The 54,315-nt window shown below is 47.6% G+C and overlaps 4 protein-coding genes across 4 annotated transcripts; 1 reads left to right on the forward strand and 3 right to left on the reverse strand.

Moving 5' to 3' along the window:
• Positions 1–13,407: 13,407 nt before the first annotated feature.
• LOC133908384 (protein INCREASED PETAL GROWTH ANISOTROPY 1-like) lies at positions 13,408–18,614 on the forward strand. Its single transcript, XM_062350380.1, has 6 exons — positions 13,408–14,991; positions 15,755–15,886; positions 15,981–16,162; positions 16,263–16,377; positions 17,948–18,082; positions 18,192–18,614. The coding sequence occupies exons 1-6, from the start codon at positions 13,813–13,815 to the stop codon at positions 18,321–18,323; spliced, it is 1,875 nt and encodes a 624-aa protein (XP_062206364.1). The 5' UTR covers positions 13,408–13,812; the 3' UTR covers positions 18,324–18,614.
• Positions 18,615–18,886: 272 nt separating this feature from the next.
• Positions 18,887–23,434, reverse strand: LOC133908386 (protein trichome birefringence-like 38). The gene is made up of 5 exons (XM_062350382.1): positions 23,010–23,434; positions 22,730–22,901; positions 19,748–19,920; positions 19,475–19,633; positions 18,887–19,361 (listed from the first exon to the last, which is right to left on the reverse strand). The coding sequence occupies exons 1-5, from the start codon at positions 23,399–23,401 to the stop codon at positions 19,070–19,072; spliced, it is 1,188 nt and encodes a 395-aa protein (XP_062206366.1). The 5' UTR covers positions 23,402–23,434; the 3' UTR covers positions 18,887–19,069.
• A 126-nt stretch (positions 23,435–23,560) lies between these two features.
• Positions 23,561–28,180, reverse strand: LOC133908385 (phospholipase A1-II 4-like). Its single transcript, XM_062350381.1, has 2 exons — positions 27,442–28,180; positions 23,561–25,196 (listed from the first exon to the last, which is right to left on the reverse strand). Exons 1-2 carry the CDS (start codon positions 28,147–28,149, stop codon positions 24,573–24,575), a joined length of 1,332 nt encoding a protein of 443 aa, XP_062206365.1. The 5' UTR covers positions 28,150–28,180; the 3' UTR covers positions 23,561–24,572.
• A 10,888-nt stretch (positions 28,181–39,068) lies between these two features.
• Positions 39,069–41,119, reverse strand: LOC133908387 (protein trichome birefringence-like 19). Its single transcript, XM_062350383.1, has 2 exons — positions 40,286–41,119; positions 39,069–40,112 (listed from the first exon to the last, which is right to left on the reverse strand). The coding sequence occupies exons 1-2, from the start codon at positions 40,733–40,735 to the stop codon at positions 39,345–39,347; spliced, it is 1,218 nt and encodes a 405-aa protein (XP_062206367.1). The 5' UTR covers positions 40,736–41,119; the 3' UTR covers positions 39,069–39,344.
• Positions 41,120–54,315: the final 13,196 nt, after the last annotated feature.

Below are 54,315 nucleotides of genomic sequence, written 5' to 3' on the forward strand. Positions count from 1 at the left end.
TATTTACCACCTGTCACTAATGACGGAGTCCAAGAGACAAGTTGGAAAGCTACCCATCACCGAGACTCGGTGATTAGTGACAGGTGAATTTACCACCCGTCACTAGTTATGAGTCATTAGTGACGGGTGTATTTACCACCTGTCACTAATGACGGAGTCCCAAAGACAGGTTGGAAAGCTACCCGTCACTGGGACTCGGTCATCAGTGACTTGTGAATTTACCACCCGTCACTAATGTTCTCATCCCTCAAAGGGATTTACCTGTTTCCTGGCTGCATCCTAAAGCAATGTCAGGATTTGACAGCTGTCTTCTCCTGCAAATAAGACATATTCAGATACGAATGTAACCACAAATTACATAATCACATTGTAGGGACATCCAAATACGACCCACATTGTAGGGACAAACTCACGAGATATGCAACCACAAATTACATAATCAAAAGTCCTTGAAACGTACAACGACGCAAGTCCACATCAAGATAGTTACAAATTACACAAGTCGAAAGTGCAACCACAAATTACATAAGTCGAGCCCTACCTCCCTACAATAGAACTCGCCTTTCAAAGAGATGGCTTCAGTCATTAAGAATGAGGCGATCCGTGCTCGAATGTTAGAGAGTGCAGACTCCTCGGTGTTGCCATCCGGTATGTTGAATTCCTGCTTAATGAAAGTAGTTATGGAAAAAGTATGCAATTAGCGTGAGAAAAATCATTTTATCATTGGATATTTGTAATGAATAAAAGCAGCAATGAAAAGACTATGCAATTATCTTACATCTGGGGATTTCATATTCTTTGCTGCCATGAATAGCTGCATGTGACGCGCAACGTAGAATCCGTAGGAGTTGCCCGGTGGTTGGTGGTGGTACTGAAGAGGGAAAAACTGTCAGTTCGAAAGGAAAAAATGTAGTAGTAGAGTATTTACAAATATGTCTGCTGCACTTACCGTGAATGCGGTCTTATGTGTCAGTGTGCGGGGCTCCTTCGGATCGTACTTTGGATCACAACGCATATACATGTCGAAAGCCCTACATGCGAAGAGGGATCCAATAGTCAACATTTGGTGTAAGTTTGAAAAGTTCAATAAGTAACATAAGTCATAAAGAGCTTACTCGTCGAGGATTTGTTTGACGACAATATAGTCATGTTGTCCCAGTTCCTCATTAGGTCCCACCACTGGCCTTTATGAATCGAGGTACCAGACCAAGTTTCACTGGGAGGCAATGACCAATAAGATCCAATGGTTACCCGTGTTGTGGGCGGACATCAGGTAGTCCCTCTTCGAAAAGTGGCTCATTGTCTTATCGACATATTCCACAATGAATTACCTTTATTGTTGCATCATAGAAATCGATATATTTTGGGGGTCAAGGAATCCGAAGGGCTCCTTCTTCCTCGTTTCTTGTATCAAGTGTCTATAGATAAGAAATTAGTTAGATTGGAGAATTTAGTGGTAATAATTAATGAACATCTAGTTTGAAAGGGCTTACAATGTAAAGCATCGCAATAACCCCATGTCGAGGCCATCGAGGTTGAAAAGGTCGTATAAGTCGTTGAAGCCCACGAGGAAGTAGCTGTCCCCAGTCAAGAAGTGATGATTTTGGTAATGTAAGACAACATAAATCTTCTTCTCTCTACAACCTTGCAGGTAGAAATTATGCAACTCAACACAAGGTTGTCCCTCCCACCGAAGTGGATCTGTCGGCAGCAAGGGCTTCCCAGGCTTGAATTTTGGGTTTGCCGTAGTCCAAGCTTCCCCTATCTCGCACTTCTCGGTGAATGAGTCCTGACTAGAGGACTTAGATTTCTTCGGTAGCTACTTCTTAGACCCTGGCCTGGACTTCTTCTTCTTCTTCTCTGGGCTGCCCTCAAGTTGCTGAACTGTAGATGGCAGAGTGGGCAAAGGCTTCTTCTTCTTCTCTGGGCTTCCCTCAGGTTGCTTAACTGTAGATGGCGGAGTGACCAAAGGAGACACAACTAGCGCATCTTGAGGCTGAGGTTGGGGTAGGGAACTTAAACTTCCAGGCGGCTAGCTCCTATATGGTTCCATGTGCACCACGATCTCCCGCATCTTCCATTGGATCCTTTGAAGATGAGCTTGACTCAGCTTTTGTATCTCATCATTGGGGGGACAGGAAAATCTATGTCCACGGTATTGGCATGTACAAAATCCACTAAGACCACGGTATAGCCAGGATGTATCGATACTGTATGTAACACCTGGATATTTGGATGCACCTGGACCTTTGCAACCTCAATATAGTAGCCTCCAGGTCTTATCACCAGCGAGCACGATGTGGCCCCATCGAGAAGGTCTATGGTATCGGACTCCATAGATGGAGAGAAGGCAGGTTGTTCAACCTCTCTGGAGGCTTGACTACTCTTGTGTCCAGCAATGGGGCTACCACCTGCTGGTGCGCTAGGAATTACGAGTCCCTGTGCCGCAAACCTCTACAGGACGTCTTGATAAACGATCTTCCTGATTGACTGGGTCAATGCTTCAACATCTATTGGGACTGACCTTTTCCTCTTCTTATAAATCCCGACGTGTTCGGGGAAGCCTAACTTCCAGCCCTGGGAACTGGACACGCCTTGAATGCGACCTGGGTGCTCAGGATTTCCCAGCACAGTGGAGAGCACATCATCTTCCCTGACCCCGGTGAATAAACCTTCGGAGGAGTGGGTATCTCTTTCTTTCACCTTTTGAGCAATTGACTCGGTTTCGCTAAATTTGAAGGTGATTTCTCCACTATCTGACAGCGTACCCCTCGCGCGCAAATATGATTGTGATCATCTTAGGAATTGCAACCAAGGATTCTCGCGGCCTTCGTTGGCTAACTTTGCATCCTCTGCCTGCCATTTATCCCTTTTCCCCACGTACCCGCTTATGCCCAGGTTGTGATTCTGCTTGTTCTTTACTCGAATCTGCTTCCTTGTTGAACTCTCATTTTGGAATGTCTTAGAGCTCTTCAACGCCACAAAAGCTTCCCAATCCTCTCTTTTAATATATGGGTACTTTTTGAGGGGCTCCAACTCTTTTGCCATATACTCATTCACAAGCTTGCTCTTGTGGTTTCTCCAAAGTTTTGTGATCATTTTCATAGCAGCCTTACAAGTCTTCGCCTTCATGTTCTTCGAGAACTCCAGAAATGTATTGACACCATCATTGAACAAGGCGTTCTTTTGATCCACAGTGAGGTCATCGAACTTCAAAAGGGTCAATTGCACCCTCTCCCGAGCATTAAGACCTGCGAGCTTCCACAACATCTGCAGGGCCTTCTTCTCCGTAGGCACGCTGTCATCATTGATTTCCGTGATGGTAATCTTTTTAGTCGGCCACTTTGCTTATGCCCTTAGCTTTCATATTGTTGCTCCACTGGGACCTGGTTGTGTAGATGTCTGACAGGGAGCTTGTGCTTCGTCAGAGGATCCCGATGACTCGTGGGCAGACATCTAGTAGATACGAATACGCAGATACAACTGTATAAGTTTTAGTAACTATATTTATTTTTATACGAATTTATGAAAATATGATGTATTTTTAATCTAAAGCGAATGATCCTAGCTAATTTCTAATAAGCAAAGATAGGTCCTAATCCCATTTGAGGATATGTGGCCCGAGTAGGTATCTATGCTCTTATACGGTTCTGGAGAAAATTTTGGCAACACCTCCCCGCTGTTCTCCAAATACATGTCTCAAAAATGAGCCGAGAGGTTGTGTATCTGGAGAAAAACAAGGAGACATCACCAAAATTTTCTCTAGAATCATACAATAGCACAAAAACCTACTACTCGGGCCACATGTCCTTGAACTGTCCAAAGTACGTGGACAATTCGGGAGCATCTTCTTATAAATATGACGAGTTGCCAAGTTATATTTATAATCAAACACTCCTGAACGGGAGACAACGTAAAAGGTTACGCAACCTAAATTCATTTTTGGGATTTTCTTACAAATTTAGTTTTCATTTCCTAAATGTCATCATTAAAGCAATACGCATACATATAAACTTGAATAAAATGACTACAACTTGCATATAGGTAAATAGGACTAGAAGAAGCATATATGATTACTACTGGAAGCATATGAATTGATCATATTGGTTTGGCTGCTTACAACTACATTTAAGCATATGCATCACTTCAGACCAAAAAACATTCAAGCAAACAGGTATGCTCAAAAACAGGTAGAGATGAAAGAAGAAGGAAAAGCAAAAATAGCTTACCTGAAATTTAAACTTAACTGAAATAGTAGCAAACAATAGCTTAACTAAAACTTAAGCTTAACTGAAACAGTATCAAATAGTAGTAGTAATCAATTTCAATTTCAATTCCTTTTGTGTTTAGACTGCATCAGTTTTCTGAAGTGGATTTATACAACAATAGAAACCCTTTTGGATAAACTATAGCCACCTGCATTTGCATTCTCCAGGACTTCCAAAGGGTCATGGAGCTCTAATATTTTTGCTAACCACACAAGTTGGTGGACTTGGACTTACACTCGGTGAGGACGATGGCGGCAGGCGGCGGTGAGGAGGGGACGGCGGGAGGCCTACCTCGATGGATGAGGACAATGGCGGCGCAGAGCACGGTGGCGCGGGCTCCTTGGCGTCAGGGTGCTCGTCGGGGAGGAGGTGACGACGGTGTGGGCTCCTCGGCGTCGGGGTAGTCAGGGACGAGGTCGCAGGAGAAGACGACATCGGGGAGAGGGATGGGGACGGCAAGGAGACGGTGGTGGCCTCAGGGACGATCGGGAGAAGGAGGCGAGGAGGAATGGGCGGCGGGCACGGCGGGACTTAGGCAAAATTGGAGGCCAGGGTTCCAGAACCCGCTATTTATAAACATATCGTTAGTGACGGGTAAATTTACCAATCGTCACTAATGTGCGGATCATAGTGACAGGTGAACTTACCACCCGTCACTAATGATTTGCCACCACGTCACTGGGACTTGTTAATTAGTGACGGGTGGTAAATTCACCCATCACTAATGACCTCTTTACGGACGCGTGACCTTATCACCTGTCACTAATGACATCATCCCTCTAAGGGAGTTACCTGTATATTGGCTGCATCCTGAAGCAGAGTCAGGATTTGGTAGCCTTCTCATCCTGCAAACATATCACAAATTTGAGGTTACATTGAAATTCAGACTTAACTAAATATCACAAATATTACAAATTTGAGGTTACATTGAAATTCAGACTTAACTGAATATTAAAAATTTGAGGTTACATTGAAATTCAGACTTAACTGAATATTACAAATTAATTTGAGGTTACATTGATTCATGTACTCGCCGTTTTCGTGCTTTCTTGACATGAATCCCTTCATTATGGTCGGATCGTAGGTATGGAGTCTTCTCATTCTGTGGAACCTGTGGCATGATTGCAGTAGCAAAAGGAGAGATTTCATCAAATTGATTGTATTCGTCCTCATCAACCACATTTCAACTCCGATGATTCGTCTTTTCCCGACGAGAACCACATGAAGTTTCTTATTTACCGTGTTAGTCACATAAAACACCTGGGCAACTTGTTTGGCGAGTACGAAAGGTTCGTCCTTATATCCAAAAAGTTTGAGATTTACACTAATGAATCCGTACTTGTCTTTCGTAACGCCCTTTGTCCCATGTACCCAACGGCACTGAAGCAGAGGTACCTTGAATCCCAAGTAATCCAGTTCCTAGATGGCCTCTATCTGACCGTAGTATGTGCTCTTGTGCATGTTGTTATCATAAGCATCTATACGGACACCGTTGTTCTAGTATGTGCTTTTCTGATCTTGGGCAACCATGTAAAATGTGTAACCGTTTATATCGTACCCTTGATATGTTGTAATTATGTATATAGGGCATGCTGCTACTTTCCTGATTAAATCACTTGTAGGAATACTTGATTGATTGATTTTATCTCGAAACCAAGTGTTGAACCTTTGCATATGTTACTTCGCAAGCCAAGCTTCGGTCCGTCCTGAATTCTCCTGAAGAAGCAACTACTTGTGCTCGTCGATATATGATGATACTTCGCTCATTTTTTGCAACACGAGAAAATGAGCTTGGTTGTATGCCTTCGGCTCAGGAGTAATTGCATGTTCCCCCAGAATTCCTTGCCCTGCGAGTCTACCCTCGTGGTGAAAATGAGGCACACTAATTGGGTTATCTAGGTCCGTGTAATTAACGCACCACTCCACTACCTCCTCTATAGAGTAACCTTGCGCAATGCACCCCTCTGGTAAAGCTCGATTCCTTACGTACGACTTGAGAACGCCGATGAATCGTTCATATGGATACATCTGATGCAAGAACACAGGGTCAAGAAAATAAATCTCCTTTACAAGTTGAGCTGTGAGATGGACCATAATATCGAAAAATAATGGTATGAAATACATCTCGAGAAGACATAGAGTCTCGAAGTGTCTTTTTCAGCTCACCTAGCGCTTCTGGATCGAGTACCTTCTGACTAATTACATTAAAAAAAGCATAGGCTCGTGATAGCCTCTCGAACACCAATTGACAACATGTTTCTAATTCCAACCGCAATCATCTGCGTCAACATCACATGGCAATTATGAGTTTTCATGCTGGCAACCATTTTCAGCTCTTTCACCGAAACAAGTCTTCTAATGTTGGACGAGTAACCGGAGGGAACTTTCACACAGTGCAAGAACTCGCAAAATTCTTTTTTCTCCTTCTTGGATAGTGTGATGCAAGATGAGGGTAGGAATTTCCCTTTATTCATATCCTTGACATGAAGCTTCGGCCTTAAGCCTATTTCTTCAAGGTCAGCTCGTGCGTGTTCATGATCTTTTGTTTTCCCTTTATGTTGAGCATTGTACCGAGGAGACTATCACAGATATTCTTCTCTACGTGCATGAGGTCAATACAGTGACGAATGTCTAAGTATTTCCAATAATCAAGCTCCCAGAGAATTGATTTCTTGTTCCACATTCCATTTTCATCACTCGTGGAGGATTGTTTTCGCTTGCTAAGGACAACATTGATATCCTTAACCTTATCATATACATCTTGTCCTCTGAAATGCCTTGGAGGTGACGTTTTCTCCCTTGTGCCATCAAACTAAGACTTCATTTTTCGGTACCGGTGGTTCCTTGAAAGGAAACGTCGATACCGCATGTACACTATTTTCTTTGACTCATTCAACCACATACTCTCAGTGTCATCTAAGCATTAGGGGCAAGCTTCACCTTGCCTTTTACTTTGCCCTGACAAGTTACGAAGTGTTGACGGATCATTGATGGTGACGAACAATATGGCATGTAGGGTGAAGTATTCTCACTTGTACTGATCCCAAACCTCAACACCTTCAGACTAGAGTGCTTTAAGATCATCTACCAAAGGCCTGAGGTACACATCGATGTCATTACCAGGTTGCCTCTAACCAGGAATTAAGGTCGATAACATAATGTATTTTCGATTTTTACAAAGCCAAGGTAGAAGGTTGTAGATAGACAGTACAATAGGCCAGGTGCTATGTGAGGTACTCATGTTACCGAATGAATTCATGCCATCTGTGCTCATAGCAAACCTAATATTTCTTAATTTTTCAGCGAACCACACAAATGTGGAATCAATGGTTCACCACTGAGCTGAATCTGTGGGGTGCTGTATTATTACGTCGTTCTTACGACCCTCCTTGTGCCACCGCAACAATTGAAACTCCTTTTTGTTCTGGAACAAACGCTTCAACCAGGGAATTGCAGGGAATACCACATCACCTTTCTATGAGGCCCTTTTTTTCTTACTGCCTTCCTCCACGTCACCACTGTCATTTCTACGCTTGTATCGATGCGTTTCACAAATAGGACATTGATCCAGGTCTACATACTCTCCATGAAATAGGACACAATCCTCCTTACATGCATGTATTTTTTCTACCTCCAATCCCAAAGGATAAATTATCTTCTTCGAGTCGTAGACGGTCTTGGTCACCTTGTTCCCCTCTGTTAGCATGTCATTTAGCAGATGCAACAATGCTTTGAAACTCCTATCAGACCAACGATGGGTTGCCTTCAATTACAGAAGCATAAGCACCGCAAATAACAGCGTGTATTTCTCGTTACAACCAGGATAAAATGGTGTCTTCGAGCCTCGCACGAGTTCCCTCAATTTGCCAGACTCACCATCACTATACTCGTCGTGCCCCTCAGCATCACGCACCATTTGGTCCACATTCTCCACAAAATCCATATAGTCATCATTGAATCCTAATATGTCTGCATCCCTAAGATAATCATCCATATCACCGCCTGGCGGGAGTCCTTGATCCGTACTGCCGTCCGGGAGGACCTGATCGATTTTCCCTTGGTTAAGGCCTTCCTCACTATGTTTGTTCCAAACATGATATCTCTCTTTGAATCCACGCCTTAAAAAGTGATTGTACACATTGTCAGGTTTTGGGGACTTCTTCTCATTCTTGCAATCACAGCATGGACACGACATTGCCGTTTTACCCGATCTTCCATATCCGCCACCGCGACAATCAAGAAAGACTTTACCCCACTTATTTATTCGTTACAAGTACGACAATCAAGGTAGATTCAACTTCGGTCCACCATCTATAAATTGAAAAAATATTAATTCTAAATAGAAACGACAGAGAAGGTAGAATAAGTATAAGAATTCTAACTCAATTTAACTAAATTAAGTGTGTACGTGTGTTCTAGTGATATTCAAGCCAACAATTAACATTCAAGTATGATACATGTTATCTATGGCGAAGGAACCTAGCTAATTTCTAATGGGCAAAGATAGATCCTAATCCCATTCGAGGATATGTGGCCTGAGTAGGTTTCCATGCTCTTGTACGGTTCTAGAGAAAATTTTGACAGCACCTCCCCGCTGTTCTCCAAATGCATGTCACGATAATGAGCCGAGAGGGTGTTTATCCGGAGAACAATAGGGAGACACCACCGAAATTATCTCTAGAACCATACAAGAGCACAGAAACCTACTACTCGGGTCACATCTCCTCGAACTGTCCAAAGTACGTGGACAATTCAAGAGCATCTTCTTATAAATATGACGAGTTATCAAGCCATATTTATAATCAAACACTCCCGAACGGGAGATGTAGGTTACGCATGCATGTACACTAAGAGGGACAATCCACATATATCAAGATCTGGGAGAAGTAAAAAAATTGTTGGTTCCAACTCAAACCCTAGAATCCACCATGCATATATGAGCAAGAGGATGAGAGGGAGGAGGCAAACCTTCAAAGGCCAGGGACAGACACCAACTTCAAATCACCGAGATTTGATTTGGCCTCAACAGAATCACCAAAAAAATCACCCCTTTGCCGAGCTGCAACGGCGGACAGACACTGTCTGGTCGTGCTGCTCGGTAAAGAAAATAACAGTAAACATCACTCATTAGTGACGGGTGATAAGGACACCCATCACTATTGAGTGTGCCATTAGTGACTGGTCTCATCACAACCTGTTAGTAATGAGTGGCCCCGGCAGTGAACCTCCAAGGCTACAGACACCCGTCACTAATGATTTAACATTAATGATGGGTGATAAGAACACCCGTCACTAATGACATATTAGTGATGGGTGAGAACTAAGACCCGTCACTAAAGACTTCTACAAGAAGAGATCGAATTTCGGATCAGAGGCATGCATGCAAACAGAGAGTACTTCAATAGATCTCATTCAACAGAACAGAACATGAAGTACTTCAAAAACACAGATACACATCCAGAAACTTGAATTTAACTCAAGTCAGTCATACAATATAGTTATGCATACATTACGTACTTATCCAAATATCTATATATCATTACACTTGAGCATTTGCTGGAGCATGTAACCTCTGATATTTAACATAGTTCAAATCTAGAATATTGTATCCTAGTACTTCATTGACATACATTAGCGCATTAATTAATGCACTCTCTTTCGCTTCACATGGACGACCCGATGCTTTACCATAGACAGTAAACAATGTCTTATTAGCTGATTCATTTTCACTTAAATGAAACCTTATATAAGCCTAGTAGTTGTCTTTAGCAGTGAAGTCCACTCCGGGTCCATAAAAGCTTAACCCAAGATGCTCCATGACTTGATCTAAGATAGTATGAAAGCTAATTGCCGTAAATGTGTCACCAAAAATATCCTACAAGCAAAGAAACTAAAATTATGAAAATAATACATGCTAACAGTCATGTATATCAAAACAACCGGATTACATATTATTGTACCATATCATATTCATTGAATAGATCAAGCCTCTCATTGATCGAAGCCAAATCCTCTTCGCATATAGCAGGGATTACCTCTTTGAGCCAAACGATCGGTTTCAGCACCTACATGGTAGGATGATATGAATTGAGCCTAACATACTATAAACTCAATTAAATTGTTGTGTCCTAAGTAGTGTTACTATGAGCCTAACAATGAGGGAGAAAAAGAAAAGATGTTACTATGATCGGTCTCGATCGTGGCCGGTGGGGGAACGTCGGTGGGAGAATGCCTGGAGGGTAGTGTATGTCTGGTGCATGAGCCGATGGAGGAGTTATCGGGATCCATCCAAGTCCGCCACGGTGACAGCAACAACCCCCGCCACTACCTTAATTCATCGTCCTAACCCTAGCGGGTAGAGGGGGGTAACGGTGTACATCAGGCTATGGTGGAGGGGGGAAGATGGTGGCAGCGTCGATGGCGAGTTACGAACGGCAGCGGCGGCGGGAGGAGGAGGTGAGTGGACGTGAGCGGAGATGAGAGTAGTCGAGACAGAGAAATGGGCGGATAAGACTAGTCAAGCAAATTGTAGTGGCCGGTGAATAAATTAGTAACGGGTGATAAGGACACCCGTCACTAATGAGTTAGTCATTAGTGACAGTAACAACTACAACCTGTCACTAATTATTTTAATATTAGTGATGGGTATCATAACGACTCGTCACTAATGAGTAGGCTATATTTAGTGGTGTGTGCCCCATATACCCATCACTAATGACTAAATTATTAGTGATGGATTTTAATGTGACCTGTGACAGGTCGTTCGCTCACCGTCACTAATGAACACTCATTAGTGACGGGTTGTGACTGCATCCCAGCCTGGGCCACACATTAGTGACGGGTCGTCACTGGACCCGTCACTAATAGTGCATTACTGACACGTACTAAGGAGCCGTCATTAATGACATGTCTCCTTTGATGGTTTCTTACGTAGTGTAAGGAATTATCTCTAAAAAAGTTCTCACAACACATTAGTGGTTCTTATAGCATATCACATCGAAAACACAAGATAAATAGGGTAAGAAAAAATGAATATGAGTTGCTACACTTGCACATAATATAAAGAGTTTACAAGTAATTGACATAAACAATATGTACCTTGTCTCTCTCCGTCACACCACTTTGCCTTCTTCGCTCAACCTCATCAACACAAGATGCAAATTTGTTAACAGCTTTTTGAATATCACCCCAACGGTTCTGAAGTGAGGTTGTATTACTTTTTGATTCAAAGTTCTTGTGCTCCTGAAACTATGAACGAATTATCTTCTAATAAGTAGAGCGAGATTATTAGGTCTCTTAGGCTGCATCCATACTTATATTTAGCCATGCTGACACCAACATCTTATCTTCCTCCTTGCAAAATTTTTTGGATCTTCTGTTGTTTGGTCCCATGGATGAAGGAGGTGTTTCAATTGATATTGCTTGCTCCTCAACTACAGGCCAATCTAGATTTCCATCTCAACCAGTGTCTCCCTGACTCAAAAGGTTAACATACTGCTCCATATTGCCTACCAAATTCAACATGCAAGAAAAAAATTCAGTTCTATGTTCATAGTGACATTTGATCGAACACTTGTAGCGCACGAAACGTAAAAGTTCTACTCTAGTATTGACAGCAGGCAATAGCTCAATCTAGCAATTAAATTATGCAACCAACACCCTATAGTCGCAATCTAGCACTCAAACCACTCAAATTGACATCACTTTCTCCTTAATCCACAAAAGAATGCATGCTTCTCACCTCTATGCAGGCGAGCTGCTGTTGCTACATGCTACATGCTGTCGTGAGCTGCTGCTGCTGCACCGTGCCCCCCCCCCCCACACGCGGACAACCACCACCCCCACCACACCGACGGTCGAGCGCAGCGCGTGACTCCCTAGGCAGGCGGAGGAGCAGCTGATGGCAGGCTCAAAGGTGCTGGTGGAGGGGTGTGTTAGGTCCCACCCGCAGGCATGCGGGGAGGCACGCTCTCAGTGACGGAGGGCGTGCATGCACTCGGGGGAGATCCAGTGAGGACGACAATCGTGGAGTCAAGCGCTCGGCGATGTAAGCGTGTTGGAACCCAAGAAAGGAAAAGTGCAAGGAAGGCTAGGTGCAGAGACGCGCGGGAACAGAGGCAAACAACGATGGTGAGCCGCACAGGGCAACTAAATTTGGTCACTCTTTCTCAGTGGATGGTGTGTCTACAGTGATAGTTACTCAATTGGCTACTCTGTTAAAGCTCGTTTTTTATAAAAGATTATCATATTTGACGATGGCTAACTGAAAAGCCACCTGCTAGAGATGCTCTTAGGGATGCAATGGGTGGAGAGTATGTAGCTCTTAGGTATATGCGTATTCACACACTACAGCTATTCCAAGTTGAGAAACTTCAAACAGAAATATATATTCTACTCGATGAAATGAGACAAGTGGCGGTCACGTGTGTAGGCTACAGACTACTAGGTGCATTCCATTGTTGTATCCTAATTCCTAAGAGCAGATCCAATGTGAAAAGATTAGGTGATATTATCAAGTTAACGTTGAGGAGTGGCCTACACACGTGTTATTAAATGCTATATGTTAGCGCTATGCAGTTATTACTCAAATAATAAACCCATTTATCAATGTGTCATGAACCGATAGCACTATAGAAACCACATAAGGGTACTCCATAAGTGAGCACGCGGGGAAAATGTTTAAACACTACCATTAACTTTCTAGACACTCTTCATCGTCGAGTTTATAATTATTGCAGTTGCGATGTACGAGTTTACTTAGAGGTGTAGGTGTTACGCTAGTTTAGGGACCTCTTGTACACGTGTCCCCATGAACTACAGTTGGAAGTGGCTACCAATCTCAACTTGTAATGGTCCGAAAAAAGGCTTTCAAGTCTCAACATGCATGAATACGAGCACAAATTTTTCCAGAGCGTATTAGCATCTGAAGTTTCACTAGCACTGACAAGGCAACTACATTATTCTTTTTGTAAGAAAACAGGGTGCACACATCCTTATCTTCCGGAAGCAGGGTGTGCTCAGCTTTCATTGGGAGCTAGATAAGGTGACAGCCGTGTTCAAGTTGTGGATATTGAACCCTTTTTTTTCGATTTCCAGAGCTTTTGAGCGGTGTACGCACGCACATCGACGATGGCACCCGTACATTTGACGTGTAGCGGTACGCACCCAGCGTTGTACTCACTGCTCTCGTTCCTACGCTGTTCCTGGTCCCTCCCCGGGCGATATAGAGACCATCAGCTGTGAGCCTGTGATGTTTTGCACCCGCTTCCCCGCCATTTCCTTTCCAACCGAAAGACCCGTTGCTAGGACGCCGCGCCCCGCGCCTTCCGCTTAAACCCCGCAGCGAGAAGCAGCAGTGCAGCACCGCGACAGTACGACACCGCCGCCGCCGCCGCTGCCGCTGCCGCTGCACGTACGGTACGCGCACTGACGCAGCCATGTACGCAGCGGCACAATCCTAGACATACGTACGTTCCGCGTTCCGCAGTTGAGTCTTGAGTAGTCACAAGCCTCGAAGGCCGTTCCCGTTCGATAGTGCGCCGGCATGGTGGCCGGGCGCGTCAAGGCGGCTATGGGCTTCCAGCGCAGCCCCAAGTCCCCAGCGCCGGAAGTGGCGTCTCCCGCACAGACGCCTACACGGGAGCTGTCGTCGGGTTCCGCCTCGCCGGCCGGCGCGGCGTCGTCCAAGGCGTCGTCGTTCGCGCGGTCCTTCGGCTCGTACTTCCCGCGCTCGTCGGCGCAGGTGCGGCCGGCGCGCGCGCCGCCGCAGGTCGCCGAGCTGCTGCGCGCCATCGAGCAGCTCCAGGAGAGGGAGTCGCGCCTCCGCGTCGAGCTGCTGGAGCAGAAGATACTCAGGGAGACCGTCGCCATCGTCCCCTTCCTGGAGGCCGAGCTCGCCGCGAAGAGAAGTGAGCTCGAGAGGTGCAAGGAGACCGCGGACCGGCTGGAGTCCGAGAACGCGCGGCTGTGCGCCGAGCTTGACGCCGCCGCGCTTGAGGTCACGAGCAGAAAGCAGAGGATTATTGAGATGGAGAAGGAAATGGCAGAGCTGAAGAAGCAACAGGAAGCGGCGGCGGCGGACGCGGATGATTGCTCGTCGTCGGCTTCGGCGTCGAACGACCATCTGGAGACCTCCAGTCCAGCGCCAAACCATGCTGGTTTAGCTCAACATGGAGCTGAGCGGCCGTACATTCCACCGCCGCCAATGCCGCCGGCGCCTTTCAAGTCCAAGTCCTACTTCTCCGCCTCATCGCGTGCTTCGCCTGCAAGTTCTTCGCCACCCTCGCCGTCCTCCTCCTCGTCGACTTCACCAGTGTACTCCTGCTCGTCGTCGGATACGGCGGCTGCACCAAGAAACCGCGTGCCAGAGCTCTCGAAGCTGCCGCCGATACCTCCGCCGCCGCCACCTTGTCCTCCTCCACCGCCGCCTGCTCCAATCCTGAGCAAGAGCTCCTCGCCGTCCATCTCAGCCAGCGTCTGCGGGAGTACAGCCGCTGCTCCACCTCCGCCGCCGCCTCCCCCTCCGGCGAGGAGGCCGTTCGGCTCGTCTCCGCCAGGGTCGTCGGGGCAATGCGTCTGGCGCGTGCCGGAGGTGGTGGAGTTCTACCACTCCTTAATGCGGAGAGAGTCGAGGCGGGACGGCGCCGCCGCGAACGGCAGCACCGTGTCGGCGGCGCGCGACATGATCGGCGAGATCGAGAACCGGTCGGCTCACCTCCTCGCGGTGCGTATAACTGAAACATCATCCCATTTTCTTTTTTCTGAACTATACCAGTAAGCAACTGCATTAAAGACTACGAATTACTTGCGTACAACCCGACATGTTTCATAGGAACGTTTGGTAACACAGTAATAGAACAGTGAAGGTGTTGGTCGTTCTCAGTCGTTATTGCAAGATTACAAGCGGTTTGGTAGGACAGATACGATAGCTATTGCTCAGCCCGTCGGCGAATGCTGCCAAATCTTGATCCCGTTTTTCTCTCGAGTTATCCCCAGTGTCCATGCCACAATCCCAAAGGCGAGGGCGCTTAGATTTCGTTCCAATGACCTTGACACTGGGGATAACTCGATCATGAAAGACGCGACCTTGGTGAATCATGCTGTAGTTCGATGAATATGATACTCCAATTATGGTACAGGCAGATAAACTTGAAGCAGAAACAGCGGTACGGAATCCGTAGCGGACATGTCAGACTGCCAGGTGGGGTCAACTAAAATGCGTGGTACGGTCTTGCTTAACTAGATGTGCGAGTTACAGCCTCAAATTAATCCGAGCGTTAGTGTGACTTGCCTGGATCTTTGTACGGCGATTCGCTAGTGGTCAGCCGGTGATTCCTAAATGTTACTCCTTCCATTGGAGGTGATGTGCTATCTTGGTCCGGTTTTACTTCAATTTTAGGGAAGATATCAGTACTTGTGATCTGGAACCAGATCAAAGAAAATGATCCGGTGCTAATGTTGGAAACCTATCTGACTCTGCACCGCAGATCAAGTCGGACGTGGAGAGGCAGGGCGACTTCATCCGGTTCCTGATCAAGGAGGTGGAGGGCGCCGCGTTCGCCGACATCGAGGACGTGGTCACCTTCGTCAAGTGGCTCGACGACGAGCTCTCGCGCCTGGTGCGTTGGGCGCAACTTATCCACCCGATGAATCGATGCACACTCGATCGACCATCGATGCTAAGTGGCTCGAGTGGCCGTGCCGTGCGTGCAGGTGGACGAGCGCGCGGTGCTGAAGCACTTCGAGTGGCCGGAGCAGAAGGCGGACGCGCTCCGAGAGGCCGCGTTCGGCTACTGCGACCTCAAGAAGCTCCAGGCGGAGGCGGCCTCCTTCCGCGACGACGCTCGGCAGCCCTGCGCCGCCGCGCTCAAGAAGATGCAGGCCCTCTTCGAGAAGTAAGCGCGAACACTCCGGCCGGCCCGTGAGATCGCAACGAACGTCACATTGTTTTCTCGCATGCAGTTGGTAACCAACGGTCGATGGCGTATGTTTCAGGTTGGAGCACGGCGTGTACAACCTCGCGCGCGTCCGGGACGCGGCCACGAGCCGGTACGCCCGGTTCCAGATCCCTTGGGAGTGGATGCAGCAGGACACCGGCATCGTCAGCCAGGTAACTTCGATTCACTTGCCGTGCCTGGTGTGCCCGTGACATTCTGGTCGTAGAATACGTACTTGAGAGATAATTTTTACTGTACGTCTCTAGAGGACAATACAAAACTTCTACTCCAGACGCGACGTGACAGGCACAGAACCATTTTTTGTCGTCACCGTCTGCACATGTCCGGGGGCTCGTACGTACATACAAGTAGCAAGACCGCCCAGCCCACGCCCGCGCGTGATCCGACGCCGACGCGCATCTGTTTGTTCACGTGCAGATCGATCGCGCGGGCGGTGGTGTGCCGCCGTACCGGTACGCGGCAAGAGGGAATTCGAGGTGGAATACGTCGGCGTTTCTTCCGCTCACGTACGGCCGGGGCCGGACGGGACCGACGGAGCCAAAGCGTGGTCTCTTTCAGCTTCTGTTGGGATATGGCGCGGGCGTGCACGTGAGCCGGCGCGGCGCATCTCGTGAGGGTTCCGCCGTGCGCCCGTGCTTCGTTCTCGCCTGTCCCTACCCTACTGTAACAGCTAGAGAACAAGCCAGCGAGGGCCGAGGCGACACCTCGCGAGCCGTGTCTCCTGCTCGGCACCGGTGGGTCGGGCGAGCCGGGCACGGGCACGGGCACGGGCACCACGGCCGATCCGCGTCGACGTGGCTTCGGCAAATCCATTCCCTGGAATTTATTGACGCTCGCCATTTCGGAAGTCCGGTACAATTGCGCGACAAATTTGGCGGTGTTGATGCCTTGATCCCTGCACATCTACTGCCGTTGCCGTGTTCAGCAGGGCGTGGTGGCCGGGCGCGTGAATTGCTCACGTGCCAGCGCTTGATCGTATCGGTTGGGTCGGGTTGCCTGACTTTTCGTCATGTGTGACAGCCTGCTCCCTACACTTGGGAAAATATACAAAAATGATACTTCCTCTGTTTCAGAATAAAGACGTGTTTTATTTTAGTTCAGTCTTTAAAGTTAGATTTTGGTTATTATTTTCTTACAAACTATATAATTTATACCTACAAAATCAATATAATGTGAAAATATTTTTGAAATATAAATCTGATTATATAATTTTTATACACTAAACATATTTATAATTTAACTAATTGTTGATCAAAATATATAAAGTTTGATTTTATTTTATTTTTTGCAAAACAAGATGCGTCTGGTATTCTTGAACGGAGGGAGTACAAATCAGTGTGATTCGTGTTTCCCCCTGAATATTTCTGTTTCTTAATAAATTAAAATAGTCAAAAATCGTAACATAACCCCATATATGGATCTGCATCCAGAGTGATGTAGGTCCACCGTATTGGTTGGTTGCGCAGTACTTACACCTAGCTGTTGTGTTTCCGTTTTCACCTGGGACCATTTCCCAAAACCTAAACCTGCAACTGGTAGATGAACGTAACATCCTTTCTTGCATTGGACTGCAAGTTATGCACTATCCATTAGGCACACGTATATGTATAGACCTGCGCAGATGATTTTTCTCAAAGAAATTGGGTTGCTGCGGCTGCAGGTCGACAATTTTCTGGATTGAATATTTTTTTTATGTTTACTGATGGGAGCTGTGATGTGCAGATCAAGCTCCAGTCGGTGAAGCTAGCAATGAAATACCTGAAACGGGTTTCCTCTGAGCTTGAGGCGATCAAAGGAGGCCCTGAAGAGGAGGAAGTGATGCTTCAAGGAGTACGGTTCGCCTTCAGGGTACACCAGGTACATGCATGGTTGTTACTATGCACAACTATATATCAAAAAAGAATTTATACTTCTGTGTTCTTGTCAGGGCCGCACTAAAATATTTCATGCTCCTTGCTTCATGCAGTTTGCCGGCGGTTTTGATGTGGACACCATGCGAGCCTTCCAGGAGCTCAAGGAGAAGGCGTCCATGTGCCAGGTACAGCGGCAGAAGCACAACCGACATCTGCGGCAGCGAAGGCTCGTTGCCAGGACCTGACCATGGCGCTCTCATATGAACACATGATCGATCGATGCATTATACACCATTTCATGGTCACCATAGTGTCGTAGTTTGATTAGTTGATGGTTTCTGTTGTGAAACGCTCGAGTAGTGTCACTAATGAACAGCCTTTGTTCTTCTTTTTTGGGAGAAATCTTTTTTCACTGTTGCTTAATCCTTTTGTCCCTCCGATATTCTCTCTAGAGAGCAGGGTTCAGTGTTGCTTGTTCTCAGTTTTTGTCATGAACATTGTGATTAGTATTATAATATTTGCAGCTATTTGTTTGCTACAATAGTGCTAGATCATATGCTACAGTCAGGGAACGAACTTTGGTAAGTACTTTCCGAACATTACCTTGGAGTTACCATTGTGCTTCATGCATAACTGCATAAGTGCAATTCAAATTCAATGTGGCACACGTACACCACAATTCCAAGAAGGCCTGTTTCTATTTACTTCCTGACATCTCAAGTAGTTCGCGCCGTTCGTAGCTATCTGACATGTCTTAAACTCAGTTCACTTTACAGTGTGTTCTCAAATTTACGACTGCTCGCGTTGGTTCGGGTTGTCTCGAGAACAAAGAAATTTCATTCTCTGATAGATCACCTCGATACTGAAGTAACTGAACAAGAATTGAATCGCCAATTTAAATATGAGAGATGACGGCGAGAAGAACGGCAACCAAAAAAAAAATGCAATGGCCATCTTGCAACCATAGCATCGACTATTCCTTTCCATTTTCCTATGCGAGGAGGGACGCGTACAGGATCTGGTTCCACGAGTCGGGCACGCCGGCGAGGCACCAGTGGCTGCAGTCGTTGCCCGGATGGCCGCCGCTGTAGGCCGACGGGTGGCCGTCCCGCCTGAGCTGCGACATCAGCGTGATGTCGAGCAGGTACACCGGCTTGGACATGCCGCTGAGCGCGCCCTTCACCGCGCTCTGCGCCGGCACCGGCCCGGTGGGGTACGAGGACCCCGCGATCGGCTGCGTCTGGTGCGCGCAGTTCCTCGAGCCCTCGCCCCACTCGACTCCGCTGCACACGAAAAAATGCCGGTATCAGTGCCACGTCACAACTCAGGCTACATTGCTGCATTTTCTGGAGGTGGGCTTCGATTATGAGGTTTTGGGCTTTGGTGGGCTTCTTACTTGTAGTGTGTCGGAGAGATGCCCTGGAAGTAGGTCTTGGTCCTGGAGGTGTCCACGTTCGAGTCGACCCACTTGGCCCATGTGGACATCCCCTTGGAGAAGGCCGTGAGCCGGTCCATGTCCTTCACCACCTGCCCTCCGTCTTGCACAAAGTCCCAGCTGGATCAACATCACCAGAAAAAGATGAACAAAATCGACACCGTTATGGGTTAAAAAAGCTTGACGATCGCTGTGGAAATGCGTATGACAAGAAGAGGGTGTTCATCGACGTACGGTTGGTCCCTGCCGGTGTGCGTCCACCAGTGCCAGGTGTTGAAGATGAGCAGGTCGGCGCCGAGCCAGGCGCTGCCGGTGATGGAGTCGAGCTTGAGCACCCGGCCGACGGACTCCTCGACGATGTCCACGAGGTAGGTGCTCCGGTAGTACGCCACCGACACCCCGTAGTCCTGCAGCCACGAGCGAGACGCAATCGGCAACAAACAAACTTTTGGCGGATCGATCGTACGCGCCTCGTCCCCAATCCCACCAAAACAGAGCAACGCAATTAACACCGATCTCAATCATGCATGCATGTTGGTGCTTAGATCGTTCGATGGCCACGCCGTCTCAACATGCACAAATGCGCCAAATCTGTCGGCGGGAATACAGTGGACGTCGGACGTAAAACGGCAGATACTGGTAGCGGAAAATATATCTGCTTGTCTGTACCTGTGGCTGCCTGTGCGTCTCACTGGTGCGAATGCGACGTCACGGCTGCCGAAGCACGAAACTGCGAGCCCCACACTTTGTTTGTTTTTTTTTCTTTTTCTATTAGCTTTTATACCCTCGGCGACACTGCATACTTGCATCATTCACGTAGTAGAGTGGTAGCAAACTGGGCCCGTGAAAACATGCATGCACTGCGCAGATAGCTGCAATATGGTAGTGTAGCATTCATCGCGGTTATCATTGGTTGGAAATTGTCTCCTCTTACATGATCATTCAGTGCTCCTTGCATAATCTTTTTTTTAAATGGATTATCCAGCGGCGGATCCAGGAGCTCAAGCTTTGCCTGGGCGCATTTAGGAGCCCCAAGCGCCTCTTCAATTTTTGGAAATGGAAAATGGAGAAGAAGAAAAAAAAAGAAAAAAATCTCATTAAATTTTAACTCTGTATCCACCACTAAATGTAGTACTATACTTTATAGGGTCTATAGTCTAGTTGCGCACAGCCATGGGCTATATTCTGCTCTACAGGAAGGAGTAGTTGAGCTGTCTGAATGATCTGAAATGCTAAATTGACGTCTGATGCAAATGTACATGCCTCAAACAAACGCCGCTGGCTAGATTCTTTTTTGGCCAGTTTTAATTCATTGCAACTTCTGCTCAATCCAACTGCATCGCTAACATTTTGTACCAGCAGTAGCAGTAATAAACAGGGAAATGAACTAGTATTATTAAGTTTGGTTCATCACACACACCTTTTTTTTTAAAACAACGATAACAAGATTCTGCGTGCTCTGCTAGCATCTAGTATCATATTCAATACTCGCCAAATATCAAGATCAGAACAGATCAACGATAACAAGAATATGCTGTTTATTTGCACTTCGCTTTGACTTTTGTGTTCAGTTTTGTTCCTTTTGAAACAAAAGTTAAATTTTGCTGCAGGTTTAGGCCTACCAACAGGGCAGATCGAGATCGGATATAGTAAGAACACACCTAATTTGAAACCCGAATCAAGAAACCTAAATCACCTCCGAAACACTTAATGAGTGAAAAATCACTTCCGACCTTAAACCTAGCGAGGATCCGAAACTCGACGAGCGAGAGCGGTGTGGACGCACGATCGACGGGAGCAACATGGATGGCGGCGAGCACGGTCAACGGGCGCAGAGGGTAGCGTGAGCGACACGAGTTGTGGCGGGAGCTACAATGAGGCGACGGCAGGAGAGACGTGGCTAGCAGCGACCAGCATGTGCAGCAAGCGGACGGCGCTAGATGCGGCGGGAGGTCAACGAGAACTACGACACTAACACACTATGCGTTTGCGGGCCTAGCTGGGCCATCGAGGTAATTTTTCAGGTGTCCACGTACAAATATCTACCCATGCCCCTGCCCTAACCCGAACCAAGCTCGAGCGCCCAACACGCAACCATCATAGGGCAAACTTTGCCCCCGCCCCGTCAAGTATAAAACCCAGAAGTCAACCCGATCCGTCCTATTACCAGCCTTACGCAGGTTCTATGTTTATCCGGGACAAACATGGCATAAGTTAACTATGGTACCACGCCCTAAAGATGGTTAGCTGTGGTTAGCTGCCTGCTTCTGTACAGAAGCAAGAGGTTGCAGATTCCCCCGAAAGACACCGTTCCACATCCCATCCTTGGACGTACAATTCAGGCAAGTACATCGATAAATCCTGCACTGTCCGTATTTCACTTCCAATGCGTGCACTTTCAGCATTTGGTAGTCCATTTCGTTTCTCTCTTCAGTCCAGACTCCACTGAACAGACTACTTAAATGACCCGGATATTCTTGACCCAGTAATCATCGGTTGTTCTGCTTTGATAGACGGCCTGATTAGAATCGAGGAGAACAAATCTAGATTAACATTCGCAAAGAACCAAATCTGGTCGGCCTAAGAATTCACATGTGCCGATTCTCAGCAGTCTACCCAAAAAAAGGATTGCATCTGGAGGGCAGAGGACCGAACAATTTGATTCTTGTCGGTGGATCACGGGGCAAGTCTAACTAGCAAAACGTCAAGCGAAAAGTGGACGGGCACGATGCTTTGTGCTGTCGCGCCATTGCCATGGCGTCCGGCGTCCCCACCGTCACGAGCCGACCCACGAGAGCCCATGATCTCCCAATCTCGCTGCCACCGCCAACTCGCGCGCACATGAGCAAACAAGCGCGTTCATCTGATCCGCGAGCACTGCTGCGCTACGCTACAGCCTCCATCTGCGCGAGACAAACGCGCCGTTCCACCGGTAGTGCCCGAAAGCCTGCGGCCGGAATTCCAAAAGGCCAGCACAAGCACAAAACACAGGCTTTTCAATTTTGCATCCCGCGATAAAATAATTCAAGCATCAGTTACTAGAACGTTAGAACGCTGAGCTATCCAGCCGTGCTAGTCAGATAATTTGCATCACTAAAATCGAAAAAAATGTGCTAGGATTACTAGTTGTAGCTTCATTTTGTGCTGAACTGCTGATGCAATGGAATGGTATGTACGACGCGGCAGGGAGGTATGTACGTCAGTACGTGTACGCACCTGGAACGTGACGGTGGAGACGGGGTTGCCCCTGGTGTAGGTGATCTTGGAGGCCGGGGCGGCCGCGCGCAGCATGCACGACAGCGACTCCCACTGGTTCAGGCTGATGGAGTCCCCCACGAACAGTATCTTCTTCCCCCTCCATCTGCTCAGGAAGTCTTGCCCGTTGAATCTGGCATTGACGACAATGGGCGCGCCATTTTGGCACATCAATTTACGAGCTGAAGCTCCTTGCCAGATCAAGATTTGATCGAGCCATTGATCGAGGAAACGTACGTACCTCGGGAGCTCGCATGAGGTGGGCCGCCACCGGTACTTGAGGTAGAGCTTGTCGGGGCGGCCGTACTTCTGGCAGTCGAACTCCGGCTCCACGAAGGGGCACCCCGCCGTGTCGTACATCGGCAGCGTGTCGTCGTACACCCAGCTGCCCTGGAACAGGTTGCACGACGCCAGCCCGCTGCCGGGGCCGCCTCCCGCACCGCCGCCGCGGCCTCGCGGGCGTCCTCCTCCTCCCCCGTGCCGCGTGCTGTTGTGCTGCTTCGCGGGCTTGTGCCGGATGCCAAGCGTGCCCGTGCCCGTGCCCGCCGCGGCGCCGCAGGCGTGCAGCAGCGAGCACGCGACGGCCGCGGCGAGGAGCACGAGGCACGGCGGCCGCTTGGGCGCCAGCGCCATTGTTCGGGGCCGTGGAGTGGGGGCGAGGATGAGGCCGGCGCGGCGAGCTTTATAATAAGTAGCCGGACGAGTTTTACGCCTTTTATCCCGTCAGCTTTTTCTGTGGGCTGGCCGGATATCTCCGGTTAGATTCTCGGACTGTCGCTGGCAGGTGGGGCCTGCGCCGTGGAGGGGAAACCTTTTCTGCTCAGGCTGCGTCGGACAGTGGTAGCTGTGGACTGTGAATCTGCGGTGATGATGCGATGGTGACCACGCTTGGGTAGTGTTAGAGACGATGGTCACCGACCATGGAGGCCACGGCTCACAGTGTCAGTGCCGGCCGGGCGCGTACATCTGCACCGCGGTTCCTGAAGAACCTACTACACGTGGACCGCGTTCCATCCATCTGTCTGAGATGTCTTGCGTATGAGCATGTCTCCTCTGGCTGATCAATATGCATCGTTTTTTTTCAGTCACTGCATATGAGACATGCGTTTGCAAACCTTGTTCCATTTTGATTCCCATGCATGGTCTGCTGCATCAGCACGAAGGCGTGCGTGCATTAACATTTAACAACCCGGGATCTCAGTCGAAGAGTCAGATATTCGTTGCCGAGGTTGCCTGTCGTGTCACAGTCGAAATCAGATCGAAACGCTGCATAATATGTAATCGACGTTTTGTGTAGATCAGGTCAATCAGGTGGTTGATGCTCCTCCTCCACAATCTTTGCGAGCTCCCTTCCAGAGAACCAAAAGCTGATCAGACTTCTCAGTCTTGTCTGCATCAGCATTCAGCAAACATATATGCAGAGCACGTTAGCTGACTTGCCACCGCACACGGCATAGCATTACTTCGACTGCGGTCTGAAGGATGGCGACTGCAGAGTGTAGATACTCCACATGTTGGATAATGGAAACTTGGATTTATGGCGTCGAGATCGGCACATCTTCTTTTGTTTGCGAGAAGGATAGGGCATTCGCCCCGTTCTGCACTAGCTATGGTCCTCCTGCATGTTCTGCGTGATTCCGAAAAATAAACTTGGAGGTTGCAACACTGAATATGATCACCCACAAACAACGGTCTCGCATGTACGCAGGAGGCAAACGAGAATGACTTTGGCACACGCTGGCCGTCCTGCGTCGCGGACTCAAGCCACACGGGCCGTGGCGTTACGATCCCAGCGCCGCGCGCGTCAATCGTCGTCCTCTTCTTCCTCGTGATCCATCAGCTTCCAGTGCCCGTCGGCGCCCCTCGCCATGCCCTTGTTCCGCTGCACACTCCACGCCGGCGGCACGTGGTACTCCTCCCTCAGCGCGTCCACGTTCTTGTTCGCCAGCGCCACGTCCCGGTCCACCTCCAGCCTGAACCCGCCGCGGCTCCCCTGCGTCCCCGCCACGCCGTGCAGGTAGCACTCCAGGCTGTGCCACGCCGCCTGGGTCCCCGGGAACTTGAGGTACGGCGACCGGCGCGTGTCCACGGCCAGTTCGACGCCGACATCCGCGTACCCCATCGGCGGGTAGACGGGGACGACGTCCGGCGCGTTGCAGACGCGGAGCAGCCGCAGGTCGGGAAGCGCGTCGAAGAGGGCCTTGAAGCTGGCGTCCCCGACACGGGGGCAGCCGAAGGCGACCACTGTGACGGGGCAGGCACGGCGCGACGCAGGGCCGTTGTTGCCGGGTCGGTTATTCAGGACGTTGGAGACGATGTCGGTGGCGTTGAGCGTCGCGACAGCAGCTCCCAGGCTGTGCCCGACGATGGTGATGCCGGTGTCTTCGTCCTTGTACTTGTCCATTAATCTCCTGATCTCCTGCAAAATCTAGTGAAGAAGATCGATAAAGCTCCAATGCCAAGACCCGATTGTCACATGAGTGGTGCAAAAATTTGAAGAATTACATCAATACATGAAAGAAAAACTCTGGAGAATTTCACTGTCAGAATTTGATTGGCATATTCAGGTTATCTTTAGAACTCGAGTGGCCCAGGCCACCTAGGCTGCCGATAACCCCATTTCAACCTGTTCCTTTTCTACTAGAACATGTCGATGAGCCATCCTTTCTGGCCAACGTATCTGGGCCCTTGAAACTCGGCCTATTTAGTAGGATGGGCTTTCAGGCTGATGCACGAGGTGTTCGCAACTTCGGATCCGGAACCAACTGGAAACGTGCAGGACAGAAAGGTTGTGCTGCGTTCCCGTGGCAAGCTAAGCCCGGCGCCTCCGTATGACAGTGACCTTTTTCTTTTTATATTTTGAAAATTCAAAAATTATAAATTTATATTTTCATTTTGAAAATTTACAGCTCTATACTTTGGTCGCACATTAGAAGGATGATATATTAAAAAAATAAAATACAACTTTCTAATGCTCTCAAAATTAAAAAGCGGTGAAAATAGTCATAATTTTTTTTAAAAAAAATTATAATGCAGAAGATGCTATCATTTAGCTCTTAAAAAAATTTAGATAAAAATATGACCTGTAAAATGAGAAAAAAGACAACTTTTCTCTAAAATTTGTTTTTTCTCATTATATATGTAATTATTTGTGTTAAAAAAATTTAAAATGCTAGATTATAATATCATCTACACTAATTTTTTAATTTTTTTAACTTATCGTGGGTTGGAAGTGTGACAAGTAGCATGCTTACTTCCAACAGCCTTGTCACTGGTTAAACAGGTGACATGTAAATGTCACCCTTTCAACAGATATCAGAGTATAGAATTACAAAACTTTAAAATGGACACATATATTTACAATTTATTAATTTAAAAAATATAAAAATAAAAATTATGATAGTTTGCTCTTCAGAACAAATTAGGGATAGTAACAGGTGCGAGCCAAGCAAATTCGTACCCGACCGAGACTCGAAACGGGTTACTAGACCTGTGCCCGTGAAGTGTGACAAGCATAATTATGTGCCCGTGCACGTCGGATACCCAAAATCCACGAGTCACCCACGGGACAGTGGCCGACTCGAGGAGTAGTCATGTGGCGGCAGCAGCCGACTTAGGCGAGCTGCGACTGTGTGATGGCCACAGCCAACCAGAGGCAAGGTGTGGTTGTGCGATGGCGATGGCGGTCGGCTAAGCGTGGGGCGCTACCGGCTTGAGGTGGGGGCGCTACCGGCTTGAGGTGGGGCGTGGTTGGCCGGGGCGGGGCGTAGCCATGCGGTGGCTGCTGACTGGCTCAACATCGCACATATTTGAGAAAGAAAAGAGAGTGCATTGCATGCAAATAGGGACAAATGATGGTACTTTAGGAGAAGATAAGGCTTGATGGTGGAGTGAAGCATTTTAGATCTACTCATGGGTATCCACGGGCAAAGTATAGACCACACCTAACTCATTCTCTTGCAGGTACCCAACCTGATATGTCTATAGGCAAAAAAGCATACCCATATCCGTACTCATTGGACCCAGTACCTATAGCTACCTAGAACCACATGCAGAATTGCTATCCCTAGAACAAATGCATTCCCATAGGCTCATGGCAGACCCATGGACTTGAGGCCACTCCCAACGGCTTCTCTTCAGGGACAAATTCTATCGTGAAGGAATTTTCGTTCACTTCAGCGTTCCAACGGTTTTCTTTCACGGTTCCTGTCACGAAAAGATTCCTAAGATCATTCCTTTTAGAACAAGATTCTCTCTTATTTTCCTTCGCAATTTCTCTCAAAAAAATGCTGTTGAAGATGAGAAAAAATAAAAGAAATAGGAATAAGAAAAAAAATGGAATGAAGAGAATATAGTGGAAGATGTTCTAACTATCCGATCAATGCGTGATCCCATCGCAGATCGTACTGTCGCTTATGTGGCAGCCACATTTAATTCTTGCCGCGCTCGTGTGACAAAAACAGCCGGCCATCGATGCAGTGACGGAAAGAAAACCAGTAACAAATCAAGTGTCGTGTACACGCCGAGGAAATGGAGCTAGCAGCATAGCATTGTGCCACTGTACTCCATGCATGCACAGTATATATACCACGTACAGGTGTACATATTACAGAAATGACTAAACGAGAGTAACAACAGACAGCGTAACAGCGCGTACACACGTACATACGTACCTGCTCCCTGGCGCTGAGCTTGCTGTACCTGGACGTCGGCTCTCTCGCCGTGTAGATGGACAGCCAACCCCTGTGCACCCTCGGCACCGCCCCGTCGCCGGGAGCCAAGACGCCGTCCGCCGGGACCAGCGTGAAGTCGAGGTCGTTCAGCCACTCCATGGGCCGCATCGTGCCGCGCCAGGCCACCACCACGTCCCGCCTGCCCAGCGCGGTCACGCCATCGTCCGTCGCCGCGGCCACGTACCCCATCCAGTTGGACTCCCCGTTCCACGCCGCCCGAGGCGCGCTCGTGGGTTTCGGCTTCGCCATGAACCGCTCGGGAACGCCCGCGGCGCCCGCGGTGGCGTAGAGGAACCGGGTCACCTCGTACAGGCCGGCCGGGTCAGGCGACGCCTGCGTCTTGTCCAGGAAGCAGGCGCGGCTGTACCGTGACGCGCCGGCGTGCGGCGACCAGGGCTCGCGGATGAACGCGTCGTTGGTGGCCTGCGCCAGCTCGCCGTAGCGGATGACGCTGCGCCGGAGGTCGGCGTCGAGTGGGTCCAGGAGGCCCCGCCAGTGGTCCGAACCCTGGAGCTCCCTCCACCGCTCAGCGGCGCTCTTCGGCTCGGCGTTCGACATGTTTTCAGACGCTCTGCTTGGGTTTGTCCTCTGAAATCTGAATCCTTGTGGCTTGCTCGTTCCAAGTGTTTGTGCTCTGCAAGACTGCATTAGTTGCTACGTGGCCGGGCTACGCACGGTGGCTTGTGTTTGTGAGCTTGGACATGGTCACGGTGTTTGTATGGAGCCCAAGTTGGCAGTTGCTAAAATGTACAAGCTTCGTCGTACCACGTCAACCTGACAGTAACATGCAAAGCCATGATCGTTTTTTCCTTGTCTGGTCCATTCCTGTATCTGTATGAACGTGCAAAAGAAGCAAGACTTCTGTGACGAGTGAGGGCCGAAGTCACCAAATTAAACCAGAAGGCAGCACAAGCAGCTATCCTGCCGCGGCCTCGTCGCTGTCAATCCGAAAGAATGAAGCGGCTCTACTCGTCAAGGTGCTGAACACCGGACCCCTGAATGCCGCGGGCTCTACATGTCAACCTGCCATGGCTATAGCTTCGTAGAAAACCTGGCACGGCCGCACGAGCCTCCCCGGATGCTCGGAATGTACGCAGCGGCCGGCGGAGCAGGCGTGGGAAGAGGCAAAGACGCCAACTCACGTCCGCGAGGGACCGGCGCTGGACCAGAATGGCAGGAGGTGCGCGTACAGTGGTCCTCAAGGCAAATTTGGCTCAAACTCGAATCGCAAAGCCAACGGGGGTGAGGGTGGCCTGCAGCAACAGGGCTGCACGTAGCAAATTGTTGCGAAGGCAAATGCAAGTTCCTCGTTTCATGTCTTGTATAGAAAAAAAAAGGAAATAGATATGCGCACCAAACGTCGACTATGAACTGTTTGCAACTTTGCATCCCCTGATTAGATGATTACAGAAATGAGCACAAGCACACATAGCTACACAATACACCACGCTGGTAAGGATTTAAATTTTCACGTGCCGCTTTTATGTTCTTAACCTCGCGATGGCACGAAAGATCTTATGCTTTCATGTCCCAAACACCTATTTTGGCTATTGAGTATCTTTATACGACGTTTTGATCAATATAGTTACACAAAAAAATATATATCAACTAAACATCATTGCATTGATTAAATCGGATGTTTGTATTTTGACCCGGATAATTAGTCCACATGTTTAAAAGGTTTATAATTCTTCAAGACGAAAATATCTTAACAACCTAATGGCTGGAATCTCTACTATCCGCAAATGTTGAGAGGCAAAATGTGAGTTAGCTAAAAATCCATCCTAACAAAACCTTTTTCAAACATACCTCGACTAATTTTAGATCGGGTCATACACGTACTAATCTCGAGTCGAATCCTCACTTGGAAAGTTGTCACTTTAAACAGCGGAGAAAAGTAGCATGTCATTTTGCAAGTGTTGGTAGCCATGGAGAAAAGTAGCATGTCATTTTGCAAGTGTTGGTAGCCATAGCAATGTGCCTATCCTACTGTCGCCACCTTTCCACACACAAAAGCCTCCGGACGCATCTGCAATAACCCCCTTCTTTCCAGCCACCCTCACGCTTCACCCTAATCCTCCCAAATGGTGGTGGCCACCTCCACTGCTTCCTTAGTCGTCATCTCCCATAAAACCCTAAACCCCACCCCTCCCAGAACCCTAGTCGCCGCCGCCGCTATCTCCTTCCCCGCCACCCAGCCCCCATGCCTCCTCGCGGCCTCCGCTGGCTGCCACTACGTTGTCGTGGTAGCGAAGGTCTCATTGCCGCCGGCGATCGGCACCGTCATGCCATCACTCGACTTTGAGACCTCCGTTTTCAAGAAGGAGAAGGCGTTCCTCACTGGCCACGACGAGGTCTGATTTGTAGCCCGTGTTGTTGCTTTTGCTGGTCCTGATTTGGTGATTGATTTGTGCGAACTTACGTTTTTTGGTGGGTTTGGGGGGGGGGGGGGTTATGGGGCAGTATATTGTGAGAGGTGGGAGGAATCTGTTCCCGCTGCTGCCGAAGGTGTTCAAGGGGATCAAGCAGATCAGCGTCATTGGATGGGGCTCTCAGGTTAAACCGATGCGAACTTCCTTTCATAACTGAATGTTTTTTTGTTGCCACCTGAGTTGGTTCTGGTGAATGTATTGTATTATCGTATATAGTCATATATGTTATTCGTTATAAGTCCATATGTTAAACAAATGATTGTAAACTATCTATCTTGTTTTTAACATCTTGTGATCGAAGGTAGCCCTTTCTTTTACAAAGACGTAGAGAATGAGATGGAGGTTGTAGGGCCAATATCTAGAGGTGCTACTTTTGATTTTGTTTGTGGATAGATGGGATTTTTAACATCCCAGGCCGAAAAATTGCTCAAAGCCCAGGGCCCTCGTGGGACAAATGATGAGGCCTACTCATACATAGCACTCCGTTTAAGCTTTCATTCTTGCTTAGTGTAATAGGGTTAATCTATAAGTGCTGTCAAACAAGCATTATGTGCTAAAATTACTCACTCCAAACCCCTAATTCGGGGCTAACGTACCTCTAATCCACAACACACTCGGGCCGCTTGGGTCCCCTACTAATGGACCGGGGTGTCATGGATAATGCTAAAGTGTGCATCGTTAGATATGCCAAGGTCCAGTTATTTAGTTGGAGTAGATATTGATGTTGGTTTTTGTGGGATGCGATGTAGCATCTGTAATTGAAAGGTGACAGCATGAATGGAATTATCTGTTTGAGTAGATGTCAACTGGTTTGGTGGACATTTCCTTCTTCTTTTTTGAGTTCTAATAATTCCTCATCAGGTTTTTTTTTTTTCCATTTACTTTTGCGCATGGTCTTACAGTTTCAATAACATTTGTTCAGGACAAGATATCCCTTCTGTTGATAAATCCATGTTCAAGCAATAATATAGTCAATGCCAATTTTGTAAGGTCATGCACAAGCTCAGAACTTGAGAGACTCACTGAGGCAAAGTCAGACAATGTTGTTAAGGTTAGCTTTTCTTATATTCTACTTGTCCAGCATATCTTAGCTCTGATCGATAAGGTCAAAATTTCTCACATATCTTAGCTCTGAATCATTGCTTGAATGGGCCATCAAGTATTCCTTAGTTTCTTCTTAACTCGACTTTACATAAGTTAGTATTTTTCATAAGTTAGCTAAAACAAACTTATAACTGCTTATGGTCTTTTCCCTTTGAGAATGTGGGTTTATCAACAAGTGTCTAAGCAGTAAGCAGTACGCACCTCTTTGATTCTGTGTTTTGATTTCATATTGGTCTTCGAAAAGATTCTAAATCTTTTCAAGAAGCCCGTGCAGCTGAATTCACTGAAGAGAGTGGGACATTGGGTGATATATGGGTGATTGTATCAACCAGCGATCTTCTACTGTTGTTGATATCAAATGCTGCTCAGGTTTACTTATTTGGAGATTCCTATGCTCATATATTACATCCTATCTATGATCGTTCCCTGATGTAGTGTCATACCTTATACTATTTAAATTTTAAGCTATCAAGATTTTTTAGAATTATATTACTTTGAAACAATACTGATCCTAGTTGGCCATATTCATATCTGCTTAAGATTCTTATGATATTGTTATACTACTGCAAAACACCACATATGTGTCGGTCTACCAGTGCCGGTTCAACAGTACCCGGTGCTGTTGACATATCAGTGTCGGTTCTTAAACTAACGTGTGTGAACAACTACTGAGGAGTTAAGAACCGACACTGATAGACAATATTAGTGACGATTCCAACCACGAACCGGCACTAATAGTGTCTATCAGTGCCGGTTCCATATACCAACCGACACTAATGTGATCCTACAGTATAAAGCCCGCCTTCTCCCCCAAGCGCGACCAAAGCCACTGCAAACCCACCAGAACAGCGCCGTTCGCCATTTTTGCCATCTCTACGGTTGAAGGAATCAAGATTTGGAGTAGTCAGGTGCTCTAAGGTTAATATGATGTTCTATATTTCTTTTTTAAATAGATTTACTTGGTAGATTGCTCTAGAGTTGATGCTTGTGCTTGTTCTACGGTTTTGGATTTAGATATGAAATTGAGATATAATTTAGGAAAAGTTTGCAATTTTGTCATTGTTAAATATATAGAGGTGATCTATATTTAATTTTTAGTTAAATTTAGTTCTATATTGCTCTAGATTTGAATTTAGATGGTTGTTGGTGTTGAATTTTGAAATTAGCAAGAGCTCTATTATGATATAAATTAGAGAAAGATCAATATTTTGTCATTGTAGATGATTTAAGGCGTAGATTAATAATCACATGTAAATAGATGTGGGTGTGTACATTAAAATCTATAGACAATTGCAAATTTGTCACTACTAGAACCGTTATTGCCATTAAAAAAATTACAAAAAAATCAATAGAACTGTCATTCAAGTGGCCTCCTTGCACAGAACAAAAAATCAGGTAGGTATTTGCAAATGCCCTTAAAATCTAGCTCCAATTTTTTTAGTATGTGGTTTGCGTATATTTTTAAAATCTTAAATTTAAATAATAATCCAGTGTATTTTCTCTATTCATTAATAATCCAGATCCATCTGGGCTGCGTCGTCCTGATGTGTCAACTAGGCCTGTTGGATTGGGTCTGAATTTATACAGGCCGACTGAATGGGCATGGGCCTGATGGGGAGACGGGTTAAGGGGCATGGAATGGGTTCAGCTCCTAGCTGAGCTGGGCTGCAGCGCAGGGAAATGGAAAAAGATGTTAGGCCTGTGATGTGTACAATAATTGAATTCGAAAACATTCAGATCACACTAAAGCTGCTCAATCTCAAGCTTCGTCCCGGGGTCATCTCAAGCTTAGGGTCACGTTCCCGCGTTACGAATTATCTTTCCAAAGAAGTATACCTTCTTCGTTCCCAACTTTTTTTAAGTATCAACCCGCGTCCCTCGACCTATTTCTCAACCCAATCAGCCCGAGATTCTAGTGACTATGGGTGAGAACACCAACAAAGAGTGGAAAGGGACCGATGGTGAACCCTTAGATGAGACTACTTGTCGGTGTATCAGTAACCAGGGGTCCCTGAGTCCTGAGACCAGGTCGGTCGTCCACCACGTGTCACTATCTCGCGAAGTCCCTCCTGCAGAATGAGAAAAATCTAAGTTCCGGGAGAAGGTGCCCGGGGCCACAGCCTCTGGTTCCCGAGCACCCCAGTTCCTCGATGACCCGCAGAGTCCAAGTACCGGGAAGAAAGTGCTCGGGAAGGTGACCGCTCACCCCCGAGTACCATAGTCCCCCGATGGGCCAAACAACCAAGTGCTCGGGAGAGAGTACTCGGGGCTGCACGTGGCAGCCCCCGAGCACTCGGTTCCAAGAAGGATCTACAGAAGGGCAGGGAGAGAGTGCTCGGGGCTGCACGTGGCAGCCCCCGAGGACTCGGTTCCCCGAAGGTTCTACAGGAGTGCTCGGGAGAGAGTGCTCGGGGCTACACGTGGCAGCCCCCGAGGACTCGGTTCCCCGAAGGTTCTACAGGAGTGCCCGGGAGAGAGTGCTCGGGGCTGCACGTGGCAGCCCCCGGGCACTCGGTTCCCCGAAGGTTCGCGCAAGATCACCCGACGCCCCGACGACCCAGAAGGACCCGTCGGCGGGGTGTCAACCAGTCAAAGGTCCGAAGCCGCATTTAATGGGCATGCGCGGCCTGACATCCTGACATTCCCAACTGCCCACGCCGTAGTGTCAGTCCCTGCCATGCTTTGGCAGAGGGGCGTGGGTCCATTAATTGCACGGGTCCCGTCCCGTATCATCCGGGGTATCTCGGGATAACGTTGCTAGGATCAAAGCGTTCCGCCTGCCACCCTGCCCTGGCAGAAGAACAAGACAGGGTGGGCGCGCCGGGTGCCTCTGTGGCCGCCCGGTGGGCCCTCTCAACGGTGCCGGGACGTCCACAGTGGCGGGTGGTCGGATGCGCGCCGCGTTTCTCCACCGCCCCTATCACTTCACCCAGAGGGAATGATGACGCCTTTCTCCATGGCGTCTTGGAACTCACGCCCCCTCTTTCCCATTTGGGGTAAGTCGAGGTCGGCGTGTGTATAAAAGGAAGGGATGGATAACACAGGAAGAGTACCCGAGATAGAGCAAACCTAGAGGAACATAAACGCCCGAAAGACTCAGAACCGCGGAAGAAACCGAGATAGAACCACTGAAGAACACCACAAGCAAGCTCGAGTAGAGCTAGAACAGGGGAGCCTCAAGCTCTCTGTTAGACGATACACCCTTGTAACCAGATACATCCTTAAAGGATTCTCTTCAAGGAAGGATATTGCATCCACACAGGAGTAGGGTATTACGCCCCCGTGCGACCCGAACCTGTCTAAACCCCGGTGCATTTATTTCTTTTTGCACTAGGTCGATCATCCCCCACCACCGGCCGTTGCATTTATTTCCGCTTCCATTTATTTCCCCGACGAACTCGTTCAGGATCATCCCCCCGGACGAATCTTTAAAAAGGGGTCTCTCGAGATCCCTGCGACAGGAGTTCATCCTTCGACACTACTCCTTCGTCGTTTTCACGTCTCCCTCTCGGTGACGAGGTAGGGTTCCTTTTTTTCCTCTTCCCTCAGTATCTGAGCAGCACACTCCTGACTCGTGGGTCGTGACATGCGCCCAGCTTAGGGCGCTAGATCATAAGCCGCTCCAGGCCTGGGACACTTTGTTTCAGGCTTCAATCCTAGGCTCAAGCAAGCAGAGGCCGAAAATGTTGGACCAAGAGCCGAGAGAGTTGGGCCTGGGCGGGTCGTGTAGGGTGGCAGCACTACAACAAGTAGCAACACTACTTAAACGGCTTTGAGAAAAAAAAACAAATCTACTTGAAACAGATGTCCATAAGTTTGCGACCTCGCGGATTTGTGCTCCTCCACCATCTAATCTCACCGTGAATGCCACCGCTCACACCTTGCCGGAATAGGTGCTAACCGCGCGCATGGCGGCCCGTATGCCTCGTCAAAATGGCATGCATGCCATTTCTTCTGTCATCGTGCTGCAGGGCGCAGCTGCAGCCGTAGCATACTCATATCATTAGTCGTTGAGGGATTGGACCCTACGCGCCGACGGAGCGGGGTAGCAAAGTCTCGGCCGAAAGCATCGGTGCCCACCGCACCACACATCGAGTGTACGTGAGTGCTTGTTGGGGGTCCCCTACCCAAAAGTTATGGAACCGTGTGAGTAGTTTGCCCGAGCACCACCGCTACGAGTTGTTAACACAAGCTGGTTCCACGACTCTTGCTCTTGATGTCATCATGCACCGAGTCACCAAGCAGGACGACCCGTATCTCGATTGCATCAAGTTACAACAAGGTATACAGATCGGTGTACTTGTCGAATTTGCCTTTTTTTATCTGTCTAATTCTAAATCCCATAAGATTTTGTATTCATCTCGGTTATTCTTTAAATGTTGGATCTAATTCGACCGCTCATATCTACTCATCCTTTTATAATCTTACCCCTTCCCTCCACCTCTCTCCCGTCATCACACCATCCTGACGCCGCCACCCTCATGACTCAACCGTCGCTCTGACTCCAGCACGGCTCGACGTCCCTGCTCCTCTGCCCTCCCCCCTTGCCTTCACCAGCTCCTCCTCCCCATCTTCCATGGTGCTAGCATTCGTCTTCAACTACGACGGACTCATCTATCCAACCTTCCTCCTCTGTCTTCGACGACTCCTGTCACCAACCGCTATGACACTAACAATTGCAATGTCTGACACGCCCACCCATCGTCACCACCTACCGCTGGTCTTCGCCACCACGACGTGCAGTGCTCCCACCGCCTTACCATTCCACCAGCTGCCCACCACCTCAGCCGGTTCGATCTGCCTCCCCAACCATCTCTCTAAATTCGTGGCAGTCAGGTAATCCCCAAACCCTAACCTCAATCCTAATTCCTCTTGAATTTTTTGTGACAGAGATTTTCAAGATTTCAGTCACGGATCTAGCAAAGCTGTTCTTGTTTTCTCATGCAAGATTCGCTTGGCTTTCTTTTCCCATCCGGAGTTGCGTGCCAATTATTTGATCATGAAGCCATACAGGATGATATGTGACTTTTTTTAAAGAGAAAACCGTGTCTCGATCCTTCGTTCTAAATCACCATCCCCGTTTTTGTCATACTCCTACCTTTTTTTAATAAAACTAACCAATGCGGGACCCGCTCACCATCATTATTGGTATTGATCTTAGAGATAATTCTTTGTATGTCATCAATTTTTTTAAATCCCCCATTTGCCTGTAAAAAAGTTCTTCTCCCTCATGTTTCACTATTTGAAAATTTTCTTCCTCTGTTTACCATTTCCGTCATAACGGAGCTGACGACAATGACGCACTAGAGAAAGGAAATTTAGTGTTTTCATTTCCTATGTGATATTAAAATTAACACCGTTATGATAACAATGACATATAGAGTAAGAACAATTTTAACTAGTGGTATATGAGAATGGAAATTTATTTGATAGCAGATCAAGGATTTTAATAACGTTTGATGGTATACAGGGAACTGTGTCTTATCCTACTTAGCACGTAGGACCCACGCGTGTGCATGCCAACAAAAGACCTGTTCGAAGTGGAGAAGTTCTGTAGACGAACGGCAGGAATCTTAATTAGCCAAAAAACAAAAGTCTCCTTTGCTCTTAAGGTCTAGAAGTACCATGTTAATCGAAGAAAAAAAATCCCTATATATATTTATAAATTATCCATCATCATCATTAGAAAAAATAAACCCAAAATACCAATTATATTTGTTTTTATCCACATATGTCATTATTAAAAAACAAAGGAAAATACTGAAAAAAAAAGACAATAAACAGCACGCTTGAAAACGGAAAAATGCATGGCAAAAAAAAAACACACACACACAAGGCTTAAAGGGAAAAAAGCACATTGCAAAAAGAAAATAAAAAAACAACCGGCACAAACAAAAGAGCCCATCAATGCTTTTACGGCATCCCATTGATCCCAAGTCCTGACGTGAGGAGGCATATAAAAAAGTCAATCTCGGCGGGAATGGCTCAACTCCAAGCACCAACGATTCTAGTTGCGTCAGGATAAAATAAGCTCTCCAACTAGTATGGATGGTGACGAAATAGCCTCCCTTTACTAGCCGTATATGAGGTCTAGAGCGAGGAGGAGGATGGAAGCCAAGCTTAAGGAGAGGCCTTCCTGTATTGGAGCGTAGATAGAGATGCGGATGTCAAAGATAAGGAATACGCTAATCTTGGTGGCATCAATTGAGAATATAAAAGCTCTCCAACTACTATGGATGGCGACGAGAGAGGTGTCCTTCACCATCTGTTGATGAGGTCTCGAGTGAGGAGGAGGGATGTTGTGCATGAGGTGAGACCATCATGGATGGGAGTGTGGATAGCGATATAGGCACCGAAGATGAGAATGAGCTCTTTGACGAACCTATACAGATAGGAAGGTTGGGTTTATTATTAACTGTAGGAATTCTTTTTAATTATAATGAGAGAAGATCCACGAGGACGAAATGAGAAATACAAGAGCAACAATGAGATGAGTGAAATATATTACCGGCGGTTAAATTTGACGATCTTAAGCCTTATACGGGCTAACAGTCGTGGCCACGGTGGCAGCAACCAACCTAACATCAAAGGAAGAGTAGGTAAACCAGGACATGGCTAGGCTCAAGGAGGCCGTTAAAAGTTAGAAGTGGCTTGAGTCGGAGCCTCGGAGGTTACCACCTTGGCTAATTGACGTGCGAGACAAGAAGCAGCGGCGAAACCACCCTACCTAGTTGCACGGTATGCCATCATGGATCTACCTTTCCCCTGGCCTGGAGAACCGAGCCAACCATTCGTCCTCGCCTTGCGTGCGCTGGACTCCTGGCCCTCGTCATTACCAGCGGCCAGGTTCTAGAACGCATAAGTAAAGAGGCCAAAACCGACACTGACCTGTGGGCGTCACTCATCGCAGGCACACCGCAGCGCACTGCACACCGACCAATCCGCACAGTCACTAGCTCTGTGAGGGCCGTACCGGCAGGTTCAGCGCGGGCGACCGCACAGGGCCCCCAAAATTAGGGGCCTAAGTATTGCTTAGCGTCTATACTTAGCGCTAGTTAATTGTATGTGGTAAGTATTCAGTAGCAGCTAGCAGCGTTTATCTCCCCTTTTAATTCTCCTCCTACCATGTACTACTAAGCCGCGATCAATTTTGTAGTCCTGTTGGTGGCAATTGATCCAATCTATTTATTCTCTGTTTGACTGTTTCTTCCTGAGGTAACGTGCATAGTTTTCGTTCTCCTGTGTTCGAATCTCGTTCCGCTGATCTCTTCGGATTTTGCGTCGATTGGGGCTGTGCTGCGCCAGTTGGTTGCCGAGGGCGAGGTGTGTCATCGGTGCAGGGCTGCAAGCTACAGCGCCAGGGGCTTGGGGTCTCTGGGTTGCAGCTCGGCCATCAACATCAAGGGCTCAAGCAAAAGCAGGTTGTTTCTCGCCAAGCATGTCGATGTATTTATATTTACATCTTCAGTTTTGCAGAATATTGGGTATCAAGATATAATTGAAGATTTCATTCAAAAACACTAGATGGACCATGCTTTTACTCATTCAGCATTGCAAATAAAAACAAAAATAAAAATATTTTGTCTACTGGCATTTATTAAACGCAGGCCTAAATTTTGCATTTTGCATCGGTCCCAAATTCTCCCGCACGGCCCTGGCTCTGTCGCTCACGGCTGACGCACTGACGCACCCACTCAATCTCATCAGCGACGCGGTGGTCGCCAATCGCCAGCCTCGCGCTAGGTCCCGCCTCCTGACAAGAGCGCACCGGCTCCTCTTCCCGTCCCATCGTCGTGCGCGCGCGCATCACCTTTGTCCGGGCGCCATCAGTGCGGTCGATCGGTGGGCCGGCGGCGGACGCGGCAGTCCCCGCCCCCAGATGCAGACGCCGCACGCAGTCTCACCCGCGCCGCGCGACGCGACGCGGCACGAGAGAAGTTACGCGCTTTTACCCCTCGCTCCCGTACGCGCCCCGCCAGATTTGGTTGGGGTTGAAACAGGAGCGGGAATCCGACACGAGACCACGGGATGTGATGTGAAGGGTGGAGTAACTTCCGTTTCAATTCGAAAATGACCGCAACCTTTTGGGTACGCGCCACTGCGTGACAGCGTGAGCCCAGCCATACAGAAAGGCGCCTCCTTTTCGTTCCTTTTCACGGTGCCGACCGACCAAAAAAAATTCCCGTCGATCGACACAAAATCACGAGGAAAGAGGACGAACGGATCTAGGCTTTCGGGGACGAATTCTCGTCAAAATTGTATCTTAAAACAAATCTGTGCACGGTTACCGGCGATTATCTTCTTGCGCTAGGCGAGGAGCATCTGGAAAAGCATGTCGTTCCAGATGTCGATGGGGCCTGGCAGGCACCAGTGGATGCAGTCGTTGTACAGCTGCACCTTCTCGTTGGGCCAGTGCCCGTACCGGCTCGGGTGCCCGTCGGGCCGCATCAGCATCGCCGCCGTCGCGTCCATCAGCATCAGCCGCCGGCCCTTCTCCCGGGCCGCCTTCTCCGCCGCGCGGAACTCCTCCATCTGCGCGTTGTAGAAGTGCAGGTCGCGGCCCTCCATCGTCGTCTCGTTCGCCCGGAGCGGCTGCGTGCGCTTGCAGTCGCCGCCATGGTCCCACGTCCCGTTCTCGAAGTGCGACATGGGCGACAGCATCCGCACGACGACCCTGCCCCGGAGGTCGTCCAGCGCGTTGATCGCTCGCAGCGCCACGCGCCACGCGCGCCGCTGCGAGTAGTAGAGCGTCAGGTCCGGGACGCCGTACTGCCGGCTGCAGAAGCTGCACCCGATCAGGCGGCGCTTCTCGTAGAAGAGCGAGGGCCGCGAGAACCAGTTCGCCGCGGACACCATCACGTAGTCGAACCGGGAGATCTGGGACACCCACTTCTCGTCGGGCTCGTCGAGGTAGAGGCTATAGTGGCCCGTGTGCGCGGGGCCGTCGTGGTCGGGCTCTCGCGCGCGCACCAGGAACGGCGACCAGAACATGTTGATCGTGAAGTTGTACGCCCGGTAGTAGTACACCTTGTTCTGGTCCGTCGGGTTCGCCGACACGTCCTTGGGATACGCCACCTGCATGCAGTTTCGCCATTTCAGAGAGGAGGTCATCACTTTGGTCAGGTCTCAGGTATTCTTCTCAGGCTCAGTATTCGAACTTGGCAAAGTTTCACGCTGTCAGAGCAGAAAACGTAGATCTCTTTTGCTCTGCGCACAAGCAGGAAGAGGAGACAGACTCGCGCGCATACCTGCGAGAGGAGGCAGAGCAGGGACTGCATGTGATTGCGCGCCAAGGAGTCCCCCACGAAGGCGAGCGATTTGTGGCGGACGAACTGCAGGAACTGCAGGGGTTCGAAGCGCGGCAGCTCGCACCCCGAGGGGCGCCACCGCCACTTGAGGAACCCGAGGTCCGGGCGGCCGTACTTGAGGCAGTTCTGGTGCTCCTGGATCATTTGGCACGTCTTGTGGTTGTAGTAGGGCGCCTCAGCGTCGGGCACCCACTCCCCGCGGAAGATGTCGCAGTACTTCATCACGCTCACCACCGGCGTCGATGACGCCAACTTCGCCGTGCGCGGCGCGACGCCGACGCCCACCAGCCCGAAGTACTGCGCGTTGGTGAGCACGATGAGGATGGCCAGCGCCGAGAAGTAAACCGGCACGGGCCCGAACAGGAACCTCACCAACAAGTGGAGCTTCATCTCTCGCTGTCTATCGATTCTTCCCACCAATCCACCCCACCAATCCAGCTACCTAATCCCTCATCCGCTCTCTGCTTGTTACAGGTAGCAATAATTCACGGCCAAAAAGAGCAAATTCATCGGCACTCCTGCTGGTTCTCGCTCTCACGCGAGCGAGCAAGAGGACGACGGCTTCCGCCTGTGATGGCTGAGCCGCGCCTGCGTGTTCGCTTGCGCTCTGTTCTAGCTACCTATCATCTCCTCCCTTCTTGAAGCCGGTGGTCACGAGAGAGTAGTTGCGCGGCCGATTTCAGTATTGCCAAGTGGGACTCGCAAAGGAACATGTCTGTCGCTGTCAATATTTATCGTGTAAAATCAATGCTTGCCTCACAGCTGATGATTATGTAATGTCCCTGCATGACCTCTGTTGAGTCATTGCTCGCCATTTGCCGAGCTGTAAATCGAGCTGTCTTTGACGAGTGATGATCCGGTCGTGCATCTGCACCAACACTGCACCAGGGCTGCAGATCTGAGATCGATTATCCTGCTCTATTCTATTCCACTCGTACTGTGTGCCGCAGAGGAATCGACGAATGGGAACCAAACAGTTGAGAGATAAACAAATCAGAGAACCGGATTAGGTATCGACATTCGATGGTCGATGCACGTCGACCAATAAAATATCCGTTAGTTTGTGTTACCGGGGTGCTCGCCACGGGCATTTTCAGAGGTAGTAGCATGCATGTTTGTCCGGGGTGGCGTTCTAGGAAATTGACGGTGAGCGAGAGATGCTTCCGGTCGGGCTGGGCTGGGCTAGGCTACCAACCACGAGTGGCAAGGAAACGGCTCCTGGCCGGGCACCATGACATCCAATTAGCTCGAAGTAGCTATCACGGGGATAAACGTCGCTGTCTGATTGGCTCGATCCAAACCGGCCGGGAAGCGGCCGTTCAGTCCGGCACGAGGTGGACGTTATCCCCGAGGTTGGCAAGGTCTGGGTAGCCATGCAGAGCAAGAAATCAGCTGAGCGGTTGAAACGAACTGAACCATCCATAATTTTGTGACGGCAAAGCGTGTGCAATGATTGCAACCACTAAAGAGTACTAGAGGGGAGGACGAAGAAAGCTTAGTCGGAGAAGAGATGGTTCTTCCCGTGCGGCACTCACGGCTTCTCCAACAATCAATGTCAGCTAGATCTAAGTGAGGCTATATTAGATTTTTTTTTGCCTATATAGAGAGAGAAAATCTTGTTATTGATCAATAGATAGTCTACTCATTAAATATGATAATATTGTAGTATATTATATTTATGCTTACCTTAATTTTGTATACAATTTAATTTTGTATACAATGCTATAATATATTGTTAAAGAAATTGACTAAGTATTATACTATATATTGGTGACATATATAAATCTTATATAGATAACAGATATCTATCTATACTTGGGAGATGCTCTCGTTGCTCCCCTCCTGTGGTAGATCTGTGCAAGAAGACACGGCTACCTGGCGTGAATAGTACATTGGCCGGGGCCGGTCCGAGGGACCACCTGAGTGACTGCGCCCGGAACGTGAAGCCGCGGATCCAGTGCTCACTCACGCTGAGGAGGCGATTTCCCGGTAAAGGGGCTGGATGGGGTAATACTAGTAAGTGACTGTGATTCCTTTCGGCTTTCGTAGGGCCGGCTGGAGGCGCCACCACTCCCTCGCTGATGCCGGGCACATGGCCGCGTGCGCGCATGATGATCACGCGAATCGCGGCCTTAGATCCAGCATTAGCATTACGTTGTTGACACGAAAGGTTCCATGGTGATAGCGACAACAGCCTTAGCAGGTAAATATAATAGAAATAATAGAAACATCGCTAAGGTGTAAAAAGAAAGAAAATAAGATAAGACCCGATATAAAGTGGATGACCAATTTATTCAGATAGTGGGAAAAATCAAATGTTCTCTCATAGAAAAAGAAACAATATAACCTTCTTTCCTGATTACATAGACAGGATGGTGGTTCGACTGGTCAATATCGTTGCCCGCTCTTCAGCAATAGAAGGGTATGGGTGCGTCGTTTGACGGGAGGACGTTGACGCTAAGTATGATAAGGCTTAGTGGTGTTGAAGTGAGAGACAAGCTTAGATTGCATATATGGCAGATAACAGAGGCGAATGCAACGAAAAAGTGAAGCCAATGACCCATATGATGTCAAGGATCGGTAGGGGAGTATATAGGGTTGCTATACCAGGCATGGACCCCGTAGCTTGAGGTCCAGGTGCAAGACGTAGCCTGTAGATTACTGATGGTGAAACCGTAACCTCTAACAACGATAAGGAATGCTAACGAAGCTATTGATTTGCAGAGTAGGACACACAAGTGAAGGTATAGAAGGATATGTGCTTCGCTGCACTAGGCTTTAATCATGCAGTCTAAGGTCATGTTGTTAGGAAGACGAGGGGAAATGCGTTATCCACAGACCGTGCAGATGATGAAGTGTGATCTTCCAACCTAAACAAAAGTTACTCAATTAGAGTTGGAAAGAAAAACAAGAATAAGTGACTATGGAGCAAAATCTACGTGAAATAGGGCAAAAAGATGATGAAAATGTCTGAAAGGATGAAAATATTGTTATGGTATACCAATATTCGAAAATACTTATTAATGGGCCCGCATAGTTGTGACAGAAAAAAAGATATAATAAGGTAAAACCAAAATTTTAAAGCCTGGATAATTCAAGCATACATACACGGTTAAATTCCGCGTAACCACACGGGCCACCGGGCTAGTTCGGCCATATTTCCAGCTCTCCATGGTAATGGCCACCGTGGTAGTCCCAGATTCGAGTAGTACTCAGTAAAGTTTATCGTAGGGCCAGCCATCGGCTGTTTGAATTTTGATGGTTGGGGCGGTTAATTCTAGCTGCCCACCAGGCCCCGGCACCACCGGCAGCGGCGTAAATTTCCGAGCTGGTACCGTCACATGGGGCGTTAACTGTTCCTGCACGTGAGAGGAGGGTGACAAGATCTGGCCAGTGCTAACAGCTGCTCCAAAAGCACAGCAAGGGGCAAATTAATTAAGTATTAGCAATTTATTAGCAAGATTAACTTTGTTGATGTGAGTGTTGTCCGCATGGGCGAGCTTCATCCTTCATTGGAAGATGGTTCAAACTAGCGATGAAAACGGGTAGAAAATGATCGAAAAAGGTTTAAATTATTTTCAGTTTCACATTTTCACTCAGAAACGAAGTCGATAGCGATAATGTCAGAAACGAATACGACATCGGTAATACAATAAAATCAAAAACGGTGTTATCGAGACGGAAATATGCCTCTATCGATCGAAAATCGATAATTCAAATCTGAAAGAACCGAACCGTAACACTGATCACTAGCTTGAGCCATTAGGCTAATTCTCCTTGTGTACGACATTGTTTTGGAAGCAATAAGATTCGTTAGCATACACACATATATATATATAATTATGAGAATATATATAGATAAAAAGAAAAAAGAGAAAGAAAAGAAAACATATAAAAGAAGAAAGTGGTCCGACCCTTCTCGCTTTCTACCTGAGCCAGTCAAGGCTTCTCCCTTTGCCATCTCTGCCCAAGCCCAGGCACCCCTTCTCCTTTCCCTTGACTGGGCCGGCCAAAGGTCCAAACCCACCCGTTTCTTCTCCCTCTCCCTTCTTCTAGCCTCGATCGGTCCGGCTCAAAGCGGAGTCCTTTCCCCCCTTCGTTCCCGAGCCACCATGGCTGCTCAAGTCAACGCCGCCCTAATTTCTAACAAGTTGGAGATGAAATCCATCCATCCCCTTCCTATTCCTCCCTTCTATTCCTATCTATCTCGGTTTGAATGGTTCCCGAGTTCATTTTGGTGAAGATTTGCCCGAATTTTGCGGAGTAGGCAAGGGATTGGAATCTATCTCTAACAAGATGAAACCCTATCTACCGCCTATATCTACATGGGAAAAGGTCAGGGAGGGGGTGGATCTATTATGGATGATCTTGCCCCTTTTTCTACTTCTTCCAGATGATTTGCTGAAGGTCGAGCCGAGGGCTTACCGCCCTACCGCACCTCATTGTGCTGGCGCGGCAGTGGCCTAGTGCTGCGATTCGTTGCCGGTGTGAGCTCACGTGTTTTCAAGTTGAGCTCCGACCGGTGCTTGCGCCGTGGCAGTGCGAGTGTGCATATACCGACGTGTGTACATATCTATCGCTATTGGAGTGTTTGTGCTCCAGCTGACCATCAGGTCGTTGCTGTCGAGATGTTATCACCGGCCATCGTGCCATGTAGGCCGTGGGTGCATGACCGGAGTTGCCGCGTCAGCGTTGAAGATCATTTTTTCAGGTGTGTCTGCAGTGGGTGCATGGTCGGGCACCGTGCTGCTGAGTTTTTCCCCTTTCGTCCTTTGTTGGGTCGTGGGTCTTAGGTGGACTGGGAAGATATCTGAGAATTTCTGAATGTAGTTTTAGGTATGGTTTTCGAAAATGATCGGAAGTAGTTTAAATTGTTTTCGCTATGGTTTTCGCATAGTTTTATCTTTTTCATTTTTGTTTTTTTGAACTATCGTTTTTGCTTCTCTGATCAGAAAACTTAGAAAACGATAACCGATATTTCGAATTTTATCGTTACCATTTTCATCCTAGTTAAAACCGTTCATGGCGACTGGCAGGCTGCCACTTGCGCTGCCGTGCCGTGCCCCTGGTTCGAGAGCAGCCATGGCCCAGCAGCTTGATCGCGTGCGCCAATTCCCATCCAGAAAACGGCCAGCATCGACTAACCGTGATTAATTCTCACTGTTGGTAAAAAACATATCCTGGCAGGTTGCTGAGATGTACTATGTCCAGTACAAATCGTGGTGTCGCCTTGTGCAACGCGCGCACCGACACCCTCTCGGTTGGGTAGACTTGGACGAGTGGTTGGCACGCCTGGGTGAGGACGTACAGTACTTGTGATGGCTATTACCAGTAGCAAACAAGGACTCGTCATTATGAGACAAAACACGGATTGGACCGATTGCACCAGCGAAGGGAAACAACGGAAGATGGTAAAACGATCAAATTCGCCGGCGGTGAAAGAGACGACCCTACGGACTGACTGCCGCCCTGCAGTAGAGAACGAAGGCGGTGACTGCAGTTTTTGCAGTGGGCGCCGTGTGACGACCATGGCGAGTTGGCGAGCGGGGGCGGTCGGTCGCCGGCGTCCTCGGCGTGAGTGGTGGAGCGCACGAAGTGCGGTGGCCGTTGGTGGGTCGACCGTCGACGTGGATGTGTAGCCGGTGATCACCCGTGGCGTGTTGAGCGTGGGTATTATATCCTAATGTTATATATATAAAGTCGTTGCTAGTGGGGTTTAGCTGGGACGCTGCTGTTTTCACGCTCCGTTCATCAAGGCATATGTCCAGCTGCTTTCCCGGATCTTTATTAGTTGTCCCGGACGAAGGATAAACACGATTTTTGCTTTGCCATAATTGGAACGCCCGGTTCGATCGAGTGCAATCATCGTACGTGGTTCGTATAATATCGCGTGTAGTGCGGCGAGACTGGCGATCAACGTCGACCCAACTCGTTCCGAACGGCAGCTGAAGCTAAGGCTTGTGTATACTTAGTAAAAAATAATTTGTATAAATGGTTTAAAAATTTTGTGTGAGATTTTTTTAATCATATATGAAAAGAAGTCTGAATAAATCAGATTTAAAGGGACATTTCAAAAACCGTCTACACAAATTAGTTATACATAACCTGTTCTTAGAACCGTTTGTACTAAATTTTTTAGTAAAAAATCTAAAAATATATTTTTCCTGTCCATGTCAGCCCCTATATTATTATATAGGGGTGGTCACTAATCACATGATTTTTTTACACGAAATAACATAAGAGTATTTTATAGGAGTCGAACTAACATTCCTTACCATCTTATCTACCATTCATTAATGATCATTGTGTAAAAATAATCTATATAATATTTATGCTTAAAATAAGTAGAACACTATTAATACATAAGTTCTAAACTTAGAACCGTCTATACTAAACAATACAAACGATTCTAGTTTAGAAACATCTATACTGCTCTTTTTTTTTACAAATAGTTCTAATTTGAAACTATCTATTCTATTATTGTTAATAGTATAAATGATTATAAATTAGAATTATTTAGACAATAAAAAATAATATAGACAGTTACAAACTACAACTATCTTTATTAAGAGTATAGACGGTTATAGTTTAGAACTATCTGAACGGTAGCATCCTATTTTATTATAATTGTTTGTTATTATTTTTTCAGACATTTTTGTTTGAAGTCATTTATAGTACTTTTTGTAAATAGATGTCATACTAAATTGATTATGTAGTAGTAGTATCGTGTGCAGCAGTCGTGGTGTACCATTTGAGCTCCACGGCAGCTGTGCTTATTTTGACTGTAATGATCGCTAACCAGCAAATGGTCTATATTAATAGCATAGCTAGTTTTGGTATAATATTTTATTACAATAACATTTGATTAAAAATCAATCATTTAGTTTTTTATACGAGGTTATTGTTATTTAATTACAAAATGTGTAAAATTAGAAGAGATAAAAAAATATGTTAGTAGAAGAAAAAAATTATTTATGCTGTAAACTTTTATCTGAATCATATAACCGTATTGGTTTGATTCGTATACATTTTGATCAACTATTAAAATCATGCGTCATATATAGTCAGTTAAACCAAAATCAAAATATGTTTGTCTTGTCTACGTGTTGTACCTTGCCTGTTGTCTATTTAATATGACGACCTTGATTTATTTGGTGTTTCTTAATCTATTATCTGAGTAAGAATTTGAATTTTTTTCATTATGAATTTTAGCTATTTATTTATTGTATTTTACATTGAATTTTAGCTATTTATTATGTATTTTACTTTGAATCTTAGCTATTATTTACATTGAGTAATAATAATTTTTGTTTAGGTATCTATATTTATAATTATTTGATTTTTTAAGACTATTTGATATGGATCCTTCCTTTTCTATTTTAATCCTAATTTTAATTATTATTAATTTTATTTTATTTAAAATTTTTATTTAGATATTTTGCTTATCAAGACATGTATAAATCAAACTACTATTTTTTATAATTTTTAATTCCGAATTTAATTATTTATTAATCGTATTTAATATGAACTTTTTGTTAATCTAGACCATTAAATATTTATAATAATGAGTGATCAATATTTTTAATTAACATGATAATTTTGTGACCTTAAAAATAAACATAATATATCTTTTAACAATCAAATAATAAAATAATAGATTGTATTCGAGACCACGTAGGCCTCATGCTTTAGGTCCTTGGCTGGAGTGAGAAATATATTCTGCACAACTGGCTAATACATGGGCACATGGGCATCTCCCAATTGTCTAGAGGTCGAGTACAAGTGTAGACTAGAAGTCTAGAACCTACTCCATCCTTGTCCACAACGTCACCTCCACCCCACCCCACGTTGATTCCTGATCGGGCGGTGGCAGGGCGTCAAGCCGGTCTCGTCCCTAACCTCGACAGGTGCTCACTTCTCACCATCAAACCTGTGTGCGGGGCTGCCAACGGATCCAACTGCGAGTGCAGGTTTTTTTTTTTATATTTTTAAATCCGAAAATTGTAAATATATATTTATGTTTTGAAATTTTACAACTCTATACTTCTATCGTCCGTTGAAAAAGCAATATATCTCTATTAAAATAGTCATAAAAAATCTTAAAAAATGTAATTTTTCAATGCTCTCAAAATTCAAAATACTATCAAAATAATCATAAAAAAAATGTAAAAACAAATATAGTGTAGAGGATGCTATCATCTTCCTAACTTCTGTTAGAAGAGCGTCATATTCATATAGAAAAAGTCATAAAAAAATTGAAAAAAATACAGCATTCAATACTCTTAAAATTTAAACACTATCGGAATGATAAAAAAAAACTAGAAAAATTTATAGCGTAGAGATGTTGTCATGTAGATCTCCAAAAATTAAAAAAAATTCAAAACAGCTCGGACTCCAAAGAGCACTAATAATAAGAGTTTTTTTATTTTTATATTTTTTCAAGTTTAAATTTAAATAAATAGATTCCCGACGAAAAGATTTGCAAAAGTAGGCGCCCACCGCCCTCTCAGAAGGCTGCAACCCTCTCAGAGGGCGGGTACGGTGCTAACCCCCCTGAGAGGGCGGTAGGCCTAACCGCCCCCTCAGAGGGCGGCAAGAGGGGCTAACCGCCCTCTCAGGGGGCGGTTAGGCCCTGGGGGGGCGGTTAGCCCCTAGCCGCCCTCTGAGGTTAGAGGCTTTTTTCATGTGAAATTAATTTTTTTCCATTTTATCCTATAAAAATGTATTATTTTTGTAATTGAAGAAAAAAAAGAAGGGGTGTAAGGAAATTAAGAAATTAAATTTGGAGTAGGTTATGTAATAACGGGAGGAAAAAAATCAGTAATTAGTAGTTGCAGCATTTTACGTGGATATGGGGTGCGAACGAGGACAAACATAGTATTGAACACATGGTGAAAACATTACAATACACTATAACCGCGACGACACGATGAGAAAACAAAGGTGGCATGTACGGTTCGCACTAAGACCTTATTAGTGCGTCGATCCTAATCATAACATGCCTTAGGGAAGGAAAGTATGTCGGGTTACATTAGGTACTCTCTACTGCGTGCATCTAGGATACTTTCCCTTTCGGAGGGTATCGGGACCTGCCGCCTTAGCACGGCGGGCTCTCTCCCGCTTCCGTTCCCTCTTAGCCTCTCGAGCCTGAGCCACGGTACGGTCGTGCGCCGCCTTCCTCATGCGCTCTTCTTCCTCCCGCTTGAGACGAAATTCCTCTTGCTGTTGCTCGTACTCCCGACGTGCGTACGTTTTCCTTCTCCACCTCATGTTCATGTCGACCCACAGCTTCTGTGAGTCATTTTGCTCATTGTCGAGCCACTGAATAAAATCACAGAGCGGTGGAGGGGACTGAACAAATGGAACAAGATGAGCGGTTAGTAAAAGAGGGTGCGTAATCGGAAGAGATGAGGCGGACATCTGTTACCGTACCGGTCGATAACCAGTTGTTGCATTGCGAGGCTTGTCATACTCGTAGTTGGCACACATGAAGAAGCGTAGTCCATAGGTGTATGAGATGTCCTGCGACTCGCGGAGCTTACAAAGGTCACCACAGAAGCACATTGGTGGTTCGAGACCTTCAGGTACGGTAGTCCCCCAATGTTTCTTTGGTGGGCTCGATGGAGCTGAGGAAGACATTGCACTTGAGAGATATGAGAAATGAGCGATGCTTCTCCGTAAGGAGGTTTGGCTACTTATAGTTGGGGGAGGCAAGAGTATTGGATTCGCTCTTAAAGAAAGGAATTAGGGCATGGGCGTAGCTGGCGGGAGGAGCATCGGATTCCATCTTGAAGAATGTGACAGTTTTGTCGTTGCCCATGGTCAGAGATTCCACATTTATTGGTACCCGTGTTGTCATTTACTGATTTGAAAAAGCTGGGTAGTGTTGTCACATCTTGTTTAAAGCCTGCGGCAGGAGACATGTGTTGTCAAGTCATGGTTAAAGTTTAGTGGTGTGGTCACTTGTTCATTGAACGTGTTTGAATATGAAATGCATTTACGAAATGCTAAGTCGACCATACAAAGTGAACGTGTCTTAACACATATGATCACATCACGAAGCGAATACGCATATGTTAGTTACAAAAAATGTAAAATGCTACTCATGCCTCCCTCGTTGCCGTCGTCCGTGCGCCCCATTGTGGTCCCGATGCCGCTGGTTAACCCTTACGTGACCCCTGGAGTAGGTGAGGGGGTCAGGTGGGCCGACGTGTCTGGTAGGCCTAGTAGGGACCACCGGTGTTGAGGGCTCGTCGTGCGTGGGCTGGGTCCGAAGTGGTGCACTGGAAACCTGGGACCGCTGAAGGACGTCGTAGTCAGGTGTGCCCCAGAAGAAGTCACGGACGATGTCGTATGCGGTGTCGGGGCCAGCCTCATCCTCTTGACTAGGGTAGGAGGACTGTGAAGGCTCGGCAGGCGTCCATGTGTACTGGCTGGAGGGGCCTGTGAACAAATAATCACGTTAGATACGAACAATATGGTATTGAAAGTAGTAGTAAAAAATGTATAATTGTACCTGCGTGGTACGACGGTGCAGCAGAAGAAGGCCACGCTGACGTGCCGTAGTACGTTGCGGGGGGTAGGGTGTGGGGCCGCCGAAGACGGACCGGCCTCGTCACCGAAGTAATCTGAGCACTGTTGTAACTTATTTTGCTGAAAGTACTAGAAATTAGGAAGAAGGGTTCCCGGAGTACCTGACTGTGGACGTACAGGGCTCAATCTGCGAGGCTGCGTCGAGACTTGTGCAGACGGACGTAATGAATGTTTAATAACAATAAGTAAAGGATATTGATCAATAATTTTCAAAAGTATAATTCGTACCATGTTGTTCGGACCCTCCAAGACGTGATAGAAGGGGTCGTGTGGGTGCCGACACTGAAGAACGTCGGTGCACGTCTGACGGCTGAGACGACTCGGCGTGTACACCACTCGTCCTGGGAGGCGGCCCTGCTACATCTGTGGTAGCTCGGTAGGAGGTGAGTTTCAGGGCGCGCGTCGTCTTGTCGAAAACCCGTCTAATGAAGCTCGCAACATCCGACGCACTTAGGTGATGCCCTTGCCGGACGCGGTCTATGGCAGCAGCTGCATCCCTATTTACATCATAAATGATATCTGTCTGCGGATACGAACAATAGTGAACAATTAAAGTATACGGTTATGTTCATTCAATATGTAGTATGGACTTCAAAAAATGACTTACTGCTAAAGCGGCGTCCTCGTCCCAATGCACCGGGTATGTCTCCGTTGTCGATGCGACGTGGCCCCGGACATCATCAGGGGTGTAGGTGACACGAGTCCGCGTACGAGGTACGTACCACCGTAGGTACTCTCTAAAGTTTCCCTCGGTGTGGTGACACGCCTCATTAACGACGTCCTGTAGCGCTTGGGCCCATGTTGCCACGTAAGGGGCCAAGCGGTCCGCCCAGAGGTGGCCAGCTGGCTGGCCTTTCCGCGTGTACCTGCATTGAAACCATGGTAAATGTAAGGCAAACTGAAACGAAGGTTACTCAAACTAAAATTTATCAAATGTACCTGTGGACGTGCAAGGGGACTGTACGGATAGGGACGGGCGGGAATGCCTGGTGACGGCCAAACTGCCGTATGACGCGTTGCGGTGAGTACTCTTCGACGTAGATGTCGAAGATAAGGGGCGCCTTGGTGAGCCAGTACTCCTCGTCACGGGTGCACAAGGGTGACAATCCCGACCCTGCATGTGTATGAACGGACCGAACGTTGTATGGCTCCCATACCACATCGTTAGGACGTAGCCTGTCAAACTGGGTACAAAAATGCTCGTACGCGCTGCGAGGCTGCTCGTGGGCCCAGTGTGGCTGAGTGACAAACATCAATACAGATATTTAGAGAGTAACATAGTACGAACGAAACTGTTAATGTAAATTACGTACCCGTCGACGACACCACAGCGAGGCCATTGTCAGCGCGTCCTCTTCCATCTCGCCGTACCACTCCTCTGGGTACGGGGAGCGATCCACCACCGGCCTACCTATGGCGAAATGCTCGTACGACCATAGCTGAAGAAGAAGTGGACACCCGGCAAAAGTGGCTAGCGCCTCCTTCTTCATGCATGCGTCGCAGAGCGCCCGATACGTCGCAGCAAGAACAGCTGATGCCCAGCTGAACTGCGGTACATCCTCTGCATGCGCGTCCGCTATCGACTGGGCGTACGGCACAAGGGTCCTCGTAACGAGGTGGCCTTGGCCACTAGTGAACATCACCCATCCAAACAACCAAAGGAGGTAGGCCTCCAAATGTCTCGAGACCGCGTATGCGTTGGCTTGTGGGTGGATGTACGCCGGCTGCATATATGACTGGTGTCAGAAATAATCATTACGACATAATTTGTTAGAAATCGATAGGTTGCATGTTACCATACCTGGAACTGTAGGATCCACTTCTTCGTTGGCCCTCGTGCATCGGCTAAGAACTCAGGCACGTACGGGGGTGCATCCGCCTTTCACTCCACCGGCCCAAATCGCTGATGCATGGCATTCATCCAGTCAGCCTGCATATCAATCACCCCAACCGTAGCTCCCGCGCAAGGAAAGCCTAAGAGGTAGGAGACGTCCTGCAGGGTCGGGGTCATCTCTCCGTACGGTAGGTGGAACGTATGTGTCTCCGACCTCCAACGGTCGACCAGTGCTGCTATCAGCGACCGATCGAAGTAGAAACGACGGGCCGCAACCTCGGGGTTCTCCGTCGATCGGGCCTCGACCAACCGGCAAAGCGGTAGGAGTCCGGCCGCTCCCAACCTATAAGTATTGCAGTACATCAATAATATGTAACAACAGCAGCGAAATGATATGTAACACCATCAGCTTTTCTAAGTACATGTGGGTCCAGCGCTCGTCTACCGTCAGCAGCTCTCCAGGGCCTCATGGACGAAACACTCCTAGGTCCGTCTAGTGCTCGGCGGATAAGAAGCTGCGATGCTTCTTGTCCACGGCAGGGTCCAAAAGCTCTGGGGTCGAAGGCTGAGCCATCTCTGCATTTGAAAGACATGTACATTAATACATTGAGAAATAAAGACAAGAACAACATACTTCGAATGCAAATTAACCGTACGTGAAATTAACACATATTAAAATGGTACAAAACTAGCTGACCTAGACAACAGGTGCATCACCGCCTGCACTTTTGGGACAATATTTGTAAGTGTGACCTACTTCATTGCACTGACTGCATCGCTTAATCCTAGGGCCAGCCTCGGATTCATCCATATCGTTACGAATCCGCCGAGATTGTCTTCGGCCTGGTGCGTTCTTCATCTTTCCCAAATCAGGCACATATATTCTTGAAGGCCCTGGGTTACTTGTAAAAGTGTCAACAATGCCGTAACCATACAGCTCCTGGTTCCAGGTATTCAGTACTTGATCTTTCATGAAATATTGTGACACATATTGCCTTGGAAGCATATGGTGCTCCGTGCACGCAGCTATGACATGTGTACAAGGTTTGTGGAGTAATTGTGGCTTCTGACAACTATATATGCATGTCCCACTCCTTAGCACACACTCTTGAACATGCCGCTCACGTCTACCCCCCTCCGACCCTTATCCCGACACAGGACACTGAACCTGTGCTCTGCTGTGCCCTCTTGATTTGCGCGATGCATGTGGGCCTTCCTATTTGCCTTCTCCATGTACTCACATAGCATCCGGCCATAAAGCGTACGATTGTCCTCCATTAGAACCTTAGCAGCTGCAAACCGATCAATGAAGTACTTGCAGGTGCCATGCAAAATGCCTTCTACAATTCCAACTAGTGGTAGGGACCTCATTCCTCGCATGACCCAGTTATAAACCTCTGCAATGTTTGTAGTCATTACTCCATACCTGGCACCACCACTGTCGTACAGCAGAGCCCATTTTTCATTGGGCTCATTGCGTATCCACCGTGAAAAGCTCCTAATAGATGAGCCAGATCTCCGTACAATCTGCGGAGTATCGGTT

The sequence above is a fragment of the Phragmites australis genome, chromosome 2 (assembly GCF_958298935.1).
Source record: "Phragmites australis chromosome 2, lpPhrAust1.1, whole genome shotgun sequence".
In the NCBI taxonomy this organism is placed as follows: domain Eukaryota; kingdom Viridiplantae; phylum Streptophyta; class Magnoliopsida; order Poales; family Poaceae; genus Phragmites; species Phragmites australis.

Excerpts from the sequence above, each read along its gene's own strand:
- LOC133908384 (XM_062350380.1), top strand. The coding sequence starts at position 13,813 with ATGGTGGCCGGGCGCGTCAAGGCGGCTATGGGCTTCCAGCGCAGCCCC. Across the intron at positions 16,163-16,262 it reads ATGCAGGCCCTCTTCGAGAA|GTTGGAGCACGGCGTGTACA; the intron begins GTAAGCGCGAAC and ends CGTATGTTTCAG. Across the intron at positions 18,083-18,191 it reads TCGCCTTCAGGGTACACCAG|TTTGCCGGCGGTTTTGATGT; the intron begins GTACATGCATGG and ends TGCTTCATGCAG.
- LOC133908386 (XM_062350382.1), bottom strand. The coding sequence starts at position 23,401 with ATGGCGCTGGCGCCCAAGCGGCCGCCGTGCCTCGTGCTCCTCGCCGCG. Across the intron at positions 22,902-23,009 it reads ACCTCATGCGAGCTCCCGAG|ATTCAACGGGCAAGACTTCC; the intron begins GTACGTACGTTT and ends CGTCAATGCCAG. Across the intron at positions 19,634-19,747 it reads CACACCGGCAGGGACCAACC|CTGGGACTTTGTGCAAGACG; the intron begins GTACGTCGATGA and ends ATGTTGATCCAG.
- LOC133908385 (XM_062350381.1), bottom strand. The coding sequence starts at position 28,149 with ATGCAGTCTTGCAGAGCACAAACACTTGGAACGAGCAAGCCACAAGGA. Across the intron at positions 25,197-27,441 it reads AGCTCAGCGCCAGGGAGCAG|ATTTTGCAGGAGATCAGGAG; the intron begins GTACGTATGTAC and ends CTTCTTCACTAG.
- LOC133908387 (XM_062350383.1), bottom strand. The coding sequence starts at position 40,735 with ATGAAGCTCCACTTGTTGGTGAGGTTCCTGTTCGGGCCCGTGCCGGTT. Across the intron at positions 40,113-40,285 it reads TGCTCTGCCTCCTCTCGCAG|GTGGCGTATCCCAAGGACGT; the intron begins GTATGCGCGCGA and ends AACTGCATGCAG.